At 36.9% G+C, this 72,089-nt stretch overlaps 3 protein-coding genes across 3 annotated transcripts; all 3 read right to left on the reverse strand.

The window, feature by feature from the left end:
• Nucleotides 1–14,939: 14,939 nt before the first annotated feature.
• Nucleotides 14,940–24,289, reverse strand: LOC137746417 (zinc finger CCCH domain-containing protein 38-like). The gene is made up of 4 exons (XM_068486440.1): nucleotides 24,204–24,289; nucleotides 19,623–20,061; nucleotides 17,257–19,495; nucleotides 14,940–15,272 (listed from the first exon to the last, which is right to left on the reverse strand). Exons 2-4 carry the CDS (start codon nucleotides 20,009–20,011, stop codon nucleotides 15,243–15,245), a joined length of 2,658 nt encoding a protein of 885 aa, XP_068342541.1. The 5' UTR covers nucleotides 20,012–20,061; nucleotides 24,204–24,289; the 3' UTR covers nucleotides 14,940–15,242.
• A 22,149-nt stretch (nucleotides 24,290–46,438) lies between these two features.
• On the reverse strand, nucleotides 46,439–50,077 carry LOC137716832 (uncharacterized). The gene is made up of 8 exons (XM_068456204.1): nucleotides 49,830–50,077; nucleotides 48,219–48,546; nucleotides 47,973–48,028; nucleotides 47,824–47,886; nucleotides 47,661–47,730; nucleotides 47,509–47,578; nucleotides 47,071–47,097; nucleotides 46,439–46,739 (listed from the first exon to the last, which is right to left on the reverse strand). Exons 2-8 carry the CDS (start codon nucleotides 48,468–48,470, stop codon nucleotides 46,690–46,692), a joined length of 588 nt encoding a protein of 195 aa, XP_068312305.1. The 5' UTR covers nucleotides 48,471–48,546; nucleotides 49,830–50,077; the 3' UTR covers nucleotides 46,439–46,689.
• Nucleotides 50,078–64,385: 14,308 nt separating this feature from the next.
• On the reverse strand, nucleotides 64,386–67,944 carry LOC137736938 (uncharacterized). The gene is made up of 6 exons (XM_068476267.1): nucleotides 67,794–67,944; nucleotides 67,638–67,692; nucleotides 67,224–67,274; nucleotides 65,900–65,991; nucleotides 65,739–65,816; nucleotides 64,386–64,772 (listed from the first exon to the last, which is right to left on the reverse strand). The coding sequence occupies exons 1-6, from the start codon at nucleotides 67,847–67,849 to the stop codon at nucleotides 64,628–64,630; spliced, it is 477 nt and encodes a 158-aa protein (XP_068332368.1). The 5' UTR covers nucleotides 67,850–67,944; the 3' UTR covers nucleotides 64,386–64,627.
• Nucleotides 67,945–72,089: the final 4,145 nt, after the last annotated feature.

Raw genomic sequence — 72,089 nt, forward strand, 5'->3', positions numbered from 1 at the left:
GTGTATTCAACAAAATTTGGAGTGTCTTATTGACACCCTTTTTTTTTTGTTCTTGTTTTGTTTTGTTTTTTGTGTCTCTAAAGACCCTTTCAATTTCGACCCAAAAGAAATATTTTCAAATTTAAAGATGAAACTTTATTAAGGGAGATGCAGAGTTTGAACAGGAACGCAGTGGGATAATGGTCCTAAGTACTATTTAAAAACTGAATTAATTAGCATTACATCTTCACTAACAAGGGTTATTTTACGTTATATTAAATAAAGTTAACCGTTAATAGGTCAAATATATCCAAACTAGTTCCTACAATCAGTTCAAACTAAACATGTGTCCTGCTCACATAGAGTACTAAATAAGTAAATAGTGCAATACATGTTGCCATTTGACCTCAAAAGCATGGAAAATACAGGTATCACAAGTCCTTGTTAGTGGAGTTTCACTGTTTTGTGGAGGTCAACAATATAGGACTAGTATGCTTAATCACCAAAAATTCACGTTGTTACAAGGGTTTATTTGCCTGCTTAATTACCAAAGTTTGTCGTTTAATTTGGTTGCATGGAGGCATGTGGAAACCCCCTCAAGCATAAAAATGAAGGGTTTTTAATTTTTTTTATTTATTTTGACTGGAGGGAACCGACAGTTGACATATAGATGAGTACACAATAATAGAACAAAAGATCTGAAATATAAGTGTGCATACAACTACAAGTGAAAATAATCACTCGCTGCAAAAGCTTTCAAAAAGAAAGAAAAAAGGAAAGTGAGGGGTTACACTTCATATGTCTAACTAATCAATTTCTCTGGATTATTTTTGTAGGGTTTATTTGGGGGCACCAAAAAGAAAGAAATATTAGAGGTAATGATGATGAATCTTGGGTGCAAATCTACCTCCTCTGCATCGGCCGTGAAGGTATCATTACAATTTTTGTGAAAGAGGCCCTATTTGACTTTATGCAGAGAAAAAGCTTCTCACCTTTCTAATCTCGCTTTTGCTATTTACTTTTGTTTATGCCTCACCCAACCCCCACGTCTACCACATAATTTCTCAAATTCCAAACCACCGTATGATATTGTTATCATCTCTTCAATTAGGCTTGGTAATCTTTCAATGCCTTTGAGGTTTCTTCCTAAGTTAGAAATGTTTGGTGGGCCTTATTAATCGATTTATTGGCATAATACTAGCAATCTGCTGATTAATTATTTTCCCAACTATAATTTAAGAATAATGGCCTTTTTGTACTTCATCCTATTGTTAAACTTAAGATAAAATGATTAACATATTACATATGGGTGATTTTATTGAACACCCCACAATTTAGATCTAATTTGTCGAGTGGAACATAGAATCGATTAGCTAAAGGCTTCACAACAAGTTTCACATTATATAATTTCTATTATATGTATCAACTTTAAAGATGCTCATAATATGGTGATCGTACAATGTGATCAAGATACAATTTTCAGCAGTGCTCTACCGAAAACATGAAAATATTTTGGTTTGTCTATAGAAAACTATTCAACCTTACAACTAGAATCTACTGAAATTTTATGGCAGCAGGTCCACACCGAAAATTCTTCAAAAAGTTAGTAACTACTGCAAGTCGAAATTGTTCAAGTTTTCAGTAGTACTCACCAAAATTATCCGGGGTGAAGACGAGTTCGTGTTTTAAATTTTGTTTTCAATTTACAGTTAGACATGTGTATTTTAGTGTACAAATTTTTGGTGTTATGTGGAGAGGGTGGGTATGAGATTTAAGTATTTTCATTTTGAGTTTAGACATATCGATATGTTCGATGGAGTAAAAACTAAAATTTGTGTTTTAATAATTTGAGCATGTTCATTAGAGATGAATATATGTTTCAGTTTGACTCTAAGTTAAAGTTTCACCGGATTGGGTATGTACATGAAACAATTGCTATACTTTAACTTAAATATAATATTTGAGTCCAAATTTTAGTTTGGAGATGGCCTCATCAAATGAATACAATTACATTGTGACTCATTCATATATGACGGGCAGTATCATGGTACGAATGTGATCATTAGAGAAATGTAGGGAAATGTAGGGATATAGATTTGTTGTCCATATGAAGAAATGATTTCATTCCAACAAACGCTCAATTTTAATGATGTATTATGTAGTATGCAAGATAAGATTATGGTTACATAATTACTTATTTGAAATGGCTTAGAAATGTTGGACTTCAAATGCTTTGACCTTCATAATTAAATTTGTTAATCACTTGATAATTATTAGCAATGTTATTTGGATTTGTAAAACATACACATTTATTGACACATATTATAATATCGATGAGTCCTACGTACAACAACAGAGATCAACTCTATTATAGAGTCAATTTTGTGTGTCTAAATAGAATTACACTAATTTTCCTCATGGTGGTTTGATTTGATGCATGCCCATATCTGAGCTCCCCACCACTGCCTTTCTGCTTCTCCTTCATGCCAAGTCCACCCCTTGATATATCTCTTATTTTCGCTAAACTTTGGTCTATCAGTCTTCGTTACAATATGTATGTTTTTTGCCTACTAAGTCAAAATAAGACTTATTCTTTATGGCAATATGCAATGAGTTCTCTGGCAACGCGACTTCCATTCGTGGTGGCAGCCAAGGTTTAAGTTTATGAGTTACACTGGTTTTGTTTATTGTGAGTAGTAAAGTTTTGGATTTGGGTATTCCTTAAATGTTCTGATCTGCGGTTGTAATGTATACTTAAGGAGTCGAGTAATGCTAAGTCATACTTTTGTGTACAATATTACGTCACCCCTTTAATAGTCATAAGACCTATAAATATAAGATGTCTCATCTCTCCTAAAGAAGTGATAAAAATAAAAAAAATAAAAAAATAAAAAAACTTTATATTTTAACCATGTACAAACTGTTTCTCATTTGGGTGGATTTTGGTCTAGGAGTTGGGTTGGGGAAATTCTTTTTCACGTGAATAATGAACTACCTTAGCTAATCTTTTATCACTCACCACCTATTGTGAATAGTTACTATTCGCAATAGTTTATTTTTCTTTTCATCTATGATTCAATTATTTAATAGTTCTTTAACGGCTAAAGTTAGTTTAGAATATGTTTATGTGGTTGTGCCATGTGTTCATATCCATGAGAAATCTTGTTAAAACGTCGTTGTCGTCGAGTCACGTGCCCTTATCTTACCTTCAGCCTTATATGACAACGCCACATATTCCACTTGTCATGTTTTTTGTCCTGTCAAACACCTCCAACGCACTCTTGACGAAAATAAGAAATATGGCTGACGTCAACCAAAACGGGTTAATTTGGGGTAGAACCGTCTGAGCTGCTGTCAAGGCTCCAAACTGCCCAGACTTGGAAAGATGGGTGAAAAAGGGGGTTTTGGAGTGGATTTGGCCCCTTGTCATGGCAAACATCGACTGGGTGGAAATGCTCTAAGAATAAAGTGAGAACGGAAGAGATAGAAATGTACATAAAATTTGTGGGAGTGACTAAAGTGAGAACGGAAGAGATAGAAATGTACATAAAATTTGTGGGAGTGAGACGTTTTACAATTAGGTTAACTATTGCTGGCGTGGGGCTAACGTGCCTATGATGTCAGCATAATACGTAGGAAAATGGAATAATATCTAGGGTTTGCCTGGCCCTGTGAAAGTTGGAGATGGAGAGTGTGGTGGGAAACAAACATCATTTCTTTTTGTCTCTGTTTATGGGTGGTCATTATTCCACTCAGATTCACATCCCCTATTTATTATTTAATTCATCAATTTCTTTCTTACCTTTCTTTTTGTTTAAAAAACAAAAATAAAAAAATCTGGATATCGATTTCTTTCTTTGCTTTCCCTCAAAAAGCCAAAGGAAGATGAAATAAAATATACAATTACAGTGCGAGACTGTGACCGTTATTTGCATGTCTTTAGCGGCCAAAGTATATGTTTATTTCAAATTTCCAAGCTTCATGAATAGGTCTAAGAAAATTTAATTGCGAGTATGACCCTGTCGGTTACTGTTGATAGGCAGAATTAATATAAATATGAAGTCTGGAACTTGTTTTGGGCAAGAGCATAAACGACCAAAGTTTATGCTATTTCAATTTTTTTGTTTTGGTCGAGGATTGTATAATACAATTATTAACTGGACGTTTATATAGATACCAGCCTCTTACCACGCTATACGCGTGTGGCAATTAGTTCTTTTATATTTTTTTATTTAAATAATTAATTTACATATTTTAAAAAAATTATTTATAAAAAAAAAAAAACGAATTAAAGATGTGAAACCACCCACTAACTGGGAGGTTTTGTTTTTGTTTTTTTTTTTCCTATAATTTTAAATATTAAGTGCATTCAAAATAAAAATATGGTTAAATACATTAACTTCTTTTGGTTCAATTTTAATTTATGAAATTCTTAAAGGGTAATTTATGGTATTTTGAATGTTTCATCATTTTAGGGTGTTCACTTTATATATATAGAAGATATAGAAGATGAACTTATATATATTTAATTCATTTTTTTTACCTTTTGATATAAATATGAACTTATACATATTTAATACAATTATTATCTCGACATTTACATAGATATGAACATATATATATATATATATTCACTTTCTTACCTTTCGATATAAATATGAACTTATATATATTTAATACAATTATTAACTCGACGTTTATAATAACTATATTAAATTTATATAATCACATAAATTATATATGATGGTTATATAATAATTATATTAAAAAAAGGAAACAAAAAAAGAATGGGGTAAAGTATAAAAAACTCACTCAACTATTGGTGTCACGACACTTTCGTACCTCATCTTTTAAAATTGACAATGTCATATCTCATCTTACGAATTTGTGCCAATGTCAGACCTCCGTCAGTTTTTCTGTTAATTTTTCTGTTAAATGCTGAAGTGGCCAGAGATGGGACCCATTTTTTATTAAAAAAATAATTAAATATTAAAATTTAAAAAAAAAAAACAAAAAACAAAAAAAAAACCCATCATGTCATATCCCGGCTAGGGTGGGACCACTTCCCGGGCCCGCTCCACCACCGTAGCACGATATTGTCCGCTTTGGGCTTACCATTCCCTCATGGTTTTGTTTTTGGGAACTCACGAGCAACTTTCCAGTGGGTCACCCATCATGGGATTGCTCTAGCCCCCTTCTTGCTTAACTTCGGAGTTCCAACGGAACCCGAAGCCAGTGAGCTCCCAAAAGGCCTCGTGCTAGGTAGGATGGGAATATACATATAAGGATCACTCCCCTGGGCAATGTGGGATGTCACAATCCACCCCCCTAGGGGCCCGACGTCCTCGTCGGCACACATGCGGCCAAGTTAGGCTCTGATACCAATTGTCACATCATGGGATTGCTCTAGCCCCCTTCTCGCTTAACTTCGGAATTCCTACGGAACCCGAAGCCAGTGAGCTCCTAAAAGGCCTCGTGCTAGGTAGGGATGGGAATATACATATAAGGATCACTCCCCTGGGCGATGTGGGATGTCACAATCCACCCCCCTTAGGGGCCCGACGTCCTCGTCGGCACACATGCGGCCAGGGTTAGGCTCTGATACCAATTGTCACATCCCGGCCTGGGTAGGACCACTTCCCGGGCCCGCTCCACCACCGTAGCACGATATTGTCCGCTTTAGGCTTACCATTCCCTCACTGTTTTGTTTTTGGGAACTCATGAGCAACTTTCCAGTGGGTCACCCATCATGGGATTGCTCTAGCCCCCTTCTCGCTTAACTTCGGAGTTCCTACGGAACCCGAAGTCAGTGAGCTCCCAAAAGGCCTCGTGCTAGGTAGGGATGGGAATATACATATAAGGATCACTCCCCTGGGCGATGTGGGATGTCACAATCCACCCCCCTTAGGGGCCCGACGTCCTCGTCGGCACACATGCGGCCAGGGTTAGGCTCTGATACCAATTGTCACATCCCGGCCTGGGTAGGACCACTTCCCGGGCCCGCTCCACCACCGTAGCACGATATTGTCCGCTTTGGGCTTACCATTCCCTCACGGTTTTGTTTTTGGGAACTCACGAGCAACTTCCCAGTGGGTCACCCATCATGGGATTGCTCTAGCCCCCTTCTCGCTTACCTTCGGAGTTCGTACGGAACCCGAAGCCAGTGAGCTCCCAAAAGGCCTCGTGCTAGGTAGGGATGGGAATATACATATAAGGATCACTCCCCTGGGCGATATGGGATGTCACACATCAACCCGTGTCCCCTCTCCCCAAAAACCCAGATCCCCTTATCTAATTTCTCTCCCATTGACGACAACCCTACCTCTGTTATAGACTCTAGCGATGACAGCCACAACCCCCAATCGCCCCCAAACCCGAACTCTAGCCACAACCTCCACAACAACATTCCCTTCTCCTCCTCGCCCCCGGAGTCTGGCCCTTCGGCAATTTGCGAGAGAAAAACAAAACAATAACAACAACAACAATCCCAATAGAAAAACTCTCCGTTTTTCCCAGAAAATTCTAAGATTTTCCTAAAGGAGGTGCGAGAAACAGAAAGAGAGAGTTATGATCTGAGAGTGGCTCTCTTTGGTCTGAGTTTCCAATAAATGGTGTATATAGGCGGGTCGGATGAGGAGGAGAGAGTGGAGGTGAAGTCCATGGCGATGGGTTCTGAGAGGGCGAAGCCTCTGCACAATTTCAACTTGCCATGGTATTTGAAGTGTGGGAACCAGAAGCACCTGTGGTGCCAAAAAGAGAGCTCTGACGCTAGCGGGAGTGGCGGGGAAGGTTCTGGGGTTGATCGACGATCATCAGCTCAGAGGATTGAGAGCTCGCCGGCGGTGATGACTGGGTGGGAATGGTTTTTGGGCTTTGGGATTTTAGGGATGCAGGTTGCAGGGAGAGAGAAAAGAGAGAGAGGGTTGGGTGGGGGTGAACTTAGAGAAGGGGATCTGGGTTTTTTGGGAAGGGGGGACACGGGTTGATGAGTTTTTTTTGGTTTATTGTTTTTTTTTTTTTAATATTTAATTATTATTTTTTAAATATTTATTTATTTTTTTAATAAAAATGGGTCATATTTCTGGCCACGTCAGCATTTAATAGAAAAAGTAACAGAAAAACTAACGGAGGTCTGACATTGGCACAAATTCGTAAGATGAGGTATGACATTATCAATTTTAAAAGATGAGGTATGAAAGTGTCGTGACACCAATAGTTGAGGTAGTTTTTTGTACTTTACCCAAAAGAATGAGAGTGGAAAACTTCTTAAGGATGTCAAAATATTCTTCAGTCTAGGGACATATCTGATGTTTTCCAAGGCCCATATCACTCTATCAAACATCTTGATTTTGATTGTCGAGTCCCCTTATAGAACGTGGTGAATCATCGTCCGTTAAAACTTAACTGCTGCTAACCTTCTTGCAAGTATCTAACCGTTCTCTAACTGCACACATTTGGAACATGCATCCAGTATCCAAAATCCAACTTGTGAAAGCCTTGGAGCATGATGTTATTGAAAGAAGCTCTTATCACTCGCTTCTTCAGTAACTGCCTTAGCTGAATATGAGCTTCCTTCCATTTTAGCTTTTTTCTCCTTCCAAATCTTGCAGTTCCTCTTCCAATGATTGGCAGAACTACATTCGAAGCAACTTTCCTTCTTTTCCTTTTTCTTCTTGAATTGTTACCTACCTTTATTGCTTTACTTCTCATCCTTTGTCTTTTTCCACCCCCATCTCTTTTCATTTGGCATAAAGGCCTTGAGAGCTTTCAGTTATATCGTTCAGTTTAGCATATGATTGAATGGCCTGAATTATTACATCCTCAAGTTGCAAATACTACTTTCCAAATATTAAAGTTGTTCAAAAGTGTTTGAAAGACGAGGGTAGAAACCTTAGCAAGATGATAGCCATATCATCATCTTTGTAAGTTTCTTCGACCTTCTGAAGATTTGCTATATAATTCTGGAACCTGCATACGAGATCTTCAATATCACCTTCTTCTTCCAATTGAAGCCTGAATAGTTCATCCTTGAGAAATAGTTTGTTAGACATGGTTTTACCTATATAAATCTTCTCCCACTTGTCCCATGTTTCCTTAGTAGTTATCTTTTATGTGATGTGGGACCTGACTACTTCATGAGATGGATCTCGATGGAACTCTTGATCTTCTTGAGAATCTTGGTATGTGTTTCTTCTGTCATGGTTGTAGGCTTCTCACCAAAGAGTGCATCATCCAACCCTTGCTTTATCAGTATGCTCTTCATCATCCTTTACAAGTCCAGGAAGTCATTATGCCATCAAAAGGTTTTAACGTAGGCCCTAGGTTCGCGGACTTCGTTCTCTTGCCATCACAAAACACCTTAAACCAAAGTTGTGATAACAATTGTCATAATTCTAACAATGTTGGATCTTACTCTTTCTTGCCACATACCCTTTATTTTTTTTTTTTGTTTGCTTTGTGTAGCTATTTTTTTTATTAAATTTTTCTACTTATCGTGCCCTACCCCAACGTCTTTTTGTTTCACGCCCTTAGCCTCCTTAGTTCAACTCTTCTTCATCCATAACCTTCAGTGTCTTCTCCCTTATTATTATTTCTTTTCGCAGCCATTAGCTGCAATTACCCTCAACCGGTACCTTGTTTTATATTTTTTTCATAGCCACACCCCTCATCACTATGTGCCTTATCCCTTATCTCTTACCTTTTCTGCTTTCTAATTTACAACTTCCATTGCACACTCCGCTTGCACAAAATTACTCACCAACCCACTGCTTCAACCCTAGAAAACCAAGAATCCAAATCATGGGGGGAGCAAAACCCACTTGTCGTGCCTTCTGCCACTGCAGGCCTCGTCCCCACCCACCTCTCTCTTTCCATCGATGTAGGCCTTGTTCGTAACGATCTCGCATATCCACTACTCTGATCCATACCGGTGTGGCCCGAGTTATTTTTCTCTAACCACCATCTGCCCACTCAACCCGAGCCTCAACTCGGACCCACGGATCATCCTTAGACATAAGATTGCTGCACCAAAATTAAACGATTATGAATCTTAAGGGGAGGGGAATAGTGTCAAGAATGGTGGGGTTTACCAATGCTGGTGAGCAGAAAGGTGAGAGAGGAGGAAGAGGGCACTGAGTAATGAGTGGTGTGGCTGTGGAAAAAAAAAATTAAAAAAAAAAAAAAGGTAATGGATGAGGGTTATTGTAGCTAATGGCAGTGAAAATAATAATAATTGTATGAACGTTTAGGCCTTCTTCTCTTCGTCTTCGTTGTAGCACAAGGACTAAGGGATGTTGTTGGTGTGTTGAATGGATTGGGGGATTATGGAAATGGAAGAAATGGAGGAGAAAGGGAAGGGAATGGTGCAGAAAATGGAGAGACTCACGGCTAGGGAGAAGATGGAAGTGTTTGTGGTGTGTTGTGTATGAAAAATGAGATGTCCATGAATGAATGAATGCAAGGGTATTTATAGGAGTAGTGGAGGGAACATATGGCTATGTCATTTGTAGGTGAAGTAGGTGGATGTTGTAGGTGAAGTAGGTGGATGTTGTAGGTGAAGTGGATGTTGTAGGTGAAGTAGGTGGATGTTGTAGGTGAAGTAGGTGGATGTTGTAGGTGAAGTAGGTGGATGTTGTAGGTGAAGTGGATGTTGTAGGTGAAGTAGGTGGATGTTATGTTAAGTGATAAGTGATAAGTGATATGATATGTGGTTATGATATGATAAGTGGTTAAGTGGTGATGATAAGTGATAAGTGATTAAGTGATATGATATGTGGTGATGATAAGTGATAAGTGCATGTGGGTTAACTAATGAAGGAAATGCATGTGCAATGACAATGTGTTAGAATGGATGTGTGTTATGCATGGCATGATTGGGATTAGGAAAGGTTTAAATGTCCTAAAACTAAAGAGAACAAGGTTCCAACACTTTGGCTCCAATTAGGTCTTCAATTTCGTCCAACACTTTGGCTTCAAGCATAAGCTATCCGTCCTTAGCCCAAAAGTGCTCCAAAAGTCTCCAAAATGCATCTTTTTGCTCCTTTAGCCCTTTGGACCTACAAACACACGAAAATAGCTTAAAGTACTAAAATAACTAAAGAAACATAACGTAAATGTACGAGAACAAGTCATTTAAGTCGCATAAATATGCTCCTATCAGTAGGTAGTAGTATTAGAGCAGCCCCCCCCTCCCCAAGCTTTTCAGTGGAGTCCACAATATTATTGAAGTCTCCAATTAAACACCAATGATGGTTTGTTGGTGTATGAGCTAAAATTTGATCCCAGAGATTAGCTGGTAAATGTTTATGAGGATAAGCATAAACAAAGGTAATGAATTACACCTTATCATTATGTAAATCTTTAACTACACAATGGATAAAATGAGGTGAAGAGCTTAAAGTAGTAATATTAATGGAAGAAGAGTTCCAGAACAAACAAACACCACCAGCTCTGCCAGTGGGATTGCAGCAAAAAACTTGATCAAAGTGCATACTGTAGAAATTGCTTTGGACCTTGTCTATGGACATCTTAGTTCAAACAAGCAAAAAAGGTCCAGCTTAATCAAAGTACACAGAAAATTAAAATTACTACTAAAATCAAGTCTCCCAAGACCCCTACAATTCCATACCATGCACTTCATTGATCAATAATTTTAAGCTCTCAAAACAAACAGAATTAACAAAAGAACTCAGTTTACCTCATAAATTCTTCGAGATTTAAAAGGACTCACCCAGAGTGAAAAACCAAGCTTGAACAAAACAAACTAACTTTTCCCCAACCTAATTTAACAAAGAAAGGCCCCAAATTTTTGAATAACTATTTGGGCCCAAAATATTGGTGTGGGCTAAGTTAGGAGTTGTTCTCGGCCTGGCAGTATGTTTCTAGAACCATTGCGAATTCTAGTTATTATGGCCCCTTGGGCCGAGTCCTAGCATGAGGCGGATTGATGGGGTAAGTCGAATCCTAGTATAACAAAGAGTCTTAATGGAATGAGGATGCTAAGATTCGAGAAGTGAATGTGGCCGGATAAAAAGGTTGGTTCAAAGTCCTAATGGAGGTAGGATTGGCCGAGACCTGGTTAGATTAGGTTAAAGAATCCTAATCCGAGTGCAATTTTGGTTCGGTCATGATGAGATTGGCTGCTATAAGTAAAAAGAAGGTGCATCATTCTAAAGCCCTTCCAATTCAACACACAAACTGCCCTACACAAACTTTCGCTCTACACGAAACCTCTCAACAACCTTGAGATTTTTATTTTCTTTTTTTGCCAACATATCTTCAATTTGGATAATAACACTGTGAAGGCAACCGGTGATATCTTCAGTTGGGATAAACAACACTGTTGCCGTAAAATCAGCCGACCCCGAAGCACTTTCAGTTTGGATAAATAGTACTACGTCGAGGCCAACTGGTTATCTACCCAAGTCTTAGCCAAGAAGGATCTTCGAGTTTTTGTTGGCAGAGGTTATCTCATTAGCCTTCTCGGCGAAGTGAGGTGTCACAAATTACTGGGCTCGGCACATTGAACGCTGAGTTGTTTTATGATTGGATACTCACAAGTAAGTTTTAGAGTTTGGCATTCTAACGGCCACGTTTACCATCAAGACATATATCTCTTTTGAGTACTTGTGTCCATATAGTTTGGTACCTGTTCAGCGTGCTTATACTCTTACGAATATAATCACTGTAACCGAACCCAGAGCCGACGATCCGTGAACTTCGCAAGACTAGCAGCCTTGTCTTCAGGCTCTAGAACCTGAAGGCCGAGATGTGTTCCTTCCTCAACAGCAATTACAAGAACAAGAAATTAGCAGTGCGCTCAACGCAACATCAACACATTTTACTCCTCGGCCGAGCTCGGTTAACGAGTTGGCACGCCCTGCATCAACCGAATGATGTAGTTAGCTTATTAATTACTCGGCTTGCGCGCCACGTAGGCTTGGTAGTTTTTAAGGTCAACATTTTGGCATGACCAATGAGACACCGTCAGTAAAAAAGAAAATAGGGATGGGTAAATCAGCGACTAACCTTCCACCTATGGTCCAAAACTTAGATCATGATGGCCTGTTACAAGCACATAATCCTCATGCTGCCATCACACCCGAAGCCACAAGTGCGGCACGCCGAGAAAAGGAAGTTAGTCTCGGCAGATAGGCTCATGAAGCGGAGATCACCACCAGAGCGACAAAAGCAATTTTTGTTGAAGGAATAATTGAGGACTGCGATGAGGATAGTGGCGAAGGTTTTGATCCACCAACTAGATTGTTTTTCCGAAAAAGACTGAAGAGCAATCTCAGAATTTCAGTCAAAAAGTAAAAGGCATACTTGAGGTAATACGCAGTAATGGCGAGTCACACAACAAATTGCTTTAACTATTGGTTAGTAAAGTTTATGAAGGTGGACTCGTTGATCGTTCCCAACAACTTCCACTTAAGAGTAATCCGTTATTAACGATACAGGCTGAGACAAGGTCTTCTTGGCTCAAAATGATCTACTTAGAAAAAAAAGGAGGATCAAGCAGTAGATCAGACAGATCCGACCAGAGAGAAGAAACAACTTCTGTTGATGTGATGGAGGTCCAAAGAATGATTGATTCGGCCTTGAAAAAGGGGTCGAAGTTTCCGAAATTCATCCATCCATACCCAGCTTATGTAGAGAAGTTCGAATATCCTAAAGGCTTTAAAATCCCAGATTTTAGCCTTTTTGTTGGAGAATCGTCCTTGTTCTCGTTAGAACATATAGCTCGGTTCACTGCACAATGCAGAAATGTTAATAGTGACTTCCATAAACTGTGACATTCAACTTCTCGTTGACAGGCTCGGTATTTGAGTGGTACATCAACCTCCCACCTAATTCGATCCAAAGTTGGGAGGAACTGGTCGAAAAATTCCATGAACAATTATATCGGTCGGGGATGGAAATGTCAGTTTCATCACTGGCTAGGATGGCTCAAGCATCTAACGAGTCGCCAATGGAATACTTAACAAGGTTCAAGTCAGTCAGAAATTAGTGCTGAGTACCTCTTCCTAAAGTTGAATTCGTCAGAATCGCTATGAATGGCTTGGATATGGAGTCTTGGGGGCAAACTTCCGAGATATGTATCAATTGGCCTAGCACGTCGAGCAACATAATTATTTGCTCTGAGAGGAAAAGATCTTAAAGTCCCCATCTCGGGGAACAATTTACAAGAATCCGATGGTTAGCTACCCATCGGCCGAAGGCGAGGATTCCTAATACGCCAGTGTGGACACGGCCAAGATAGTGATAGATAAACCGTACATATGCAAGGCATTGGCTCAAATTAATTCCAAAGATGCCAAAACCCACTGGGCCTCTGAAGAGACAATTAAAACATCAAAAGTTTACACTTTTGATATCACCAAGGCCGATGCAATTTTCGACCAGTTGTTGCTGGCAATGATCATCATACTTCGGCCAGGACATAACATTCCCAAGGTCGAAGAGCTGAGAGGCAAAACGTATTGCAAGTACCATAACTCAAATAAGCATACCACAAACAACTGCGTCGTGTTCCGTGATGCTGCTCAAAGCTGGATTGATAAAGGCAAGCTAAAATTTTCCAGTCCACCATAAGAGTGTGATTTCTTTATGAGTTAAATATATTGATATCACACACTTTTTCTCCCTATTGGGGAAGGCCTAAGTAGAGCAATCTACATTACACCTTTAAGGTTTGAGGTGATTAGTAAAATGGGCCACAAGATTATAATCTTCTCACACTGCAATTTGAAGTCTGAAGTTTTGAAATTGTACCAATTTACACCTTTTGCCTCTCTTAATATCTAATCTTTTGTTAAATTGATGGCGCTTTTTTTTTTTTGTGGATGTGGTGCAAATGTGACTTATACGTTAGCCCATAAAAGATCTCACACTCAACAAATCATCACTTTAACGAAAGGTAAACAATTGATCCTACCAAGGGCATAAATTGATAAAAATTTAATACCTTCTATTGTAAATAACAAGGGAACTGTTATTAACCTTTTAAAAATTTTAATGTGCATTTCTCAAAGTGTACTTTTCTTTTTAAATATAGAAAGTTTGGTAAGATTCTTGGAGTGTCAATAACAGTTCCCAATAAGAAAATTGATCCCATTTTCAAAATCACCCCAAACTTCAAGGATGTGCAATGTAATTGGCCCTAAATAATTTAGATACACTCACCATTTTTGCAAACAAAAACATTAAATCCAAGAAGAATACCAAACAGGTTCTTAAGACCCAACTGAAACTTTGTTGAGCTATTGAAGGTAGAGGAGAATTGCTTTCCATATTGATGAGGTTAGAAAAAGGATTAGATGTGAATTGAACTTAAAAGATTATTCCTTACAATAACCCCTTATACCAACCGAGCCTTATAAGTCTACAACATCTAGTCGAGGGACTAAACCTATGGGAAAAGCTAACTGACCTTAGCTTTCGTCTCGGTACGTGTATTATACTACATTTCCCAAAAGAACATTCATTCATTTCTTTCTTCCCCGTCAACCACAACGGCTGAAACGACACGGAAACTCCAAACCCGGAAAGGAGAAGGGACGGTGGTGGGCATTTGGGAAAGTCAGGGCGGTCGGGTGTCTTCACTCAAGTGGTGATACAGAAGAACGAAACGAAGTGAGAGGCCGGGGTCAGGGAAAAGAGTCGAGTCGAGCAGGCTTGATGACGGGGAGAAGCAAAGCAAAACTTGGATTTGGCCGAAAAGGAAGCAACGAGGGCCTTCAAGCATCCGAAATACGCTAGGGTTGTAAATGTAGTCGAGGGACCAAACCTATGGGAAAAGCTTGCAGGCGAAATTTACGTCAAAAGCTGTCATAAGACTCAATTAACCAAATTTCGGCCATGTCTTGTTACATTACTTACTCATTTACACCAAAAGAAAAACATGTCCAATTAAAAGAACTAAAGGCACAGTTACTCAAAGCTGCACGACATGTTCATCAAAAAATAATAATTGCCCATTTTAACAAGATGCAAAAGAAAGACGCACAAACATAAAGCACATGAGGAAGAATAATTTATCTTTCATACGCCCATCTTAGTCCAAGAGTTTCACTATCCTTGCACCAAATAGTATACATCAAGGGAACGCTAAAAAAATTTAAGATGTCTTGCGTAACCGGAAAAAGGAAGATGGAAAAACAAACCTAAGATACGCAAAGGCTGCCGGAGCATAAACACTCCAGGAGTGTTAGGCGGAGTTTTGTGTGACACAAGGAAAGTGAAAAAACGCAAGTTGTTCTCTTTTAGGCCTTGTGCATTTTTTCTACATATGCCTGCAGCAAAAGTGAATACAAATTCTGTAAGAAACATTGCCACAGAATCTACTAACTACCGGAAATTTGTAACAGAGGAAAGAGATGATAAACAGGATACGACAAAGCTTCAAAGTGGAAAATGAAGAAACAGCCTAGTTATATCAATTCCAAATTACTATCCACGTACTAAACTCCGAGGGTTAGAAATTATAAAGTGCAATGCTGTATTGGAGCAAGACATTAGAGGAAAAAAAGAAAAAAAATTAACCTCAAATGAACACACGACTACATTCCATGTCACACGCTGCTGCCTTCATCTTATGAGTTTTAAATTTCAAAAATACCCCTTCGGCATAACTCAGAACCAACCATTTCTTAACATGAATAAATAGTAAGATTTCATATCATCAGACACAATAGAAACTAGTTACAATGCAAATTCAACTTAAGAAAAGTTTTGGTGGGGATTACACAAAAAACCACCAGAATTGCCACCGGCAAAGAAAAATGTAAAAATCTGAGAATTTGCCTCACGCAACTTTCCATGAAGTATGTCTATAGACATACCCTGGACTTTTCTCCGCATACCCAAATGCGTCCAAGCTTATGTTAGAGGGCAGGGGGTTTCGAAGGGAGGGAGTGATGACACTCTGGGGGAGGAGTAGAGAAATGGAGAAGAAAGAGCTTGACATTATCAAGCACCCATTCAAATTCTTTTTTCAAAGAAAAGAGTACAGAAAAGAGAGGAGATGGAGAAGCGAAGAAGAGAGAGGTAAGAGTTAGGAATATCATTTAAAAATGGTCATGGGAGCTGCATGTGACCTTATTTAACAAAAATGCAGACAATTATACAGAGGTGCCACATTACTACATAGCAAAGTCTAAATGTGACATTGTCAGGAAACAAAAGAACGAAGCAATTGCACACGCCCCTAATATTCCAGCCTTGGTTAAGTGAAAGAATTTTGAATGGAAACATGCATGGACCTCATACGTCTAGACATGGGTTGAATTTTGAATAAGTATAATATATACAGTTAATTGTTGGAATTTAGGGTTTTTATATGAGTTATCAGTTTTCTTGTGGGTCAAGGATTAGAATTTATTGTCCGTTAAGTTTAGATGTCTTCTGTTTTGCTTTAGTATTCTCCTATGAAAGCATTGATTACATCGACAACATATCGATTACATATCCACATTCGGCACAAGAGAAAAATCTGTATGTTACCTATACATGGATTCTGTGACATATCATTTCTTTATAAAAACATCAAAGAGTCACATCCATTGTGTTTTTTAATTAATCTTAACGTAAGTAAATGTGCTTGTTGCTTTATTGTCATTGCACCTTCCAACCTAACAAGCAAAGGGCCTTGACCTCTGTCCCAAACCCGGTTATTCAAGTTTTATTTCTTGGCTTCGTATTGTTTTTTGTGTTGGACAAACATAAATTAGTTCAAAATCAAAGTTCACATACGAATCAACAAACAAACAGATATATAATACTATGAAATACGAAATTAAGAATATTATTAATTAAACAAGAATGTTGAGATGACTACAGATTGAAGACTACATTTTGACTAACTTATTTTGAAATAACGAATACAAAACTCCTATTATCACCTTTCTACAGACACAACAAAAAACAAATAAGAAATCACAGACTCACAATGGTGCGTAAATGGAGAGGACCTAGAGAAGGAATAGAAGGAAAACATGACCTGAAATACGTTCAAAAAGGGAGTTTAGATGTATAATAAATATTTCCTTTTTAATCGAAAACAAATTTTCATTAAGAACAAAGAAAAAGTACAAAGCAATGGACTCATCCACAGGACTAGCAACCTAAAACCAGAACCAGTACAGGGGAAAAAAACACTCGTTAAAACTGTATTTCATTTGAGAATAAAAACATACGCCAGCAAAGAAGTACTCCTAAACAAAAGAGAGAATGCAGTTAGAATGAATTAATCAACATTCAACACTAAACAGCACTAACCTGTACAAGTTTAGTAAGCTTTGGTTTTGAAAATGATAGATAATGATCAATCTTCTCTTGGGTCTGGGGAATATTAGCCCCCTGCATGGTACTGGTCACTTTATCAACCACCTTCTTCACTATAGTTTTGTAAGCATCTTTGCTGACTTGACCTTCTTTCCATGAGGGTTTTAAAAGCTCCTTAACGTTTTCCACAAGTGCAAATTTGAATGCACGACTCCCCTTCACCTCCTTGAGTTTCTTGCCCCCGTCAGCACCATCTTTTTCTGTGACCTCTATGGGACCATTAACTGGGGAATTATTTTCTTCCTGATCGCTCTTGATTTCCTCGGCCCCAAGTTCACCATTTCCCTTGACAACCTCAGGTTTTGCCCCACGCTCCAGCTGACTTAACTGGTGATTCTTATGTGTGGGTTCTTGTACTGGATTATTGGTCTGATGATAATTGTTTGTATTTGCTCCGCTAGGTAAAGACGATGGAGATACAACATTTGACAATTTCTCTACTTTTCCATCAACACTTGTGTTTCCAGCACTATTTGGCAAAAGGCACATTTGATTGTTATTAATTCTATGTTCTATGCTATCACATATAGGATCATACGGCTTATGAGATAACATGGCTGGATCAGGCTGAAAAGTTGCTCCCAAAAGCTGCTCAGAAGATCCTTCGGATTTGGGAAGGAGAGTTGGGGTACTCACCGCATTATGAGAATTTAAAGCAGCATAAATCTGTGGAAGTTGCTGCCGATTTCCAAGTAACTGAGCCAGAGAGGCTGAAAGATTGGTAAGTTGCTTAAGTTCTTTACCACCTACCAAACTTGGAACTTGAGGAATTCCATCAACTAGTGAAGTTTTTGCATCACCTATATCTAATTTGTTCACAGATTTACCCTCTGGGGACAGTGTATCATGCGGACTTTTTACAATTCCTCTGCCTGGGATTAGTGTTTGACTTTGCCCAATTGTGCTCAATCCTGAAAAAGGAAAAGTACTTGAACTCTGGCCACTGTTGTCAAAACTTTGGCAGCCTACAATATTTGCAGTAACACTTAGGTTATTACGAAAACTAGAAGGTTCTTCAATGGCATTCCTATTGTCATAAGGCAAGGAAATAACTCCATCTCCCCTCAGATCCTTGTTCTGCAGAAAATCAGATCTTTCAGCTATCTCTGGTTCAATAATTGAAGCGGCACCATGTATCAGAGTTGAAGGTTCTGAACCTTGCGTAATGTGACCATGCTCTTGTTTCCCAACATGGTTGGAGGATTGCACCGTGTAATTCCAATCAGGAGACATGTCACCAAGCCATTTTTCAGTATCTCTTGATTTGGGAAGATCCACACAAGCACCCACATTATCTTCCTTCCACAGATTTGCATCCTTCTCATTCCTTTCAGCTGCTTCATGATTAACATTACGGTCAGCACAATTTTTGTTCTCATCGTTCCGATCGCAACCCCATCTATTATCATCCACAGACCAAGCACTAGACCGTACCTCTGGAACACCAATATTTCTGTTATCTACAGTCAACATTGGGGCATCTAACAGAGTCACGGTATCACTCCATTTTGGACCATTCCATGCCGGGCCTGCATCATTTAAACTGTGACCCGGGCCCCACCGGACATCCTTTGACTTTCTTTCAGGACTTACATAAGCTTGAATATGATGAGAAAACCGACAATACTTTTTATTACGACAATTTCCCGCAGCAAAAAATTTGCAAGGAATATCGCCACTTCTGTGTGATACACGCTCAGCACCTCGCTCTATAGAAGTATCTCTGTTCCTTCTTTCATTTTCCCTTTCTCTCGTATTCTCAATTGTAGAACCTTTGCTGAATCCATCAGAAGGACGATGGTGATCGAACTTGCAAGAGGCACCCTTGCGGCACTTCCCTTTTACAAAATCACTACAATACACAGAATATCTTTCACTTTTTAATGGGTAGTACTCGGTTGTTTCAGGAGGACTAGCATATCTCAAAGCACCACGTTTCCTGTGTCGACTTTCCCAGCTATCATCATACTTGGAATTACCTTCATGGAGAAATTGGCAATCACTAGCTCTCCTGCATCTCCCAGTCATATAATCTTTGCACAATTGAGCTGAAATTCCTGGCCTGCCTCTATTTCTGTCGAGGAAAAGTGATTCCCGCCTATAGCCATGATCAGGGCTCCTGCTCCAGCTCTGGCTCTTACTCCAGCTCCTGCTTCTACTTCTACTCCTACCTCTGCACATAACATCCACCGACAGCTTCTACTGTTATATGCGTCAAAAAATGCTATCTCGATCATATATTAACATAAGAAAAAGAAAAAGAGAGTCAGAAACTGACAATGAGTAAAAAAAAGGCTAACCTCAGTGACCTTTTCCAACCACTTTTTGGGGACTGACTACGATGTTCTCTCCAGTCATCAAAACCAGAAGACATCCTTGTGCTGCAATTTTCATCTCCATCCCACACCATAGAGTCATCCATGTATCTATTGCATCTCTTATTCGTACTCTCATGCTTGTGTGAACCTCTGCTTCCGGGCAAAGGTTCCCTGGAAGGCAAATCCAAATCATGCTTAGGTCTCTGCAGATCATTTGTCTCTGGAGAAGGCCAGTCACGTCCAGATTCCTTAGGACGAAATGGCCTGCCTGCCTTTCCCATCCAACCGTTGTCCTGCATATTTACATCTTCAAACTGAGGCTCTTCCACCAAATCCCATTTAGAAGACCGCTTTCGGCTGGTTCTATTCATTTCTCTCAGTCTTAAATCAACACCCTTTACTTATTCTTATTCAGAACAATCTGGAGGCATAGAAAAAACCAATCTCATTACATTTCCTGATCATTCTTTTGCTTCTTTACACTTTCTGAGTATCAATTTAAGTCTACTAGAGTGTATAAAATATTGATGTTACCAACACGACAAAATATACATGTGAAACAATAAAACTGAATCAATGAAAACAAAAATTTTATACCATTAACTATGACCAGAACTAAGAATATATTATCAATCTCAGCTAAGTTTAATAACAATTTTTTTGGTCAAAAAATTGAGGGCATTTCTGTTAGCACTAAAAAAATAGTCATTGCACTCCTCCCTCGACTTTGTTGCATAAAGGAATGCAAGTTGATAATTTTGGATACCAATTACAGCTAAAATGGATTAAAATCATACTTCAATTAGATTGACCAAACAGAATATGGATGCAGAAGACAAATACAATTTGTCATAGAGCATATATCAAAAATATACAAAAGTGTACTTTTTTAAAGGTGACATGCATATAGTAGAAAAAAATGAAATGTAAGAATACATGGAGACTGTCCAGATAAAGCATGACATGTGTAATAAGTTTTCTACTATACAGTTATACACCCTTTATTTGTAAAACACAATATTATGTTTGGAGCGGAGAGGGACCATACTCAAGATAGAAGTTCTTTCGAATAAATGTGTCAGGTTCTTACGAACAAGAACGTGACAGGTAAGGTAATGATGATATACATATATTGATCAACTTATCCCATGGGCAAAGTTGGACATTTGTGTCGCTGGTGAAAAGCCTTGTATAGTTAGTCCCATAAAACAAAAGCCATGTGTGTACATTTTACACACACACACACACACCCACCCACCCAAGCATTCATCTTTTTAGAACTGGCATATCATATGTCATAACCCTATGTTTTTGTTAACAGTTATCTGTTTTGTTTCTATACTGAAATTAGTGTGTCCTAACATCCAAGAAACAAGCAAGATGATAAGAAGTTTATTGTCAAATGTTGAAGCATCAAACACTTTGTGGGAATTCGATTTACAATCACCATTCAATACTGCTATGCATTTGGTGTGATTCACATTGTTAACAGATGCGAGGAAAGACATACATAGAAGACAATTTTTTACACAAACAGAATGCCTTGTGTCTAGTTCCCGCTTATCATTTTGAGTCTCGTGTTTAGAATTGAAGATGAAGTAAACTACAATCTGGTGGAGTTGATCAACAAACTTCCAACAAAAGAGGTGTTGAGGTAGACTACAAGGGAGAGGCAATTCTTCGTACAGGCCTATGGTGAAGAATAGATATGAAGATGATTCCAGGTACTAAACAACGTAGTTAGCAGAAGAGGACCACAGGTACTTTTGTCTCTTAGTTAGGTCAAAGACAAGTAATTGTTAATGTAGAGTTATTTTCCGAAACTTATTTGCTTTTAGAGATATATTCATTTTAAACTTTCTAAGGGAGCGGAGAATCCAAATAACCCAAGGTTAATTATTCCACCAATGTTTTCAAAAGCTTTTTGTCCCCACAAGGTTAAGCCTAAAGCCTTGAGGCGTGAGCCTTGCGGGCATATGAACTATTCAATTAGGTATAAATAAAAATCAAAGCAACACTATGGTCATTTAGAACCAATGGTGGCTGAATATTTTAAAAGAAATGCTGCATTCGGTTACAGAGCTTAACCTCACACCGGACACATGCACGGGCCACGCACTCTACCAAACGACCATAGGCCTAAGGTGATTTCACACCTCACCCCAAAGCAAGCTTCAAAAACGGTTTTCCAGACAATGAATTTCAAAATAGGGGAAAGGAGATTTCACACTTTACCCCAAAGCAAGCTTCAAAAACGGTTTTCCAGACAGTGAATTTCAAAATAGGGGATTGGAGAGAATTTTTTCCTGGTTTCTTGTGTGGTATATCAATCCTCCTTTTCAAAGATGATTTCGTAGTTTCATAAACATTAAAATCCCACATCATATTATTGGCATGGCATACATGAGTGATGGCTACCGTCAGCTGAAGTTATAGGCTGAATGAAATTGTCAACGGGAAAATAAAACAGCCTAGAGTTTTGTTTTAATGAAGTAACGCTTTGTCCTGTGTCTTAGATATAACACGAATTGCATGGAGTAACTTCCAACAGAGAAGTCAGAGAGACACTAAGGCAAAACCATTCAATGTTTGGTGTAACATAAATTTTTGGAACAATACAATTTTCAAAGCCCTTTACAACCCCAACAACCATACAGAAAATCAGGAGTGACACTTTATTTAAAGATCCTTCTGGTGCATCTATTCTTTCTCCTGTATCTTTCAAATAAAGACAAAGGAAATAGCTCAACTGAAAGGAATTACTCGCATGGATCTGAGACAAGATCCAATCGTTTCAAATTGCAGTATTATACTAGTGACCAATGGGTCAAATATAGGCTACTATCAAGAATATGTTAATCTTTACATTTGCAAGAGGCTCATTTGGACACATAAGCTCATGTATGAAATAGGAATATTCGTGGTTACTGACTGATATTATCAGCCATGACATTGACCTTGATATGTTTGAGACTTCAAATAAAAACACCCCAAATTTCAAACAATGTGAATACTTCTCATCTGACTCCAGTTACCATGTTGTAATATCAAGATATGAAAAACACCTAGCCTTAAAACCGGGAAGAACAATCAGCAATTTCCTAAGCCCTGAGCCAAATTGATGGCAACCACAAGGGAATGAAGATACGCTCACGTCTGTCTCCAAACAAGTCAATCAATTTCACCCACTAACACACGCCCAACTTCAAGCACGTAAACAATCGCCTTTGCATAGCTTTTGAAAGGTAACATGAAGGCATCATATCTCTCTGCACTCGTGACATTTTGATTAAACCAAATATGCAGAATCTTCCTCAATCAACAATTATTCCTATTCAACTTTTGAAGGCTGTAATCTTTCAATAATTATGCTAACAAGCTCCTCCCTCACTTCATCATAACCCTGATCAACATTTAGCATCAGGAGCATCAAAGTTGAAGGTTGATGAGTACTCTTCTAACTGGTTGGACTACGAAGTAATTCTATTTTTTTATTCCCAAACCCTTTCAGAGCAACCTCCAGTCTAAGAACTTATCGAATAATATGAACTATATCCCAATGTAGCTCTTTCGTAAGGATGCTATTGCAATCAGTTACTTTTCAACGAAATTGGTAATCCCTCCATGCAGTGACCCTCATGAAATTACTGCAGAAAATTATACTAGATATTAGCACCCAGGTAAATGTACTCTATTTGAGTAACATAGATCTAAAGTTTATGCTAGATCCATCTATCAAGGTGCCTATGCTACTAGAATAACAGAACGAAAGTACAAAAAAATGAAAGAGCAAGGAAACAAACAAAAAAAATTAGAATGAAAGCAAATCATTCTTAAGAAGGTGATAGCCAGAAAATAGAAAGGTGCCAAAGAAAAATAAGCCTCCCTACATTCGTATCTGCTACGGCTCAAAAGACCTCAACTTCTCTACTTCACATTTACCAAGACATAATTTCCTTGGCATATCACATCTCTACCTATCCATATATCATTTGACAGTTTGACCCAACTTAAATTTGAAACGTAAAGGGCATACAATGATCACCACCTCTACAAGCTTTATTTTAGAAACAATAATATTCGACTAGAAGCATATATATTCAAACTAGTTAAAACTAACTTATTGACAGGCCAATCTACTTCTCAATAAAATTGAAACGAAAAGTAAATGAAAATAAAAACTGACTCGAATTAACTAGTTCGAAGTCCGGACACCAGTTGAGCCATACTAATTACCAAGAAACACATAGTTAAGCAACCACAAGAACTTCAAATCACACTCACAAAGTTAAAGCAGTAGAATTATTCTGGGGCATAAAGCTCAAATCTTTCTACGATAGAACAAAACCCACCTCAAATTCTCAATTGCCCACAAAAAAACAGTAAGATTCGCACTCATATAATTAAAAAAACAAACGCAAAGAACTCAAAAAAACATGTAACCCTAAACCCTATTCACTGAATTGAAATAAAAAAACATACAGAAATAGAGAAGAAAATATTAAAAAATAAATAATTAGGAAACCCTAAATAAGGAATTGAAGAGTAAAGAGAGGCACTTACAGAAATTAGAGAGAAACCCTAGAGTTCGATAGGAGGGAGGAGGGAGGAGGGAGGAGGGAAGGCTGAAGAGGAAAGGGGACCGGAGAGAATGACAGATTTTTACTCTGTCTACGCACAGCACACATCATTGAAAAGTTAATTTTGACTGTGGGGCCCGCTTGAAGAGGAGCTGTTTTCTTGGGCTGTTCACGGACAAGTCCAATTTATGGAGCCCAACATAACAAAACGGCCTCTCTCTATAAATACCAAACTCCGCAAAATTTGCTCAGTCAGTACATAAATGGCATCAATCTCATGAATTCCAGCTTTCTTTGGCATTGATCTCTCAATGGGTCGTTGCTAGCTATTAGAAACCATCTCTTCCAGCAAATTTTAAGCCTCAACTTCTGTTTTTCCCATCCAAGCTCCTCCATCTGTAGCATCAATTATAGTCTTGCTTGTATAACCACTGTAAAATGATTGAACTTGCACCTGAGTTGGCAACGCACGATATGGACATTGTGGGTGCAAATTTCAAACAAGGCTAGATTGAGGAAATCACACCTGCAAAATAACAAACATCGTTAGCCGAATTGATGAACACCGAAGAAAAGTTTATCCACTCAATACGCTAATAGTTGCTTGATCTCTTGAGATTAAGAAAGATCCATTTCTCCAAAATGAAGATGATCAAAAGGTCCTTGGTCCAGATGTACCATATATGAGTGCAATTGGTGCTTTGTTGTTTTAGTACAATGTATTATACTAGATATAGCTTTTTTAGTCAACTTGTTAGCAAGATATAGTTTTGCCCCAACAAGTCGACATTCAAAGGTAGCTAGAAATGTTTTACGAAATTTTTGTGGGGCAATGGACATGGACCTCCTCTACTCAAAGAAGCCCACAATGACCAGAATCTCATTTGATATGCAGATGCTAGTTTTCTCTCCGATCCACATAAAGCTTGTGACATCCCACATCGCCCAGGGGAGTGATCCTTATATGTATATTCTCATCCCTACCTAGCACGAGGCCTTTTGGGAGCTCACTGACTTCGGGTTGGAATTCCGAAGTTAAGCGAGAATGGGGCTTGAGCAATCCCATGATGGGTGACCCACTGGGAAGTTGCTCGTGAGTTCCCAAAAACAAAACCGTGAGGGCGTGGTCGGGGCCCAAAGCGGACAATATCGTGCTATGGTGGTGGAGCGGGCCCGGGAAGTGATCCGCCCCGAGCCGGGATGTAACAATTTGGTATCAGAGCCTAACCCTGGTCGCGTGTGTGCCGACGAGGACGTCGGGCCCCTAAGGGGGGTGGATTGTGACATCCCACATCGCCCAGGGGAGTGATCCTTATATGTATATTCCCATCCCTACCTAGCACGAGGCCTTTTGGGAGCTCACTGGCTTCGGGTTCCGTAGGAACTCCGAAGTTAAGCGAGAAGGGGGCTTGAGCAATCCCATGATGGGTGACCCACTGGGAAGTTGCTCGTGAGTTCCCAAAAACAAAACCGTGAGGGCGTGGTCGGGGCCCAAAACGGACAATATCGTGCTATGGTGGTGGAGCGGGCCCGGGAAGTGATCTGCCCTGGGCCAGGATGTAACAAAGCTCACTCATAAACTGGATATGTTTTCACTTATGGAAATACAGCAATATCATGGCACTCACTGAAATGAACATTAGTTGCTATAACTTCCAATCATTTGGAAATACTTTATCTCCATAAAGACAATCGTGAATTTTTTTGTTAAGATCAATGATCCATCAGATCCGAAATGCATGTGGTCTATCTTCAAAAACAGACATTTCAACTATCGTTCATGAAGATAATGCAATATGTATTTCTCAAATGAAGGAAGGATTCATCAAAGGTGATAAGACTAAACATGTATCTCCAAAGTTTTATGACACACATGAGCTTCAAAAGGCTAAAGTAATTGAAGTTAGACAAATACATTCCAATGGCAATCTGGCATACTTATTCACAAAATCTCTACCAAAGTGTACATTTTTAGAAGTTGGTGCACGGTATCGGATTACACCGGTTTATTAATCAATTAAATTGAAGAATGCAGAATCAGGGGGAGATGCATATATCAGGGGGCAACATCCAGGATACATGCATGGTGTACTTTTTCCTTCGACTTGGATTTTTTCCACTGGGCTTTTCTATCAAGGTTCTAACTAGGCAACATAAACAAACTTAACACTAAATCAATAATCCAAGCAAAGTTGTACTCTTTTTTCCTTCGCTACGATTTTTTCCCACTAGGTTTTTTTTTAGCAAGGTTTTGATGAAGCAACTCAGGTTGATATGTGGGCATCCAAGGGAGAGTGTTGTGAAATGCAGCGTGAATGCCACATATATGAATGCAAGAAGCAAACCAACATACAACCAAAATGGACTTTGATGACAATGTTGACTTTGTATTTTAGGTAGGATTCCTAATTGATATCAATTCCATGTAATCTTCTGTAATCTCGTGTAATTAGTTTTCTTCCTATTACATTAGGGTTGTACACCTTGTATAAATACCTCTCATTGAGAAGAAAAAAATCATCATTCAAAGCATTCTCTTCTTGGCATCAAAGCTAGGTCGGAAAAAAATGGAAAAAAACCCCTAGCTGCGATAGCACTGTCGAGGCTCAGCCGTGTTTAGTGTGCCGACCTTGATTAGCGAGAGATTATCGTCATTGTTATCCCTCGATCAGCGAGCTACTGTTGTTGTTGTTTTTCTGAATTCAAAACAAACAGCGAGCAATGTTGTCGTTGCTGACCTGAATTCGTTGAATCGTTACACTCTCCGTTGTGTGACACGATAGACTAATTGGTCTGTTTGGTTTTGATTTGATCTGAAACTGTGAAGGATTGCACAGATTGTAACCCAAACGACTTGTGTTGTTGTGCCATACCCGACTTGAGGTCCAACGAGCCACGAACCAGTAGAGATCCCGACCTGCTAGAATTAATGTCTGAACCACGAAGCCACAGCGAACCCCGACCTGTAGCTGCACTGCTATAACCCAAAGCTTTGATTCATACTTACATGCGACTTCTGTCAGTTGCGAAGAACCCACCATCACCGCTGCTCCAATCCTCTTTGAAATGAAATGTTGCTATTGTCTTTGTTGGAGTCTTAAACCACCATACCACTGCTGCTCTTTAAAAAGTAAGATGAAAACAAAAAAAAACAAAAACAAAAAACAAAAAAAAAAAAGGGAATCAAAACTGAAAAGAAAAGAATTGGTGGTGTTAGGCATTTTTTATTCTTTCTCTTTTGCCCATACTGATTGCAGCTGGGCTTGGGCCAAGTGTATTGGAGATTGGCCTTTTATCCTTGGGCCAAGTGTATTGAGATTGGCCTTTTAGCCATCACTTACTCATTTTGCACCGAGAGCGATGGTAGGCCGAACTTGTCAAATCAATAATGATCGATCCAAAATTCTTGAAGATTCTTCTTATCATCTACCTAGCAAATGTTCTCATTGCGGTTTGGAAGGACATTCGAAAAATCGATGTTTCGAGCTTATTGGTTATCCTAATAGTTGGGACAAGACTCGTGACCCCCGTTATAACAAGTCGCGTGCATTGATTTCCGAAGTTAAGGTAAATTCTGATCATATAGGTAACGATGGTAAGGTATTAAATGTTTATGCATCTATTACAAATAGGTCATGGATAATTGATTCTGGTACTACTAAACATATGACTTGTGATTCTAGACAGGTACAAACCCTAAAACCATCCACCAAAACTGTCGTTAGTGTTGCCAATGGTAATGTTGCCCCCGTTAATGGGGAAGGCGATGTCTCACTATCTGATACCCTTAATCTTGACTATGTACTTGTTGTTCTTTCTCTTGACTATAATTTATTATCTGTTACTCAAATAATTGTCGCCCTACATTGCCTTGTGATTTTTTGGCCTTCCTTTTGTGTTTTTAAGGACATTCGAACTCGCTAGACGATTGGTTATGGTATTAGGAAAGGGAAGCTCTACTACTTGGAGCTGACATCGGACAATACCCGAATGTTGACTCAAGCTCTTGTTGTGGATCTCAGGGTGAGAAGAATAAAGTTTCGGAGGTTTGGTTGTGGCATCGTCAACTTGTACATTCTTCTTTCGGCTATTTACGGAGGTTGTTTCCTAGCCTATTTGTTAAGCATGATGTTTCTAGCTTTAAATGTGGTGTTTGTGAACTAGTTAAAAGTCATCGTGCTTTGTTTCGGTCTAGTTTGAATAAAAGTTATCTTCCATTTAAGATAATTCATTCTGATGTTTGGGGTTAATCTAAAACTGCTACATTTGGTGGTGCTCATTGGTTCATTACCTTTATTGATGATTGCACACGTATGACTTGGGTTTGTTTGATGAAATCCAAAAGCGAAGTTACTTCTTTATTTTAGCAGTTTTACAAAATGGTACAAGTACATTATAAGTCACAAATACAGGTTCTCATGAGTGATAATGGTGGAGAATATGTTAACTCTAAACTTCGTGCCTTTCTTGATCATCATGAGATTGTTCATTGATAGGAGCATATTTATGCGACTAAGTTTGCTTGTTTTCTTGTTTTGAAATAGTTAGTTTCTATTTATTATAGTGTTTTAAGCCATTTTTGTGTGTTTGTAGGTCAAAATGACAAAGTCGGCAAGAAAGTGCAATTTGGAGCTCTTTAGAGCAGTTTTGGGTTTAGAATGGATAACACATGCATGGAGCAAGGTGGATGGACGTTTTTGAAGATTAAAAGAGGCTAGGAATGTGATTAATGTCTGGAAGAATTAATTCAAGACTTGGAAGATAAGGAATCAGCTATAAAGAGGGAAACATTATCCAAATTACCTTATCTTATCCAACCTTATCTTATCTTATCCTATCCTAATCATTTGCTACCTTAATTCTAGCTGCAAGGAAGACATCTAAATGACATTAGGATACCTTTATATCAGGTTTCTAGAAGCCCTATCCCTATCCCTATCCCTATCCCTAAATCTATGCCGCAATGACCATTCCTTTTCCTCCTTGGAATCTGAATAAGAAGTGTCATTTTTCCTTGATGATTTGGAGTCCTAATTCCCCTCATTTTCAGCCTTTGCCGTGCCCTCCCTTCTCCCTATAAATACTTGGTGCTGCAACATTCATTCATCACCCATCTCTCACCACAATTCACAACACATATCCATCATACACAGAAATCTCTCATTGTGCCGCAGCTTTGCAAGAAGAAAAGAGAGGAGACCCTTGGAGCCGTGCCCTGCCATTCAAGCTTGGATTGCTGGAACATCTTAGGTGTATTCTATCTTTTGCTTTCAATGTTTAATTTAAGTTATCTTTGTTTAAGTGCGAACATGAGGAACTAAACTCGTTTTAGCTAGAGGTGGATTCAAAGCCATGAATATATATGTGATATGAATTGATTTCCTCCAGTTATTGTTTCGTAAAACATGAATGCGATTTACTTATCTGTTTGATTGATAACTTATTCTTGTATGTTGATTAAGGAGGCCTACTTAGTTTGCATGCATGAATTTGATGCTAAAATATAAGAGAATTTCACCTAATCGTTATGAACTTATATTTATAAGTAGTGGAGGTTTTTAGTCACAATCGCGTTAAGTAAATCCATGGCAAGAGTATCATGCAGTTCATAGTTAGGAATGCCTTGTCAATGCTTATGATTTTCATAGAACTTAATCATCTTTTATATGTATCTCTATTATGATGTTCATGTAGGGAACTATTGAAGAATAATTTGGTTGCCGATGCGTTATCCATCCAATTCAATGACTTAAGGAAAATCTGAGGGTTAATTAGTGCTGTTCACGATTAATCTGGGGCGTTGTCATTCATGGTTTATAGGAATAAGAACTAGGAATCAATTTGTATGCATATGTGTCATGTGTGGAGATGAACCCTCTAGCTCGCCATTCACCCATTTAAACACCCAATTTCGTCCAAATTGTTTAGAGTCTTTAAATCTGTTTGCTTTTACTTTAATTTCGTCAAAACCAATCCCCCCCCCCCTTTAATATTTCATGTTTACTTAGTTAGAACCTGTTTTAATTTGTTTCTTTTTAGTGTTTTGAGGCAAAGTTAAGTTAGAATTCGTCCAAAGTAATCATTAGTTTCTGTTTTGAGTCATTCTAGTTTGTTTTAAGTCATTAGAGTCTAGTTTAGTGTTTTTGAGTCTAATTTGAGTAGATTAGCATCCCTTCTAATCCCCGGCTGATGCGAAAATAGTTAAGCACACAAATTAACCCTCTTGTTGTCAAATTGTAGTAAGAATGCAAGTAGGGATCGTTCTGGACCGGGGATTATGAGGGCTTGCTAAAACCTCTAAACTGTCTCAAAAACATAAAAACAAAGTTGAAAACGTTCACAAAGACTCAAAGGACTCGAAACAAGTTCAAAAGACTCGAAACTGCCTAAAAACACAAACTAGGCAGTTTCTGACTCTAAACACAATTTTGGACGAATTTAAGATTAGGGTTTGATTCAAAACACTTTAAAACACAAACTAAACAGATTCTAAACACTATAGAACAAGAAAGTAAAAGGGGGGTTTTGATTTGACGAAAATTGAAATAACAAAACAAGTTATAAAACTAGGCAGATTGTAAAACGAATTTTTGGAAACAAGATGATGGATGGATTAGTTAAAGGTCCATTCTCCACACATGACACATTTGTATATGAATCGATTTTCCAGTTGCTTTTCACTAACTATGATGCTCAACACCCCAAGTTAACCGTGATGCACTAATTAACTCTCAGATTTCCTTATGTCATTGAATTGGATGATGCATGCAACAATTCAAATTATTCTCCAACGGTCCTCAACATGAATGCATAGAAGAGATACAGTGAGAGATCATTATGCTCTATGAAAATCATAAGTGTTGACGAGGCAATTGTAACTATGAATGCATGATACTCTTGCCAAGAATTCAATTAACGCGGTTGTGACTAGCAACCTTCACTACTCATGTTTATAAACTTGTGACGATTAGGTGAAACTTATTTATAAACTAGCATCGAGTTCATGCATGAAAACTAAGTATGCATCCTTAATCAACATACAAGAACAAGTTTTGAATAAAACAGATAATTGAATTGCAATCACAACTTAACAAATCACAATTGGAAGAAATCAATTCATATCTCAAACATGTTCATGGCTTCAAACTTTCCCCTAACTAATTAGGGGTTTAGCCACTCATGATTACAGCAAACTCAGAAAGTAATAACAAAGTAAACATTGAAAACAAGAACGAAGTACACCTAAGAACGCCCCAATCTGCAAGCATGAAACGTTCAAGGTCTCCTTCCTCTCCTAATTGCTGCGGCACAAGGGTCTAAGGATGTGTATAGATGATTATGGATGATGTAGAATGATGGATTTAGGTTTGGGATGGATGTAGGGGACGGTAAGGGTTGGTTTTGGGCAGAAATTATGGAGAATGGTGAAGTATGGATGTGTTAGAGGGATAGGATGATTTTCTGGCGTGAATGATGAATGAATCCCCCCTTTGTGGCTGCTACAAGGATGTTTCTTTATAGGATTTCAGGAATTAAAACCCTAGGTTATTTTGGTAAACAGAAATTAAGTCAAAAACTTCTAGAAATAGGAAATCAAATCAGAAATTTAAAGGAAAGTAATTAAAAGTTGCAGCAATGGCATAAAACACAAAAGGAATGTGTTTTAATGCAAAGAAATAGGAAAGAACCATCTCCCTTGCACGGCAAGGAAGAGGGAAGGTCAAGGGAGGTGCAGATGTGATATAGGAAAGGTTTAAATGTCCTAAAACTAAAGGAAACAAGGTTCCCTTGCACGGCAAGGGTTTGTAAGGAAATGAATGCTTTTTATTTATGAAATTAGGCAAGAATTTTGGAATAGAAAAGGGTATGTGAGTTATGGCTGAGCTTGGTATGAAAAAGGAATGTTTTAAATGGTTTAAAACAGGAAACAAGGCCCTTCCTTGCACGGCAAGGAAGGGAAACACAAAGGGGACACACGGCAATGACTTTAGGTTTGCAAGGGACATTGTTTTATGACCTAGAATAGGTAGGAGCCTTTGATATTGCTGAAATATGGAGTCCTTAAAGATTAGGAAAGATTAAACCAAAATAGGAAACCTTGGCTTAACTTTCCTACTTCAGGTAGGAAACCTTCTTTGACTAGGATTCCTCATTTGATTAGGAATCCTCTTGTGATTAGGAATCCTAACTCAATTTGGTCTTCAATTTCGTCCATTCCTTTTGCTCCAAACATAAGCTATCCATTCCAAGTCCAATTTTTGCTCCAAAATGCTCCATTTTGCACCATTTTGCTTCGTTAGCCATATGAACCTAAAAACACACAAAAGAAGCATAAATGACTAAAATAACTAAGGAAACACAACGTAAATGCACGAGAACAAGCCAATTAAGTCGCATAAATATGCTCCTATCAAATTCCCCCACACTTAGCTTTTGCTAGTCCTCGAGCAAAACAAACAAACTAAACAAAACGAAACGAAACAGAACAAACAAAAGACACTCTAAACCTTCCAACGTTGCCTCAGGGATTTCCAATGCACATGACATGTTAAAATTCATTATCTCCACAGATTTTAGTCATCTTCACACTTAAGTACATTCTTAATCATAGTCACCACATACTAGTTCACAATTAAGCAATTAAAACCATGTTTTGAATGTAGTAACATGACTTAGAGAATTTGCTCAATTCCTTACAAGATATGCACTCAATTTTCACTCAAATTTTCTAACTACATACCCTAATCTAGTTATATGTGAGAAGATTGATGTAAACATGAAAACGAACACTCACATATATGTATCACAAAGAAAGCAATTTCTGGAGTTAATAAGCATGTTTAGATATGATCTCATGAATGAAATGCTACTACTTAGACGCGAGAACCAGTGACACCATGTGCTCATACCAAATTCAAACTCCACAAATTGAAACACATAACACTCAAGATTGAAGTCAAGGGTTGTAATGGGGCTTGGGGTATTGGTTAACAATGGAAGGATAGGGATAACAAACATTCTTGAAGTAATAGCAAGCAAAGTAATGAATTTGAGACTTAGAATTCACTTTAAAACACAGAAATCAACTTTTAACACAAAGGGAACATCTAAGCAACACTCAGGGCCATATTCAACATTTTGGACCCTTTCTTCAACTACCATAAACATGTGAACTTATTTTCATTTATTTCATACTCTTTTTTCTTTCTTTTCACAACTTTTTCTTTTCTTTTTTTTTTCCACGAATTTTTTCTTTTTCTTTTTTCTTTTCCACCCGTGCCTATGGCACACTAACTCACATGAGAAATACTTAGTTACCCCCCCCCCCCCCCCCCCCACACTTGTTTTCTGCCATACATTAATCAAAAGGAGTTCAATTCAAATCATGCTTTGCTATGCTTCAAGAATAAGGGTATGGATGGTCCTAATCTAGGCTAGGTGAGGATAATGTGGGTTAACAAAGAATGTAAGCTTAACAAGGCTCAATGGGGTTAACTTAAACATATAATGAAGTAGGATACATGGCAATTTGGCTTTGGTGGTGGTCACTACACAACTTCTTCTTGAATATGTGTTATGCAAATCAATAACATGCTTCGAATGAAATGGGCATGAGTTCTAGCATTTGGAACTATATGATGAAACGCCTTCTAAGTAGTAACCAAGAAAAGAATAATGGGATCATGCAACGACTTTAGAAAACAATAATGCACAGATTTTAACTCTCCAAATAACGTTTAGGCTCAAGTCTCACAAGGTTGTAGCGTTTGTTTGAGTTCCTTCCTTCAAGCATGTTACAAAAACTAATTTTTCTTTTATGATTGCATGTGAAGTCATACATTATAACCATAACCAAGCATATACCAAGAGTAAATCAAACTTTTCTCCATGTTTATAACTCTTTTTAACAGTCATGCAATTAAAAACCAAATCCTCATCATTGTGTTGGAAGGTACCCTAAGACACAAACACACAAAAACGACTCAAAACACTCTTTTTAGGCTTTTCAAAACATGTTTTTCAAATTTTTATGTGATTTCCGGAGTTATAAAACAAAACACACTAAAACACTCCAAAACAGCTTAAAAACACTTTAAAACAACAAGAAACAACATTATAAGTGATAGGTGAATAACTCCCACGAATTTCAAACAAAAACAGATTGTTCACCCACCCACACTTAAATCAAACATTGTCCTCAATGTTTCAAGCATAAACTAACATGCAAACACATAAACAAACAAATCAACAAACTGAGCACAAATAACAGAATATAAATAACAAAGAGAAGAGTTGAGGAACGCAAATCTGGATGTGAAGCGATGTTTAAGCTCTTCCTTTGTCGAACGCATGGGTTGCCTCCCAAGAAGCGCTTGCTTTAACGTCGTGCAGCCGGACGAAGAACATCTTCACTCCAATTTGGAACCCACGGCATGCAAGGGAATCTCTTCAACAACATGCCCTTCAACACTTTCATAATATGGCTCAATAAATGGGAGGGGATAGTGATACTCCCTGATGGTGGTGTTTTGGTTCCAAAAGTCCATGTAAATGTTCCCACCACCTTTAAATCGGTTGGGCACCTGCACCAAAGAAGGTAACAACCTATTAGTTGAAATGGGAATTGAAATTGGGATTGACGACTTACAAACATATGGTGGTGAATGCTCAAAATCGGCAGCCCTATCAACAATGTCACCATGGCTACTTTCGGCCATATTGGGTGGTTGTAGGGCAATCACTCCAAGTTCTTCTCCCATGGTGGTTCTTGATACATCATTCGTGATAAGTGTGGATCCTTTCGGCCCTACGTCCTTATGCACATTTATGACAAAACAAGAATGACTACCATTAGGATTCTTAATAGAGTCATAAACATTGAATTTAATTATATCACCACCAAACTCCATTGTTAGTGCTCCCTTGGCCACATCAATCTTTGTTTGGGCTGTTTTCATGAACGGACGGCCTAGCAAGATTGGCAATGATGGAGCATGGCTCGAATCCTCCATTTCTAAGACATAAAAATCTGCAGGAAAGATGAGATGATTGACCTGCACTAAAACATTCTCACGGACTCCCTTGGGATAAACATTAGAACGATCGGCCAATTGGATTATAACACCATCTTGTTTTAACTCACCAAGGTTCATAGATGCATAAATGGAATATGGCATGACATTAATAGAAGCACCTAAATCTAACATGCATTGTTCAAATCTAGTGTTTCCAATTATGCATGGAATAGTAAAGCTCCCTGGATCCTTACATTTTGGAGGTAACTTTCGTTGCAAAATGGCTGAGACGTTTTCACCCACTTTTACAACCTCCTTGGTCGAAATCTTCCTCTTATTAGTGCAAAGTTCCTTTAAGAACTTGGCGTACCTCAGGACTTGCTTGATTGCATCCAAAAGAGGGATATTGACTTGAACTTTCCGAAACGTCTCGAGAATGTCCTTTTCTGCTTCCTCTTTCTTTGTTTGCATGAACCTGCTAGGAAAAGGCACATTCGGAGGAAAAACATTAGTGGGAACTGAACTTGACACGTTTTTACCTTTAATGGACCGATTTGAGGTCTTAGAATCATTCAAGGCATGCGGCAAAGGTGTTTCCACCTTTGCCGTGGGTAGGCTTTGTTCCTCTTCTTCGATTCTCAACTCTTCCTCCTCATTGGAACGTGGTTTGGATGGTCCGTGGTCAGATCCAACTTGCTTCCCACTGCGCAAACTTATGGCTTTTGCAAATTCGAATCCACCTTTCGGATTCACCTGCGTTAAACTTGGTAACTTACCTTGTTCTCTACTAAATTGCCCCATGAATTCAGCCATTTGTCCCACTTGTCTTTTCAACTCAGTCACCTCTCAAGCTTGATTTTGCACCTCATTGGCGTAATTGTGCATGTCCTTTGTTTGTTTTTCTTGCTCCTGCGCCAAAGTAGTTAGCAATTGAATAACTTGAGAATTATCAACAGACGAACCTGAGTTGTTTTGGGACGATAGTGGCTGGTTGGATTGGTATGGCAGTGGAAACCCAGGGGGATTTTGTTGAAATCCCCTTTGTTGTGCAAATTGTTGGGGCTCTCTCCACTTGAAATTAGGGTGATCTCTCCACCCGGGGTTGTAGGTGTTGGAGTACGGATCATATTTGGGTTGGTTTTGGCCTTGGAAACCAATGGCATTGGCAGATTCCCATCCTCCATTCTCTATCAACTGAGGGCAAGTCTCGGATGGATGCCCCTGCATTGAACACACGCCACACACTTGGTTTTCTTGTGGTTTTGACCCTTTGACAACCTGAGACACAAGAGAAGTAAGATTAGCCAATTGTGATTGAATGTCAGAAATTGCACTTACCTCATTTACACTTTGTTGCCGTGGCCCCTCTCTTTGTCCAACACCTTCATATTGTTGAGCATTGTGTGCTCGGTTTGCAATTAGAGTTTTGGCAGCCACTGGAGTCTTGTCCACTAATGCACCACCCGCCGAGGCATCTAGCATTTGACGTTCCATGGGAAGGAGTCCCTCGTAGAAATATTGAATGAGCAGCTCCTCCTTCATTTGATGATGTGGACATGAAGCAACAAGTGATTTAAAACGTTCATAATAAGATGGAAACGACTCACCTTGATTTTGTTGGATGCCACTAATTCGTTTCCTTAAGAGAATGATCTTTGCAGTGGGAAAGAATTTCTCTAAGAATGCACGTTTCATACTTTCCCAAGAATTGACAGTTCCGGGGGCCAATTCATACAACCAATCTTTGGCCTTGTCCACAAGGGAGAATGGAAAGACCTTCATCTTCAAAACACTCCCATCCACGTTGATGGGTGTCATACTTGAGCAAACTACTTCAAATTCCTTAAGATGTTTGTTAGGATCTTCCATGGACAGCCCATGGAATTTAGGAATATGATGTAATAAACTAGACTTAAGTTCAAATTCTTCCGTCTTACCTTGAGCTGCCGCGGGGTATTGATAGGGGCATATTTATGCACCTTAGTTTAGCTTGTCTTGTGCATTTAAAGTGTTTTTCCTTAGTAAAGTAGTCTTTTAAGCTAGTTTTATGTATTTTCAGGATTTAAGGGCAAAGTATGCAAAATGATGCATTTTGGAGCCTTTTGGAGCAAATTAGAGATTGGAATGGATATCATATGCTTGGAGCCAAGAGGATGGACGAAATTGAAGACTTGAAGATGATGATTCCTACTTAAACAAGGTTTCCTACTTGAAGTAGGAAAGTTAAATCCTAAAAGACCTCATGTTTGAGCAACATTGAAGACTCCTATCTATTCTAAGTCACAAAACAAAGTCTCTTGCATCATCAAAGTCCTTGCCGTGTATCCCCTTTGTGTTTGCCTTCCTTGCCGTGCAAGGAAGGGCCTTGTTTCCCATTCTATCATTTCAACCACATGCACACTTCATCATTCAACCACATGCTCTCCCATCATGACATAAACCATCACCCAAAAACCATTCTCCCTTTGTGCCGTGCCTTCCCTTTCATTCCAGCCATTCCACACACCTTTCCAACCTAGCTGCACCCTACATACATTAATTAATCACTCTTCATGATGGCAGCCACATTCCATACAGTTTTCATTCAACCATTCAGCCACACATTCATTCCCCACCATTGCCGTGCATTCCCCTTGCATTTCCAGCTTTCACTCTTCATCATTGCAGCACATTCTCTTCCATATTCCCTCTTTAATCCACATGCATCTTTAATCATTCACTCACATGCTTTCCCAACAAATAATTCAGCCACAATCACACAAAACAACCCATTTTCGTGGCCTCCCATCCCATTTCCAGCATTCCCCTTTGCATTTCCAGCTTTCCACCAACCAACCTAGTTGTCATTCCACATGCATTCCCTCTTTAATCATTCCCTCCTAGCTGCCATTCACATGCTCTCCCATCCATTCTCTCCTTATAAAACCATGCAATGCATTCATACACACAATTCCCATTCACCACAGAAATTCATACACAAATAAAAAAAACACACCATCACAAAACATCCCTTTGTGCCGTGCCTTCCTCCACCATTCCAGAAATTCATACACACTTCACACCATCACACAACCATTCCTCCATACAAATACCACCCCAAAACCTATCCTTAGACCTTGTGCCGCAACAAAGAGGAAGAGAAGAGGGCCTAAACGTTCATACAATTCAAGTTTGAGTTGTTGGAATGTTTAGGTGTTTCTTTTCCTTTGATTTCAATGTTTAATTTCAATTCTCTTTGTCTTGTACGTATGAGGAACTAAACCCCCTTTGGCTAAGGGTGTATTTGAAACCATGATTATATATGTGAAATAAGTTGATTACTTCCAGTTATCGTTGCATAAGTCGTGAATACAATTTGCTTAACCGTTTGATTTAGAACTTATTCTTGTATGTTGATTGAGAGTGCACGCTTAATTTGCATGCTTGAATTTGGTGCTAGGATATAAGTTTGTTTCACCTAATCGTTATGAATTTATATTCACAAGTAGTGAAGGTCGCTAGTCACGATCATGTTAAGTAGATTCTTGGCAAGAGTATCATGCTTTTCATAGTTACAAATGCCTTGTCGATGCTTATGATTTCCAAAGAACGTAATGATTCTAACTTGTATCTTTATCATGCTGTTCATATAGAGAACTTGTTAGGAATAATTTGATTGCGATGCATATTCATCCAATTCAATGATTCTAGGGAAATCTGAAGGTTAATTTAAGCGGACCTAATTAACTTGGAGCGTCGAGGTTCATAACTTATTGAATTGATAACTGGAAGTTGATTTACGTTGCATATATTTCATGTGTGGAGAAGAACCCCTTAGCTATTCCATCATCCATTGATTCATCACAATTTGTTTTACAATCTGTTTTCTTTATAATCTATCCATTTAATTTAATCTCGTCCAAACACAATCCCCCCATATTTTGTTAAGTCTTAGTCATTATAATCTGTCTTATTTTGGTTTTTAAGTATTTGGAGTCACAACACCTTTAAATTCGTCCAAATCTGCCTAGTTTACATTCTTGTTTTGTTTGTTTGATTTTCGTACAAAACCAAATCCCCAATTGTCTTAGAGTATCTAATTGGTTCAATTATGTTTTAGATTGTGTTTTTAGCTCATTTTGAGTCTTGTGAACTTGTTTCGAGTTTTCTTTAAGTGAGTTAAGTGTTTTAAAGGTTATTTTTATTTCTTTGAGTTAGTTTAAAGTGTTTAGCACCCCTAGTTAATCCCCAGTTAGAACGATCCCTACTTACATCATTACTACAATTGTCACAAATAGGGTTTAATTTGTGTGTCACATTCGTTTCGCATCAGGTATTGTATGCATAAAGGAACGGAATTGTCCATACCTGAGGCAGAGAGCTCTTTGATGGTTCGATTGTCCACGGCCATGGTTTGTACTTCCTCCACAAACTGTGCCGTGGCCTCTCCTTCCTCACCTCCTTCGTCAAACTCGGATGTAGAGCTAAAAGACGGTGGGTTAGGGTTTTGTTGATTCTTTTGCTTCCTCAAGGTCCGCTCAAAATCGTCGTCAAAGTCAAGGATGTGCTTACGAACAGGTTTTGAACTCCTAGTCATAAACTAGGACCCTAGAAACAAGAACAAAAATAAGGTCAGTAACTAAAACGAAAATATATGAAAAAAAATAAAAGAATTAACGAGGGATTAGCAAAGTTGCTAATCCCCGGCAACGGCGCCAAAATTTGATGCGAAAATAGTTAAGCACACAAATTAACCCTCTTGTTGTCAAATTGTAGTAAGGATGCAAGTAGGGATCGTTCTGGACCGGGGATTAGGAGGGCTTGCTAAAACCTCTAAACTGTCTCAAAAACATAAAAACAAAGTTGAAAACGTTCACAAAGACTCAAAGGACTCGAAACAAGTTCAAAAGACTCAAAACTGCCTAAAAACACAAACTAGGCAGTTTCTGACTCTAAACACAATTTTGGACGAATTTAAGATTATGGTTTGATTCAAAACACTTTAAAACACAAACTAAACAGATTCTAAACACTATAGAACAAGAAAGTAAAAGGGGGGTTTTGATTTGACGAAAATTGAAATAACAAAACAAGTTATAAAACTAGGCAGATTGTAAAACGAATTTTTGGAAACAAGATGATGGATGGATTAGTTAGAGGTCCATTCTCCACACATGACACATTTGTATATGAATCGATTTTCCAGTTGCTTTTCACTAACTATGATGCTCAACACCCCAAGTTAACCGTGATGCACTAATTAACTCTCAGATTTCCTTATGTCATTGAATTGGATGATGCATGCAACAATTCAAATTATTCTCGAACGGTCCTCAACATGAATGCATAGAAGAGATACAGTGAGAGATCATTATGCTCTATGAAAATCATAAGTGTTGACGAGGCAATTGTAACTATGAATGCATGATACTCTTGCCAAGAATTCAATTAACGCGGTTGTGACTAGCAACCTTCACTACTCATGTTTATAAACTTGTGACGATTAGGTGAAACTTATTTATAAACTAGCATCGAGTTCATGCATGAAAACTAAGTATGCATCCTTAATCAACATACAAGAACAAGTTTTGAATAAAACAGATAATTGAATTGCAATCACAACTTAACAAATCACAATTGGAAGAAATCAATTCATATCTCAAACATGTTCATGGCTTCAAACTTTCCCCTAACTAATTAGGGGTTTAGCCACTCATGATTACAGCAAACTCAGAAAGTAATAACAAAGTAAACATTGAAAACAAGAACGAAGTACACCTAAGAACGCCCCAATCTGCAAGCATGAAACGTTCAAGGTCTCCTTCCTCTCCTAATTGCTGCGGCACAAGGGTCTAAGGATGTGTATAGATGATTATGGATGATGTAGAATGATGGATTTAGGTTTGGGATGGATGTAGGGGACGGCAAGGGTTGGTTTTGGGCAGAAATTATGGAGAATGGTGAAGTATGGATGTGTTAGAGGGATGGGATGATTTTCTGGCGTGAATGATGAATGAATCCCCCCTTTGTGGCTGCTACAAGGATGTTTCTTTATAGGATTTCAGGAATTAAAACCCTAGGTTATTTTGGTAAACAGAAATTAAGTCAAAAACTTCTAGAAATAGGAAATCAAATCAGAAATTTAAAGGAAAGTAATTAAAAGTTGCAGCAATGGCATAAAAGACAAAAGGAATGTGTTTTAATGCAAAGAAATAGGAAAGAACCATCTCCCTTGCACGGCAAGGAAGAGGGAAGGTCAAGGGAGGTACAGATGTGATATAGGAAAGGTTTAAATGTCCTAAAACTAAAGGAAACAAGGTTCCCTTGCACGGCAAGGGTTTGTAAGGAAATGAATGCTTTTTATTTATGAAATTTGGCAAGAATTTTGGAATAGAAAAGGGTATGTGAGTTATGGCTGAGCTTGGTATGAAAAAGGAATGTGTTTAAATGGTTTAAAACAGGAAACAAGGCCCTTCCTTGCACGGCAAGGAAGGGAAACACAAAGGGGACACACGGCAATGACTTTAGGTTTGCAAGGGACATTGTTTTATGACCTAGAATAGGTAGGAGCCTTTGATATTGCTGAAATATGGAGTCCTTAAAGATTAGGAAAGATTAAACCAAAATAGGAAACCTTGGCTTAACTTTCCTACTTCAAGTAGGAAACCTTCTTTGACTAGGATTCCTCATTTGATTAGGAATCCTCTTGTGATTAGGAATCCTCTTGTGATTAGGAATCCTAACTCAATTTGGTCTTCAATTTCGTCCATTCCTTTTGCTCCAAACATAAGCTATCCATTACAAGTCCAATTTTTGCTCCAAAATGCTCCATTTTGCACCATTTTGCTTCGTTAGCCATATGAACCTAAAAACACACAAAAGAAGCATAAAGGACTAAAATAACTAAGGAAACACAACGCAAATGCACGAGAACAAGCCAATTAAGTCACATAAATATTAATTTCGTCAAAACCAATCCCCTCCCCCCCCCCCCCCCCCCCGCCCTTTAATATTTCGTGTTTACTTAGTTAGAACCTGTTTTAATTTGTTTCTTTTTAGTGTTTTGAGGCAAAGTTAAGTTAGAATTCGTCCAAAGTAATCATTAGTTTATGTTTTGAGTCATTCTAGTTTGTTTTAAGTCATTAGAGTCTAGTTTAGTGTTTTTGAGTCTAATTTGAGTAGATTAGCATCCCTTCTAATCCCCGGCCTAGAACGATCCTTACTTACACATACTACAATTATAGGGTTTAATTTGTGTGTTAGTTTATATCACATCATTCATCAAACTACATGTCCATATACTCCACAACAAAATAGGGTTGCCGAACGTAAAAACCGTCAGCTTCTGGAGGTTTTTCGTGCTTCTTTGCTCGAGGCGCATCTCTCGTTATCCTATTGGGGAGAAGCTCTCACCTCAGCTACGTATCTCATTAATAGTGTTCCATCCGGATCAGTTGATTTTTAGACACCCCTTCAGGCACTTTCTTCACATGTTGATGCCCCTGCAGTCCCTAATCTTCCACCTTATGTGTTTGGTTGTGTGGCCTTCGTTCATCTTCATAAACAACAGTGAAGTAATCTTGAACCTTGGGCCTTATGAAGTGTGTTTGTGGGGTATGCATCAAGTCAAAAAGGTTACCGTTGTTATCACCTTCTGACGAAAAAGTTGTTTGTCACTATGGATGTTGCGTTTCATGATAATGATATGTACTTTGCCAATCCTGAGTTTTCCCTTCAGGGGGAGCATTAGAAAGAAGTTCAAACTCTTGATTATACTATACCGGATATAGACGAAGTGAATGATTTGGATTGAAGTGGTGATGTTTTGGAAACAAGTAGTGATCATTCACAAGAAAATAATGTTGTGAATGACTTGGAATTAAGTGGTAATGTCTTGGAGACAAGTGGTGATCATTCACATGAAAATAATGATGAAAACTTTGAAAGGGAGGAGTTGACATTGCAAGATAACTCACTGTCTTCCTCTCTGCTTGAAAGCTCATTGCCAGTTTCCTCACCACCGGACAACTCAGTGTCGCTAGCTGCCTCATAGCCAATCTCGCCACCCTTAAGCCCCGATAACCATAATCAGTCGTCTTCGATCTCAGATGCACCACCACCACGTCGTCTCCCTGACCGTGTCAACCGAGGTATTAGTAAGCTTACTTATGAAGCTGACCCCAAATACAAAACTAGGTATCTGGTGAATAAGCCTAACCCTGAATCTAATGTCTTATACCCTTTAAGTAATTATGTGTCTACCAGTCACCTATCAAAATCAAATAAGTCATTTGTACATCAATTATCTATTGTATCTATTCCTAACAGTGTGTAGCAGGCTTTAGCTGATCCACATTGGCAAGCAGCAATGAATGAAGAGTTAAAGTCTTTGAAGAAGAATGCTACTTGGGAGATCACAGACTTGCCAGTTGGCAAGAAACATGTGGGATGCAAATGTGTCTATACTGTGAAATACAAAGCAGATGGGACGATGGATCATTTCAAGGTAAAACTGGTAGCGAAATGATACACTCAAAAATATGGAATCGACTACACATATACATTTGCACCTATAGCCAAGATCAACACAATTCGTGTTTTGTTGTCCTTGGTTGCAAATCTTAATTGGCCCTTACAACAATTCGATGTGAAGAATGCCTTTTTCAATGGAGATTTGACAGAAGAGATTTATATGGATCTTCCATCGGGATGTAATGCTCCAAATAAATACAAAAGAAAAGTGTGCAAGTTGAAGAAATCCTTGTATGGTTTAAAGCAGTCCCCTTGGGCATGGTTTGGAAGATTCACAAAATCTATGAAAGCATTTGCCTACAAACAAAGTAACTCCGATTATACTTTGTTCCTGAAAAGACAAAATGGGAAACTTACTGCATTTATTGTGTATGTAGATGATATGGTGGTAACAGGTAATAACCCAAAAGAACATGCAGCCTTGGAAAGATATTTTTCTACAGAATTTGAGATGAAGGTCCTTGGATCCTTGAAATATTTTTTGGGGATTGAGGTATTGAGAAGCAGTTCAGGAATTTTTCTTGTCGCAGAGGAAGTATATTATTGATTTGTTGCACGAAACCGGCATGTTAACTTGTCAACCAGTAGCTACACCATTAGAGGAAGGATTGAAGCTTAGTGTTGATCCTAATCAAGTACTAGTTGACAAAGGGAGATACCAAAGGTTAGTAGGTCATTTAATGTACTTGGCACACACAAGACCGGACGTTGCTTATGCCTTAAGTGTAGTGAGTCAATACATGCATGATCCCGAAGAACAACATATGAATGCAGTGATGAGAATTTTGAGATATTTGAAGGGAAGTCCTAGCAAAGGAATTTTGTTTAAAAGAAATAATCACCTTAGAGTTGAAGGCTATACTGATGCAGATTGGGCAGGTTAAATTGACGATAGGCACTCAACATCAAGTTACTTTACATTTGTTGGGGGTAACTTGGTTACATGGAGAAGTAAAAAACAGAATATGGTTGCCCGTTCTAGTGCAGAAGCTGAATATAGAGGTATGGCTTTGGGGATTTGTGAAATTTTGTGGCTTAGGCTTCTGCTTCGCGATTTGGGTATACTACATGATCAGCCCATAAAATTATTTTGTGATAATAAAGCTACCTGTGACATTGCACATAATCCGGTTTAACATGATAGAACAAAGCATGTTGAATTTGATCGGTTCTTCATCAAAGAAAAATTAGAAGAAAAAATAATTGAGCTACCGACAATAAGAACAGAAGATCAGTTGGCAGATATCCTCATGAGGGCTATTTCAAGTCATAAGTTTTCAAGTTTCTTATACAAGTTGGGCATGAGTAACATATATGCACCAACTTGAGGGGGAGTGTTGACTTTGTAATTTAGGTAGGATTCCTAATTGATATCAATTTCGTGTAATCTCCTATAATCTCGTGTAATTAGTTTTCTTCCTATTACATTAGGGTTGTACACCTTGTATAAAATCATCATTCAAAGCATTCTCTTTTGACAAGAATCAAAAGCTTAAGGTGGAAAAGTCTTAGGGAGAAGAATTGTTAAGATGGATGACTTTTCATTCATACCATTGTTTCCTACGGATGTAAGGCTTCCCTATATAAATGGACCTTTGTAATATAAAGATTACCTCTTGTAATATAAAGATTACCTCCCGCCCTTCTATCTACATATATCAGTAAACAATTTGTGCCAACTCTTTCCCTTACACAAGGAACAAAAGTAGAAAGTAATAGTACCAATCTCCCTCCCCCTCTTTTTTTACTTTACCTGCATTCATTGTCTGGTACAGTTACAAAAATAAATAACGTGACTCGTTCTACTTCGACTGCTAACAAATGTTCACTCTCTCACTTTTGCCTATGTATAACACAACAACGTTTTTGAGTGATTTTTCTATTTATTTGACTGGAAGTTGAAAGAATGATGAGATTCTCATTTTTGTGTTTGTGTTTTGATACGTAATGATCATCACAACAATTTCTTATTGTCCACTTCTAGCTTATTCAACTTCAGATATTGGTTTACTTGTTGGAATAAAGAATAATACAACATCATCAACAGTCGCATTGGACGAGTGGTTAAGGCGTGTGCTTGCTAGGCGCATGGGAATCTCCCATGAGAGTTCGAACCTCTCAGGTAACAAACAGTAAATATGGAGATAGTGATGGCCGAAGGATCAGTTGCAGTTGTAATTTGTGAATTGCTTACTGTTCCATGCTTCTTGTGCTCTATCTGGATCATGTAAATTGGAACAGCCAATATCTATAGGGAGTATTAGTTGCAAAGGTGACGATTATTATCATTTTATTTTTTATTTTGTTTAATTTTCCTTCGATAAATACGGCTTTCTTTCTAAAAATGATTAAAAACAGAAACAGCAAATATGGAGACAGTGATGGCTGGAGGATCAGTTGCAGTTGTAATTTGTGAATCACTTACTGTTCCATGCTTCTTGTGCTCTATCAGGATCATGTAAATTGAAACAGCCAATATCTGTAGAGAGTATACGTTACGTTTGCAACGTCGCCTTACAAAGCTTTTTTTATCATTGTCCAAAAACTTAACAAGAAAATAGAGTTAAGAGAACCGAACATTGATAAGATGACGATACAATGCTACCAAACCCAAAACCAGGAACATCGCTTATGTTTTGAACTCAATTTCAATGCCAAGCAATGGAAAAACTCAAAAAAATAGTATCCTCATAGTAGTACAGTATAAGTTTCATAATGATAATAAATAATGCAATTTCAGTAATTTTTCATCATCATAATCAATCTTTGGGATAGGACACAAGTGTATTTCTAAGTTGGGGTCCTTCAGATAATGGATATTCGAATATGAACTTGGAACAATTCTCTTCCGGTATGGTTGATGTTGCTACCCATGGCAATGACTCAACTCATATCCTTGAAACTCACATTGCAATAAGATAAACACCGTTGAAATCAAGAAAACTACAAGAGCTTCAATCCACCTACTACATCATCAACTACTTCAACTAGTCCTGCACACAAGTGTTGGAAATTTGGAATAAGTCAAGTAGCGGTAAAACAATGAGGGAAAATCTAAGTTCCATTTCGATATTTTTTGAAGATTTTGTCAGACATAAGATTTCAGTATGCTACATTCACAAGCTCAAAACCTCTTCTACATAATATCCTGCCAACATAATATAGAAGGGCTTGGCCTCCCAAACTCCCAATCTAAGTCGACAACCTCACGCGCATGGGGACTATACTTAAAGACTTACAAAATTCCTTCTATACGTAAGTGATCTCTGGGTACAAATTAAAAAGTCTCATCAAAAGACAAGATAATGGAGAAGACAAACATACCAAGAATAGCCATCACTGTCCTTGAATCTGGAAGAAAACATTGGACCAAATAAGTAACATTGGATGGTTAACTGAATAAGAACTAGTGAAGAATATAAATTTCATGGCGCATATGGGGAACAAATAAAACAAGTTACAACATATCTGTTTACAGCAGTAATCAGAAAACAACATGATTATACAGTTAAAAAACTTCAAAGAGAATGGCGGTACACAAAACTTGGAAACTCCCACTGTTCGAAAGCATTATGCTGATCCACTTAATTCAATCTTTCTTAAGTTGTGATGATGAAAGCCTCCACTTCTTAGTAATATATTGAAATTTTTGTGAGTGAACATAGTGTTTTATTTGATTGGCAATACTGGCATAGGCATCACCTAAAGCTTAAAATATTAAAATCCAGATTAATCTCAACTATAGAAATGTAAGGAACTGACTTGGTGCAATCTGAGTCCTGCCAGCATCAATTGTAATGTGTGTCGGTAAATTTAGCGATTTAGCCCTTTCCTGTCAAAACCCACAACGATTTGTACATCAACCATAAAGTTGCACTCACCGAAAATATAGAAAGATTTATATAAATACTGACTTGCAAAACTAGCATATCTTCTTCACTTTCTATTTTCACTACAACTTTAGGCTGTGCACACATCTCCCACCTGCGGATTGAAACAACACCATTACACGAAAGGTATGTAAAATCCCACATTGTTCGACAGGGAAAAAAATCAGAGAGTAGTGTGTTGGTTTACTTGTTTAAAGCTTGTGGTGCTCGATGGAGGACCTTTTTATAGAGGCCTAAAGTTGCATGGCTAAATGATGAACACAAACATTCAGATAAAGAGTTTGAATTTTAGTGCACCAAACACAAAAGGAAAGCAAAAAGTATCTATAACTACCTGATTGAGAGGCAATTTTCCCTTTACCCATCTTTATATCATTCCTGACCACCAAAACCTAAAGAAAACAATCAAGAAAGTGAATAGGTCGTACATGCACATCCTGCCACAAACTAAAGGAATACGGAAACAAACAACTAAAAACATAGGTGTAGCAATCCAATATTGTCAAATATAACACAGCGAATCAATGTTTTGAAATCATCAAGTATTAAAGGAAAAGAGACGGATGAAACTTAAAGCGATACCATTTTGAAATCTTCAAGAATGTCGACGAGGTTTTCAATCTCTAGAGGGTCTTTGGTCTTGTCCTTGTTCTGCTTATTTGTCTTCATCTTATTCTTTCCATTATTAGAATCATTGGCAAGTGCAGCTTGCTTAGCGAGTCTGGCTAAGAAAATAATGTGAGCAGGAGGGTAATGCACGCCAAAGCAATACCCCAAAGCAAGCCAACCAGCTCCTACCAAAATCGCACCCATCCATCCCAACCCCATCAGCATTGCTCCTCCTACTCTCCCCTTCTTCTACTTCCACAACACTTCTATTATCTTTCCCTTACTGTTTCTAATCAAATTTCTATCTCAACAAGAAGAGAAACAAAAATATGTTCGAGTAAGTACTTTATCCTTCAATACACACACACATATACAACACATTAATACGCCAATATGGTAAATTTTTCGTGGAAACAAATATGAGGGAAAGGAAGTGAAAAAAGTACTTGGAGTATGTCAATGCAATTGATTTTGCATCTGAATATCGATTATTGAAAGCTAGTAACCCTAGATCGGACGGTAGTGAACGCACTTGAGGGTTTTGCAACTGAGGAGGAGGAGGGCCTATGATACGGGAGATAACTGAGAAGCAGAACAACTAGTGCAAGATTTGGGTGGGTTTAGTCGGGGCTAGCAAACAGAGTTGGGCCAGTCGGCTCTTTTGAACTACAAAAAAAGGGCCATTGAAGATTCTGTGAGAGACTTGGTACTATAGTTAGAAGGCGGAAGATGACGACCGTGTGAAGCAAGTTTGCGTGTCAGTGGGGCAAAGGTTAGGGATGGTGCAAAATGAGAATATATAAACCATTCGTCAGTCAACAACTTTGACATTGACGACTCCTCTTGACTTACGAAGAATAGTCCATGTGGCTTAGAGAATTTTCTATTCTATCTATGTTAATGCTATTCCTCTTAAACTTTTTATTTTCTATTTTCTCATTTCCCTTCTTCTCTTCTTCTTGCCTTGAAGTTGAAGGCATGCCTCAATTTAAGGTATTTCATTCTTAGACTAACTGAAGTAATTTAAGATCAACTAGTCATTAGAAAAAGAAAAAAACCAACCGTTCTATGTGGTTGGAAACAAATGATGTGATACAATTGACGAATCAAGAAATTAACCTTTGTATCTTCTAAAACCGCCAATTTGTTACTAATTGTTGCCAAATTTAATCACAAGTGGTGAAAGGAATGCTATCACCCCTTATTAACTCAATAAACAACATGTAGACCATTACCATAAGGCAGGACACCAATTGAGCCATACAAATTATCAAGAAATACATAATTAAGCAACCACAAGTACTTCAAATCACACTCATGAAGTAAAATAGTAGAATTATTTTGGGGCATAAAAGCTCAAAGTTTTCTACGATACAACAAAACCCAACTCAAATTCTCAATTACCCACAAAACATGGTACGATTCTCACTCATACAATTAAAAACACAAACACATAGCTGAATAAAAATGTAACCCTAAGCCCTATTCACTGAATTGAAGAAACAAACATACAGAAACAGAGAGAAGGAAACGTTAAAAATGAATAATTAGGAAACCCTAAATAAGGAATTGAAGAGTACTTACAGAAATTAGAGAGAAACCCTAGAGGGCGATGGGAGACCTCCGCCGCCTGTAGGAGTTTGCCATATTTGAATCACTCCCTTTGTCAAAAGAAGTGTGTGAACTCTGGATTTTGGAAAAACTAGGAGAGTACGGTGGGGAAGAGGGAAGAGGAAGGGCAACCGGAAAGAATGAGAGATTTTTATACGAATCAAAGTTCTTTTGCTTACATTCCGTCTACACACAACACACACACATCATTCAAAATTCAATTTTTACTGTGGGCCGGCTTAAAAGAAGCTTTTTTCTTAGGCTATTGATGAACGAGTCTAATTTAAGGAGAAATTATTTAGGATGCGTTAACGAAAAGGGTTTAGACTAACTTTAATTTAACCAAAAACTACGATAAATTATTATGATTTGTTATACTAACATTTCATATATTATTGAATGCACTCAATAATTGCTTTTTAATTAAAATGTATCTTAATACACCTCACATGTTTTCCCACAATACCCTCACATTCCAACTCTCAACATACACCTTAAATTCCCTACATAAACCCCACATTTTCTACATACACCCCACACTCTTCACATCTTAGGTGCAAATACATAAGATCAACCAAATATCTTACTTGTTTCTTCGAATAGGTGGTTTCTATGTTGTTTCTCTTTGCTTTCAAAAAATAAGCATATATATTTGAGAATCGACCATTAACGGAAAAAAATATTTTACAATCCATCACTTTGTAACGAAAAGGGATCTATAAATGCATAGCATAATGGTCCGCATTAACTTCATGAATTCTATTTTTGGATTGCCTTATACTTTTCCAGAAGCTAGCCTACTCTTTGATAATGAAAAAATCATGAAAATTTTTGGCAAAAAGCTACAGAAAACTACTATAATATTCTGCATAAGATTGCCTAAACCTTTTAAAATTTGCTACTTCCCTTCATTGCTTTACAAAATTCTAACCACATCAGAAGAAATAAAGCATTAATATTAGTTTCCTCCCTTACCATTAGAACTTAGTTACTGTGAAACCATGTTTACCCAAATTTTTTTTTTATTAAAACCACTAATAAAATAAAACATATATAAAAGATTGTTGTTGTATGAAACATTCCGAGGTATTTTAAAGGTATGACAGAAAGTAAGCCCAAACTAATCTTAGAAATCTGCAAATTGAAAATTGTATGCTTTTTGTACAAGTCTAATAAGAACGATTTTTTTTCTTCTGATTCTTGTTACAAAGCTACAGGTTTCTGGTGAATGAGATAGCCATGTCTCTTTGCCAAACTTGAGACAGCAATTTAACACGGTAAATTGTTACATCTAATGGAGGAAGGTAAGAGTGGTTTTGAGAGTTGAAGATAATTAATCTTAGGATATATATGTTAAAAGTGATTTGGGGTGTATTTAGAGTTTTTTTTTTTTTTTTTTTTTAATTTTACTTTTAAAACTTTATAAGGTCGAAATTGTCATTTACATTAAGGTATATAACTCATTAAATATTAAATTTTAAAATGGGGTGTATTCAACATAATGTGGAGTGATAATAAAAAACCCCAATTATTATTTAATAAAAAGGGATTAAGTTTTAATCATAAGGACATAAACCAAGCCTTTAAAATATAAAAAACGCGGGCTCAAATAAATGTCCAACTTGCATAACAATTAGTATTCCAAAAATGACCCTGACGGAACTTTAACTCAATGATGCGAGATTTATACGCACACAAATTAAACCCTCTTTTTGTCAAATTGTAGTAAGTATGTAAGTAGGGATCGTTCTGGACTGGGGATTAGGAGGGATTGTTAATCACTTGGATTTGATTCAAAAACTTAAAAACACAATATAAAACACTATACTAGACTCAAAGAATGCAAAACTAAACTTTAAAACACTAAAACAAACCAAAAGACTCAAACATCACCCAAAACACTCAAAACTGCCTTAAAAACACTTTCTGGGCAGTTTTGAGCACTTTGGTGAATTTGGACGAATTTGTGTAACAAAATGAATCAAAACACTTATAAACACAAACTAAGATACTTTCTAACTAAATTGGACAATAAAGTAAAGGGGGATTTGGTTTTGATGAAATTAAACTAAATGAACAGATTGTAAGTAAAAACAGATAGTAAAGATGAATTTGATGGAATTGAATGGATGGGAACCTAGCTAAGGGGTTCATCTCCACACATGTTATACTTGCATAATAAAACGATTTCCAATTGCATTTCAATAAACCATGAATTCTCAACACCCCAAGTTAACCGTGATGCACTAATTAACCTTCAAGTCTTCCTAACGTTATTGAATTGGATGGGTTAGCGCATACACAATTCAAAACATTCCCCACAAGTTCCCTACATGATTGCATGATAGAGATACAAGCAAGAATCATTACGCTCTATGAAAATTATAAGTGTTGACGAGTCATTCGTTACTATGATTGCATGAAACTTATGCCAAGAATTTGTTTAACGCGATTGTTTATAAGCAACCTCCACTACTTGTGAATATAAGTTCGTAACTATTAGGTGAAACTCACTTATATTCTAGCGTCATATTCATGCATGAAAATTAAGCGTGCACTCTCAATAAACATACATAAATAAGTTATCAATCAAACAGTTAAACAAATTGAATCCACAACTTATGAAACGCAATTAGAAGTAATCAAATCAAAATGCAAGCATAAACATATATTTCGAATCCCCCCCTAGCCAAGGGGGGTTTAGTTCCTCATGCGTACAAAACAAAGAGAATCAAAGAAACACCTAAACATTCCAACAACTCAAACTTGAATTGTATGAACGTTTAGGCCCTCTTCTCTTCCATTCCTCATTCGTACAAAACAAGGAGTATTGAAATTAAACATTGAAATCAAAGAAACACCTAAACATTCCAACAACTCAAACTTGAATTGTATGAACGTTTAGGCCCTCTTCTCTTCCTCTTCGTTGTAGCACAAGGTCTAAGGATAGTTTGATGGTGTGAATGGTTTGGGGAGTGGTGTTTGGATTAATAGGGAAGGCACGGCACAAGGGAAGTTGTGTGTGTTGTGTGTTGTGTTGTGAATGGAATGCACGGCAATAAGGAAATGGTTGGTGTTTGTGACTGAAATGTGTATGGAAGAGTGTGTGAATGAATCCTTTGTGGCTGCAATGGGTGCTTATTTATAGGTGAAAAAGAGGGAACATGACAGGTAGGAGGTTGGTGGAAATCTGGAAATGCAAAGGGGAATGCATGTGGCTGCAAGGTGTGAATGATTATGGGTGCATGTGGCTGATTTATTTGAAGGGAATGCATGTGCAAAACAGCTAGGTTGAATTAATTAAAGGGATTGCATGTGGCTTGGCTGGAATGAATGGAATGCAATCTGAAATGGGATGGGAAAACATGTGAGGGAATGATTAAGGTGAATGAATAATGAAATGGGAAAGCATGTGCAAAAGGGGAATGCATGTGGCTGCAAGGTTTTGTGTTAGGTGATGGGTGCATGTTAAGTGATAAGTGATAAGTGGTGATGATAAGTGTATGATATGTGATTATGATAAGTGATAAGTGGTTATGATAAGTAATGGGAAAGCATGTGGATTAGGTTGGAAAGGTGTGTGAGGTGTGGTTGAGATTAGGGTGAAAAGAAATGTGGTTTTAAGTAGTTAGAATAGGAAACAAAGCACTTCCTTGCATGGCAAGGAAGGGAGACACAAGGAAACACACGGCATTGTCCTAAGGTTGCAAGGAATGTTGTTTTTGTGTTCTAAAATGCGTAGGAGTCTTCAATGATGCTCAAACATGATGTCTTTTAGGATTTAACTTTCCTACTTCAAGTCTTCAATTTCGTCCATCCTCTTGGCTCCAAGCATATGATATCCATTCCAATCTCTAATTTGCTCCAAAAGGCTCCAAAAGGCATCCTTTTGCATACTTTGCCCTTAGAACCTGAAAACACACAAAAGAAGCATAAATGACTAAAATAACTAAAGAAACATAACGTAAATGCACGAGAACAAGCCATTTAAGTTGCATGAATATGCTCCTATCACTCAAGCCCATTACAAACATACGGTTACCACATTCAATTCACCACTGCACCGCCATTAATTGCACCAACCACCCCTACAAACCAGCAAAAAGAAACCAATTCGAATTCATTTCGGCAAAATCTAATTCCAACTTCAAATTCCAAATTACAAACCAAAATCTACACAATAATGGCAGAAGAACAACAAATTCTAACCAAACAACAAATTCTTGACGAGCAACAAGTTCATAACGAGCAACAAGTTCATAACGAGCAACAAGTTGCCTCCAAACAAAAGGTACTAAAATGAAATCCTTGTTTGCATGTTCATGATTCCATATAATCTATCAATTTTTAATCAGAAATTGAAATTGAAATTTTGTGTGTTTGCTATTATTCTTCAATTTCATGTTTAACTAATCAATTAGTTTTACTTTTACTGCATTTTGATAACTAAGCAAATTTTTTTCAAAACTGAAATTTTGTGTGTTTACTACTATTCTTCAATTTCATGTTTAACTTTAGGATAGTTCAAGCAATATTGTGTGTTATTTTTACCTTAAATCCACAGTTAGTTTGGGTTTTATTGTTTTAGATCAATAAATAGTGTATATTTTGTTACATCTCAAAAAATTTTGGGGTTATTTTTCTTCAGTTTCACAAAATAGTTAGGTTATTATGCTTAAATTCCAGAAATAATTTTCGGTTTTGATCCATTTCCATATAAACAGTGTGGTTATATTGTTCTATATCCATAAAAAGTGTGACGACCCGTCCCTAATTTTCTATATAATTTCTCCCTAAGTATGTGAATTGACTATTATGCCCTTTTTTTACAAGTGATGTGGCCATATTTATATCCCTTTTATTTTATTTCTCGCTATCGCATTTAAGTTGTACACGTTGTTACGAGTGTACATGGATTTTTATCAGTATAGAAACACTGTTACGAATAGATTTCGATTTCCTTTTACTGTAGAAAATCAGAAAACTTATCTTTAGTTTTCTATTTATCCTACCCGTGCCCTTCCCTTTGTGTCACTCACCAATCAACTCCCTCAAATCCCCCACCAATCCTATCATTTCCTTCTACACGGCATCCAATCAGAAAAAGGAAGAAAATATCTCACTCTTTCTCTCTCCCGTAAACTCTCTTCTTCTCTGCAACACCATAAACAAGCCTCAAAGCTTGCAGATTGAACCTAAAAACCACTTCTTTGTGCTCATCTGGCCTTCATGAGCACAACCATACCATTAAAACCTAGAATGGACGAGTTTTCAACGTCGAACTCATGAGGTCCAAACTCAGTGTTTTGAGTTCGACGTGTTTGTGATCGAGTTACAAGCTTTTAGGAATTTTAAAGGCTTCTATTCAACTCCCTGAGGTCCTTAGTGAAGTTTTGGATGAAGAATCAACGTCAAAACAACCGAGTTTTGAGGAGTTCACTTTTGGCCGGAACCTTCAAGGTGATTTTTGACCACCTCCATCCACTTTTTGGACTCCAAACAGGCATAACGTGATTCTACTCTTCATGAGTTCCAAATCCATATAAAGTAGGTCGAAAGTGGTTGAGAAATGAAGAAATTATGCAAGTTTGAAAATTTTTCAGAAACCAGCGAGAATTGAGTTGCAGACGGTGGCGCTGGCAGTGAACGATAGCAGCGAACGACAGGACTCACCAGAGAAGAAGGAGAATATTCCGTCAAGGTTGACGAAATATTCTAACAGCATCAAGTAACGCCGTTAACCTCTGTTAAGGATTTAACGGAATATTCCTAACGGCTGTTAGGCCTCTGTTAGGGTTAACTTGCACGTGGGGGCGCATGCAAGGTCCAAAATTATTTCTAAAAATTTGGGGACGTTCGTGACGTCGAGTAGATCAATTTCATGTATTTAAACCCTAGGTTTGAGCAAACTATGGGGGTTTTATTTATGTTTCCGTATATGTGCTTTAATTATAGTTATTTCACATATAGGGGAAACATATCCTGAGGAATTAAGGGGCCAGGCTAGGCTCGGGGCCTACGATCCAACGACGTACTTATGAATGGGCAGTTTGTTTTTATACCTATACATATTTATAGTTTCCATGAATGTGTAGTTACTTTAGTTTTGCACTTATATTGCCAAGTATTCGATGTTGTGATATAATTATGATAAATGCTGCTATATAGTTGGGATATTAGTGTCATGACATTTATACATATGTGTATATGCTCATTTTGCTACACCCCGGTGTTGGTACTCCGCCCAAGGCCAGGGCCAGTCTTTCACGTGTGTGTTCACATCTGCACCATTTGCTCACCTTGGATGCAAGTTTAGGTGCCAGTCCTGTTGTACAGATTGCATTAGGCAATTTCGACTCGTATGTGACAGTGCCTCGACACCAGTCTTCACGTGATTATAGTACTAGAGCGCATTATTACACCCAGTCTTGTCGTACAGGTTGCTTTAGGCAACTTTGACTCGTGTACTAGCTTAGATGATGAGCAAACTATTTATACTTGATTATCACATGATTATTATTATTGTGGCATTGATATATCATTGACTTGGCATATTCTCTTAGTATATGGATATAGATTTGTGGTTACATACTTACTTAGTATGTTTTTAAAGGAAACTATACTTGTTTTACGGCGAGGGGTTACTATATTCAAAGATAAAGGTTTTCGTATAAGCTTGTTTTGCTGACCCACTCAACTTTGTTTTTCGCCCCTACAGGACCTAGATAGTTGTACTCTTTGTGGCACTCGAGGAATCTCGGCAGTTCTGACATTTTCTCTAGTTTAGACATACGAACTTAGCACTGTTGTGTAATAAGTGTACTTTAGCTACTTTGACTACTTTGACTACTCGAGATCAATATGCATATCTACATCCATAGGCAACTATTTCTGAAGTTATCAACACTATTTCGTAAAAAAAATTAACAACTATTTATCAGTGATTAAGTTTGTCATCCAAAAGCCATAAACGTGTCACATAACGTACAAATTAACATGATGATAAGAAGTATCAATAGATCAATATGGAAAATAATTATCAATTGTTCGATATGATGCCAATATGCGTATTGATCTCTCTTTCTTTTCTTTTTTTGTTTTTTTGTTTTTGTAGTAGTAGTAGTAGTAATAAGGTATTTATTTTACCAGTGATTAAGTTTGTAGTATGGTGTTGTACATACATCATTATAGTCCATAACAATATATCTTGATGTGTTCCATTAAAAACGACATGCCAATTAAAACATTCCATGACTAAATCTTAAAATTGTATTTCAACGGTTTGATCAAATACAAAAGTATACTTTATAGAGGTGCCATTTCGAAAATAAACGAGTCATAATCATTAGTTAACATCATGCTTGGATCATTAGCTAGTTAATTAGTTTAATAATATCAAGTTAAGGTGGACTTTCGAAAAAGGGAGAGGGGTTGTGACTAAGTCTTAATGTTATTGTTCAAGTTTAGTGTTAATGTGGTTTCACATACATTTAATAATCTAAAGTCTCATCTTGTTTTCTTTGTATAAATGTATGTTGGACAACAAAATGGCCAAATTACATACCAAATTAACATTAATAAGATGTTGAAACATCAAAAGCCATAAACATGGGTTTTTTTCTTTTTTTTTTCCTTCTAAAAATAAGCATCACTATTTCTGCATTCATAGGAAACTATTGATGAAACTGGCAACACTATTTCGTAAAAAATAACAACTATTTATTAAACTGGAAAAATTTGTTTCATCAAAATCAATAAACTTCCAATTACATACTGTGAGTTTATATAAAGTTAAAGCCATTGCACATAACTATCAACTAATTTCAAATGTAAACAAAATAGTAAACAAATATTGAAACCACAAAGCCATAAACTTGGCTATGTACTAATTATTTATCAAACTCAACATACTATTTCGTAAAAATTGGAAATACTCAAAACATTGCATTCATATATAATACCCGAACAAAGTTCTAAAACCAAAATTACATTCTCCAAAACATCAATTCAAAACAAAAATAAACAATTTCCAAAATGAAAATCTGTTACATATCACTAATAAATTCTCATATCTCAAAAGATCAACCATCTTGCATAACAACTTTACATGAAACTTTGTTATGTCCTGAACATCCACACCTGCTACAAGTGATGGTCTTCTTAGTCCCATTGATTTCACCAGCGGATTTCATCCTACTTTTCTTTGGTCTTCTAAACGAAATCTTCATAATTGGAGGCCTCACACCATTTATGACAGTATCAACATTTGGCTTATCCAAATCTGAAAATGGATACATGACAAACTGATATGTTTCCCGATAAAAGCTTGCTTTCCAGTAATGATCAACATACTCAAATACATAACGATTATCATGTTGCAACACCTGCAATGCATGAGAACATGGAAAACAATTATGTTGCCATTGCACACAAGAGCATGTCCTATCGTCTAAACAAACAACAAACCAATTTCATTCAGTCCTAACTTCAAAAGCATCCACATCAGAACGACTAATCCTCCAATGCATGCCCTTTTTCAACAACTTCATCTCATTTTCTTTCTTTGGACACAAAATTGTATGAATAGTCTGACCAAATATCCTCTTCTCAGCCATACTAACCATCAGTCAAACTTTAATGTCTTCAAGAAGTCACCATGGCGTTAAAAGATTCTGAAAGTGCATTGCTCATTTACCAGGAAAATGGACAATAACATAGTTCTTTTTCGATAAATTAGACAAAAAATTCTTCACATGCTCATGCCTGTTATCCTTGAATTCCATCATGCAATCATCAAAATCAGATAGAGTTCATGCATACATACAATTTGCTAAAAGATTCATCATTTTCTTCTTTAGTCCCTCACCAACCGCCTTTGGAAATAAAGTATTGACATTCTGTTTCAAATGAACAATACAAAATGAATGTGGAGACTCGGGAAAGAATTATGCAATGCTCTTCAAAATACCATCATGTCATAAATGTGATTATCCTCACTTGAGGCCTCAATATACCAGATAATATTGATAAGAACCATCTCCAATTTGCTATCGTTTCTGAATCAACATCATAAGCAACCTCAAAAATCTCTACGCAACAAAAAGGAAAATGTACTATCAAAATATAAACTACTTCTGAAACTCTGATTAAACTATTTCTTAAAATGTGTTTGAAGTATATCTGCAACTTTTTTTTTTCTTTATTTAATAATAAAATCAAATATATATGCACAACAAAAAGAAATAAATAAAGTCAATTATTAACTACTTATCAAACTGTGATAGAACTACTAGTATAAATGTCATGGCACTATTTCGTAAAACTGTGCTTCAACTATTTATGAAAAGTTTTTGCACAACAATATACAAAAAAAAAAAAAAAAATAGAAAAAGAAAAAAAAAAAGACAAAAACAGATAGTATTGAATGTAAAGTTAGAAAGTATTAACTCACTGTGGTTCCCATTTTTTGCATAGCAAGATAGAAATCTGCCCTTATATTTGCTCTTGATAAAAGTACCATCAATGAATAACGTCGGATGACAAAACATGAAACCTTTTATCCATGCATCATAAGCAATAAACAAACGAAGAAATCTATTGATATTTGATACAACTTCAAGCTTAAACGAGGGTGATAAACATTGACATCATCACCATTTAGTTCAAAAACTACCATCTCTTTGCCAAAGTATGCAGTAACATAATTAATATCTAATCCATAAAATTATTGTTAAGTTTGAAATAATCTCCTTTGGTTTAATAAGAGGATTTGATTGAACTTTGTCCTTGATGAAAGAAGCAACAAACAGCCGTCCAAGAACTTTGTTTTTCTTCTTTTAAATCATACCCTTACATGTATGCATATTATGCAACTTCCGAATAATGAAAAAGTCATTAATATCACAGTTGGATGCATACACACGCCAAAGACAACCATCAGATTCCTTCCTAAAGCACTCAGCACTAATGCGATTTTTCTCATTCTTCAAATACTTCAAATCAAGACCACGTTCAACTGAAAACTTCTTCAACCTATCTCATAAATCAACATAACCTCCCCTAAAATCTTGCCCCTCAGATTCTGTATAACTATCTCATTCACATGACATACAATTATGGATACCATGAAAACCATACTTCCCTAAATGATCATTTTCACTAACAACAATCATAGAGTTTGATGTACGACGAGATGAAGATATGCTTTCCATAGGTAATTGAACTATAGAACCATCACATTTATCCATAACCAATATTTCTATGATGGATTTTCCAACAACATCAAGAACCGTCAGCATAACATCGGCATCACAATCTAGGAGACAAGTAGGATCTTTATTGAAAGCATATCGCAACTCAAAATAACCAAGTCTCAAACCCTTAAACCTAGAACAAATATCAATACAAATTTAATCGAATGTAGAAGTTGATGAATTAGAACAAACAGCAGATAAACCACCATATGTAAACTAAGCTAGTTTACCATTCTCCATAACTAATGAACAAAAAAACAAACAATTACAAATTAGCACACAAATATTATATGCATATAACAAAAAAAACAACGACAAAATGTAACACACAACCCAAATTGTTTAGTAATCTGTTGCAAAACTAGACCTAATATTTGTAAAACAAAACAATAACTATTTTAGAAATCATATTCATATCAAATGAACCAAAAACTAAATAGTTCTAAAACAAAACATCACAAACAAAATTAAAAAGCTAAAAAGTACTATAATAACAATTGGTTCAGAAACTATTATAATACTACATCCACTATTTATCAAAATTAAACACACAACAATAAAATGTAGCACACAACCAAAACTGTTTAGTAATCTGTTACAAAACTAAACCCAATATTTGTAAAACAAAACAATAATTGTTTCATAAATCATATTACATAAAATGAACCAAAAACTAATACTATTTCTAAAACAAAACATCACAAACAAAATTAAAAAGCTAAAAAGTACTATAATAACAACTGTTTCATAAACTATTATGATACTACATCCACTATTTATGAAAAATTAAACACAAAATAGCGTGATGAACAAATCAAGACTTACCTGCAAATTCTTCAAGACAATAAGATCCAAACTGAAAAATTCAAAATTCAAAAAAAAAAGAAAAAAAGAATCAACTACCTGATATCTTGTAATTTAAACACAAATTAATACAAAATATATCAGTCAATGCAAAAACTCGAAAAATTATGAAACTAGAATCTTAGAACCTGTAATGCGGTGTCAATTACCTCCAAACAACGAAACTACGAAGAACGGCGATCAATTACGGAACTCCAGTGAAAAAATGAACAACAACGAAGATCACAAATTCAAAATGAAATCTTAGAACGTTCAGTTTTGGAAAAAAAATAAAATCTCAAAACCTTCAACAAACCTTCGATTGAAGAATAATACTTACTTCGAAAGACCTAAATGAACAACACAAAGATCAGGATTTCAAAAAAATCGACTCTCAAAACCTTCGCCCAGTTCACGAAAAAAATTAAAATCTACAGATTGAAGAACTCTGCAACATTTTAGCAAAAAAGTGCCCTTCCAATCAGTTGTGCTAATTTCAAAGTAACTAAACTAACAGATTAATTAATGTAGCCTAACCTAAAACTGTTAGGGGCAAAATTGACAAATTAGCTTGTTATTTAGGTTGGGCCATTTCAGTTGGGCTCATTTAAAAGTGGGCTTTGTGCTAACCATTAAATAAACTTACAACATGGTTTTTGGTTAAAATTCAAAGTTTTGAAACCCTTTTAGTTAGTTTTCCTAATTTTTTAATTTGCCTAGAACATAGTTTGATAATTAAGTATAATAATATAATTAGTTGTAAATTTGAAAAAGAAAAAATTCCAACCAATTATACTACACATATGTTGTGTGGGGTCGTGTATGCGACCCACTAAAAAATTTCTTCAATCTATGGAGCCCAACAACATAAAACAACCCATATATTCAAAGATTGGATGAGGGGGTTGAAAAATTATAACTCGTTTGGAAGTTCTTTTAACATGTAACATGACTGAAAAACTCTTTTGGGGAAAGTGTTTTAGGTTCTAAAAGCACTTGAAAGTCATTTTGGAAGAGCATCAGTAATGTGCTTCTTGCAGGAAGCACTTCAAGTGATTTTTTAAGATTCACTAGCATTTTATTAAGGATTTGTTCTAAAAACACTTTCAACAATAAACGATTTTAAGCATGTTAAAGTCACTTCCATACGCACTCGTAATTACTACACAAAAAGTTGGATGGTTTGTAAAAGGTATGAAAGAAAGAAGGAAAAAAATCATATTTGATCTTGTCGTAGAATGAAGAGAGTTATTGTAAAGGTATAGGTCCCGTTTGAATATGATTTGTATCTTTTAAGAACGTAAAACGCTATTTTCAAAGAAAAAGTAGTGGATGAAAAATTATTTGATGATCCCATATGCCAAGAAAGATGGAGGAAGATGTTGAAGAAAAAGAAGTTGTTGATCCTATCAGGGTTGAAAAAGATATCCTCAAGAAACTCCACAAGTGTTGGGGAATGAGAGACAAAAAGAAGATGAGCAACAAACTACCAAAGTAGAGGCATCTCGAATACAAGAGAACTAGAGGTCGAGTTCTTCTCAAGTGGAGAAGAATATAAGAAAAGAGAACAAGATTGAAGAATTAAATATCATGCACGTTAAAAGATCCCACAGGAATATCTCCATGAAAATCAAAATATTGTCATATTTGAAAATATTATGATTGACATGGTTGTAGATAATGTTGATTTGGTAAAGGCTTAACAGGTGAATATGGAATTAAATTGTAAGTCACAAGAAACAATTGAATTTGGATGCAAGAAGATTCAGCCAAGAAGAGGTTAGATTATCAAGTTGCACATTCTAATCTTTTGTATGGTATTAGTTCCTTTGTAATTCTAACTAAACACCAAGAATATTCATGTCAACCCAAAAATCTTTTCAAAATGAACTTGACAGTGAATTATTTACAAGTGGGATAGACTGATGTAGGACAAGAATCACGTTATTTCACATGCAATGAAAGTAAAAGGAGACAACATTTAATGAAAAAAGTGATTGGAAAATTGATAATTCAAAGGTTAATATATAATTTTCTGCAGCCATACCCCGTAAATAGATATCTTGGACTTTTCAAGTTATGCGGACTAACTGGCATGCCAAATTTGAGCCCATAATATATGTATTTAAAGAAAAATGAAAAGACACGCCAGAGTTCAGCTAAATTATATTGTTTACTATCGCAAAATGGGATTTTAAGATTTTGCGACACTTTTGATATTTTGTTATTATTAATTCCTTTCGTATTTGAAATCCTAGGATTTGTAGGGTTAAGAAGATACATAATAAATATGTCATATTGACCTTAGATTTGTAATCAATTCATATTACTATAAATTAAACTTTAGAATTTTTTCTAATTTCTAGTGAATTTCAAATCGCTGATGGAATTCAAATTAAGCTATCAAATTTGACGCTTATCAATTCTTGAATCATATGTTCCCGCTACGTCATATATATTTTAATGTACCTTATAATTGGGACATATTGACCTTATCTACCAAGTCATATATTTTTAAGGATAAACTGCTATTTGATCCTTGAATTATTACCTCGGTTAAAATTGACCATCTAAACTATTTTTTTTGGTAAATTAATCATCTGAACTATTTGAAATTAGCCAATTAACTCCTCGTTGGTAGATTCCATCCACTATTTCATTAGATTCAAGGACAAATTAGTCTTTCCATCATCAATTTTTACTTAATAAGGTGATCCGTTATGTAGACGTTTGATTTTTTTTATGTTTCTTATTATGCTATATGTTTTACCCATTATTTTGTGTACATATGTCATAATTTTATTGGTGATTATCATTAACAAGAATTGATGATGAAATGACTAATTTGCTCTTGAATTCGACAGAATGATGATTGGAATCTAACAGCAAGGGGTTAATTGGCTGATTTTAAATAGTTCATAGGTTAATTTACTACAAAATTAGTTTAGGGAGTCAATTTCAACTGGTTGAATAGTTCAAGGGATTAAACCACATTTTACCCTATTTTTAATATGCCTTATAATTAGGACATATCAACCTTATCATTCATCGATATTATAACACAAAGAATAATCCACAACGTGACAAAGAATAATCCATCAAGTGTTACAAGGACATGTAAAGGTTGATCATGCAGAACAAGTGGAGTTCATTTTTGCTCACCACCCTATTTATTATCGTTGGATAGTTTGAAATTTTGAAATTTGCGTCAATCTACTACATAAATCTCAAAATTTAAACTCATCAAATAGTAATAAATAGAATGACAAGCATCACCCTCGGGCGGTAAGAATATTCCAAAACAAACAGGTGACATGCTTGTAAATTTGTTTGCCACATGCACATAACGATGACTTCAATGATCCATCAACTTCTTTTAATGACAAAATAAATAAAAATTGATGTGCATCAACTTCTCGACTCCACGTCCAAATGCATACCGAGTCCGACGCAATTGTTCATTCCTAAGTAATTTGATGAAAGGGGAGCTTACAGATTTGTATATCATTGCATTATGATGCATGCCAATAATCAGAACAATCTGCGCCTACGATTCACAAGAAATCAGAGACTTCTTATCAGGAGAACCACGAAAAATCGAAGACTTTCTCTCGACGGAATCATAAGATATTGGCGACTTAGTAAACTACAGAAATAAAGTCTCAATACAGCAAATCAAATCTCAGAGCTCTTATCTTCTTTAGGAGGTGCAAACCGCTTGCAAAGCTTGGATCTTGCCCAAGGATCTAAAGGAACTCTCTCTGGTGGTTGAGGGGCTGGTAGTTTTGATTGTCTGAGCTCATTCTCTCTGTCGATGAACCTATACAAGTATGCCAACACATGGTCAAATGTAGCCCGACATCAACCGGTATTGATCAAAACAGTCAATGAACCATTGTGAGCTACTAGAGATATCTAATTGATAGAATTGCACCCGTTACTACTAAAAATATTATCAAAAATACCTAAGAAAGTGCATTATTTAATCAATGAGGTAGCTGTACTAGACAAGTAAACCGTGTTGCTTATGTTTTTCAATCCCCATTTTCTTCCATGAAAAGGGTGTTCTTCCTCTTGCTTTTCCATCCCAAGAATGGTGAGGGTAACATTTAATAAGCATCACTTCACATCACATATTGGACATTGAATGTCCGGGTAACATTTAGAAAGCATCACATCACATCACATCACATATTGGACATTCAATGTCCGCATAAATTTTTAAGCAAAACAATCACTACTAAAAAAGAATTCGGAATGGCAGACGAGCATACAAAGATGCAAAAAAGGCAGTTGCAGAGGAAATGCAAAATTACCATTTACCGACATAAAATGAAGGCATGCACACACACCAAATGCGCTTAGATTATTGATTAATCATCATACTCCCAATAAATATCCTTTTGGTACATATGAGGGCCAGAGGCCCAAAAAAAAGCTATATCAAACCGCTTTTGATTTTTTTCTTAAGAATTTTTTTTCTTTGAGAATATTCTTAATAATTCATTTTGGTGCTTGATTTCATTTGACATTTCTTCGACTTCACTTGACTTTGTTTTGGATTTGAATTGATCAGTTCTGAATGGGTGGATTTGTATATGCCTATATATTCAAATCTATACAGTCGTAAATGGGCCATTTATATCCAAAGGTTAAAATGGGTGGCCTTACACTCTTTTACTTAGGCTGGGCATTTGGACATGGGTAGAACCTACCACCTTTACAAGTCTTTAAATTGGCTAGATTGACAAACATACGTCAGTCAACGAATAAATAGCAGCCTTACTCAATATAGGCCATAGGTGCAGCATCACCAACTCGTATACGAGTCCTAAGTAGTCTTGTGTATCCGCCTACTCGATCCCTGTAAAATAATATCCAATAAATGTAACAAATGAAAATACGGAAGACTTAAAAGAAAAAAAAAACAAGGGGTTTGAGGTTCACTTGTATCGATAAGCCAGTTCTGTAAATAGCTTGTGAAGTACATCATCCCCACGCACAAAAGCAGCAGCACGCCTTGCGGCACACAAGGAGCCCTGTCTCAATATTGAAAGAGAAAAGAATCACGTGAGATAAAAAGCCATAAAATGTGGATCTACGGTAAAGATATTTCCAGAACTTTGCACCGCACAACTAGAGTACAGAAGCATGTTTTAAACTCCAATTCATCATGTTCATATAGCCAAACATTGAGTTAGAACTTTGGTAACTACCCTCATAAAGTGTTTATAGATAAAAAAAAGAAAATTACATAAAAATATTCACTCACGAATGTCAAAGAACTGTATCAAACTACCAAGTTCTGGTTAATATAGAAGACTTTCAAATAAGTGATATTTATCATGAAGCTCAAAGCTGACTGACAGTATGGGTTCTATGGGGCATGATTTATTGGGCATTGGGTATCTTGGATTTCAATTAGATACTATCTTGCTTGTAGATTCTGTTGGCAGATATTGGTTCACATCCTGCAATTACACCCCCTTCTCCCAAACCCAAAGGAAAATAAAAAGGTATATGTAATCTCTTTAACCAAATATAAACATATCCATTTCGGAAGATATTTTGACCCAAACAATAGTCTGACTAGCCTTTTTCATTCAAATAACTAGTGAGGCTTTCATCAAAAAACTGATGCAAGGCCCAACAACAAACGCACAAAGGGTGATTGAATCATCAAACATTCACTATGTTTCACACCCAACAACTAAAGAACACTGGGCAATTGAATCATCAAAGATTCACTATCTTGAGATTATTTGGAAGTCCACAGAACATCTATAGACCACCAAATAAAAGCACCTAACATGTTTTTGAACTTCAAAAATCTCAATACTTGATCCCATGAGAAAGGATAACATGAGCATATTCATGCAACTCAACCTCACTCTAATACTTGAACCTCACATTTCAATCTCATGTTGGCCTATCTAAGATTACGTAAAAGTCTCTATCTAATTGAAATAACGTCACAATTTAAAGAATTTACAAACTTGCAACTAGGAGTTACTCAAGCACGTGCTCCTCATACAAAAAATCAGAAGGTGGGTTATTTCAAACCTATTAATTTCTGCAATTGAAAGAGAAGCAGGGCCTATAAGTTAACCGAAACAGTCACTCTAAGAATCTCTTCAATGGACTATAGCTCACATAAATCTCTGTCAACGAAAAGTTCATTTTAATTATTAAATATAAAAATGTAGAGATTTGCAAGAAACTACCCGCAAATGTAATATTTAAACACAGTTATAGCAGAATCAATACATACATCTTTTCCAAGCTGCACCATTTTATCAGCCTCGCGTCGGATCTCTTTGGCCTGCAAATAGAACAAACAAAACATTTAAACGTAAAGTTAATGACTTTTTGTTGATTCTAACCATATTCAAATTTCCCGAAATTCTGAAGCTAATGCTGAACTTTTTTGTCCTTGTACATTTGTAGGACCATGGCACCAAAAATGTATCAGGGTTCAGGCACCAAATAAAAAATAATAATAATGGAACTATCACAAAAAATACAAAATCATAAAACAGAGCACAATACATAATCAGATTGCTTGTTTCAGTCAAAGAAACTAACTAAAACCCTAAACCCAGAAAACCCCTAAAATTGTAAAATAAGGGAAAATCCCAACAAGTAAATAGAAGAATGAGAAGGGAGATAAAAGAAAAAGAGGTACCTTGGAAACAGTGGTTTCAATGCGCTCATGTTTCACCAACTGCGACACCATCGTCCTGCGCGTCAAACCAACATAACTCTTTCGATTTTAGAAAAATAAATAAAAAATTACATAAATATTTTGGCTTTCGAAACCTAAAGCTGTGAGATTAGGTACCTGAGCATGGACATGCGGTGACCCGTGGGTCGGTTTAGCTTCCTGAACTTCGTCATCCTCCTCCCTCGCGAGCCTCGCGTCCGAACACTGACAGTGTGAAAAGAACAGAGGAGACCTTGGAAATGAAAAACGCTAGGTTATGGATTTGGGCTTAAATTCGGTGAACGACCCAGGACTGAACCGTCTATTTATCAAGCTGAGTCCATACCTCATTCTTATAAAATATTAGTCAAATTGAAAAAATTTGAGACATCTAATTGAATTCAAAGAAATTGACGAACACTTTATTCTACAAGAAATAATAAAATTTCATTGTAATAATTAAACAGACAAATGATTTTAGATTAAATTGAATTTTTGAAAGAATGATTTATGAATCGACACTTACAAAATGTAGAGGGTTCGGATCGTTGAAATAGCAAAACAACTAGTTCCCATTTTTACCCCAAAATAAGAATCCCTTTGAATAAAGGGCTTGATTATCCTACTGTCAATTTGCACTCGGAATTTGTTTCTAAGTAAAGAGAGCTAATTTCACACATCACTTATAACTTCTCATCACCCTTTTTTAAGTTTAATTATCGAATTAAATAAATCAAATAACTCAACTAACGTGATTGTATATAGGTATTTGAGAAGCTAAACAAGTGTGTGTTTAATATTTTCCTTAAATAAAAATAAGCGCCCGTCAGCAAATTTTGTCTTAAAAACTAACGTATTGGGACCATACGATTATAAACAGAGAGTAAAGACCCTTTTTTGACCTCAAACATTTTTTAGATCATGTCTTTGGATTAACACTAGCATATAATCCCCTAAACTTAACCGTTACTCTCGTAATGTCTATTTTTAACAAGATTTTAGTTTGTACTAAAGAAAGAAAGAAAGAAAGAATGAATGAATGATAAAAAAAATAAAATAAAAAAAAAATAAAAAAGGAGAAGCCTTCAACTTTACCACTTAATCCTACAATCTAGTTATTCTTCTCTACTTGTAAATGAGAGGTCTTAGGTTTGATTCTCGCCAAAGGTAAATTTGAACCACTATATTGATAGCTCATTGTGAGGCTAAACCCACCATCTTCTTTCTTAGAGCAACTCCAGCGTGGGCTGGTGCTCGGGGGATAGTGGACCAAATAGGGCCAAGTAGCCCGGCCTTGAAGCTCCAGTGTGGGCAGCCCGAGGGAGAGTGGAGGGCTGAGCTCTGGGCCCGTGAGGAATTGCCAGCCTGAGAGCCCAAGTGGATGTGACGCAAGGGCTAACGTCATCCTGGCGTCAGCCCAATTTTATATTTTTTTCTATCAAGCGCGTGGGGGCGCGTCAGTCGATAGCTTTTCAGTGTATGGGGCACACATCGCAATCTGAAGAGGTTACCGTTAGAAAGCCACGTGGCTTCCCACGGTCCGTTCGATCTCAACGGCTCTTTAAATTGGACTGTTCGATTTGCAACGATAATAAAAATAAAAAAAATCTTATTTAATATCAACCGTTGGATCTGAGATCAAAGGTTGATATTATCCTTCTTTATAAATAAATAAAAAAAAATTGTTTTAAAATTAAGAAAAGTTATCGTTGTGACACGTGGCACAATCTGGAGTGTTGAAATTCAATTTTTTTAAAATCCAACGGCAAAGATTAATTAGTTCAATAAAAATTTAAAAAACATTTGTAAAAAATCTGAAAAAAAATCTGAAATTTTTTTAAAAAAATTGTTTTTACTTTTCTATAAATACCTTCTCATTATCATCTACTTTACACCACAATTTCATATTTTCTCAACTACTTTCAATCAAATTCCTATCTTTCTCTCAAAGTTTCAATCCAATTTTTGTTCAACAAAATGACTACTGATGCAGGTATGAATTGGACGCTTCTTGAAGATATTGCGTTGTGTACTAGCTGGGTTGAAATTACTCATAGTTCACTTACGGGTAATGAGATGCATTTGCGAGAAATGTGGAGTCTTATTCATACCAATTATCTGAAGAAAATGGGTGAGAAAAGAACCAAAGAATCAATGTCTACTCGTTGGAAATTACGTAGCCAATCGTTTAGTGCATGGAGAGCCGCCTTGGCACAAGCCAGTAATAATATTCGAAGTGGGGAAAATTACGCGGATCAGGTAACAATATATTAATTATTTGTTTGTATTATTTATTTGTTACCTACTTTGGTTATAATTATTTCTTATCCTGCATGGTGTAGTAACGTCAAGCACAAGCTTGGTATGGTGCCAAAACCAAAACCAAAAATAAATCATTTAACCAGTGGGAATGTTGAAATATTGTCAAAGATTGTCTTAAATTCAAAGTTGGGAAAGTCGGTCCAGAAGTTTTCATGTACAACACCCCTCTACACTATACACCTGATCATGGCCCGCATGTTCATGAAGATGAAGGAGAAGAAGTGCCCAAAACACCCCCCTGAACAAGCGTCGGGATAGACCTGTTATCCAATTAGGCCTGAAGGTAAGAAGGCTTCAAAGAGAAAAGGGAGTGCTTCGAAGAATGATTGTGCATAGTATATGGAACAACTTGCTTGCCAAGGTGAATTGACTTTGGTGCAGGAAATGACAAAATTTGAGGCTAATAAGGCTCGAGAGGAGGCAAATTCTGCAGCTGTTGAGAAAGCATTTCAAGCTAATGAGAGAGAAAGAGAGCTACTTAGGCAAGAAAGGGAATAGGTTAAAGAAGAAAGAATGGCTCAACGAGATCGTGACATTATGAACACGCCTTTAGAAGGGAAGTCTCCAAATTCTAAATATTTTTGGAAGTCGGAGAAAGCGGATGTGGTGCGAAGAAGGCGTGCAAGAGAAGCGAGTGCAAGAGGAGATGGTCCTAGCACAACAAGAGAAGATCATCCTAGCACCACAAATTGGTTAAGTGATGATAAATAAAGTACTTTTTGTAATCGGAGCCCATAATTTTCCAATCACTTTGGGTTGTAATTTCTTATTTATTGAATAGAGTACTTTATGTTGTTTCCAATTTATTGATTTTAGTACTTTATTTAATTTGGTAATTTATTTATACTAAGTGAATCTTTATTCAAAAGACATTTAAACACACCAAATAAAATTACATAAACATACCAAATAACAAAAAACTCACTAAATGAACTAAAAGAAACACACCAATTAAAAATTAAATAAACACACCAAAAAAAATTAAATAAACACACCAAAAAAAAAAAAAAAAATAAACACACTAAATGAACTTAAGTATCTTAAAATTGTTTCAATTCCCACTGGTGCTCTATCAAATCAATTTGTCGGGCATTGTGCATATGGCCTTTGAAGTGCAGTATATCGTTGAATGACCAATTCATTGTAATGTCCATCCCTTTCTAATGGCTCATGTTTACCGGGTTCTTCGGTGGCGTCATAAGCACAATATATACGTGTTCTTGAATTGTTCATCGTGTCTGGCTCATATTCATCAACGACATCATAATCGTATTCATCTTCCACAATCATGTTGTGAAGAATGATGCATGTCATCATGATGGATCGAAGCGACTCTACATCAAACAGTCTAGCAGCACCTCTGACAATCGCCCAACGAGCTTGGAGGATACCAAAACAACGTTCCACATCCTTCCTGCACCCCTCTTGACAGCTTGCAAAATCTTTTTCCTTTGTACTTCACGGACGTGGCACTGTTTTGACAAATGTTGACCACCTTGGGTAAATGCCGTCTGCTAGGTAGTATGGCCCGTCGTACATACGTCCGTTGACACAGTACGTGACTTTTGGTCCCTTTCCTTGCAGGACATCGTTGAACACTGGGGATTGGGCAAGGATGTTGAGGTCATTTTGAGCTCCTGGAACCCCGAAAAAGGCGTGTCAAATCCATGTATCAAAAGATGCCACCGCCTCCAAAATGATACTTTTTGCTCATTTTCTATCCCTATAAGCACCTTGCTATGCACTTGGACAATTTTTCCACGTCCAGTGCATACAATTGATGCTTCCAATCATCCCAGGAAAACCTCGCATCTCGCCCTTCTTCAGAAGCCTTTGCAAGTACATGTCAATAGGTTTCTGGAGGTACTCTGCGGTGTAGATAGATTCGATTTCTCCGCAAAACCTCATCAGGGACTTAAGAATGGTTGATTTCCCTATCCTCGTTATCTCATCCACTGGGTCTGCAGATGCTCCATATGCGAGCATCCGCAAGGCAGCAATAATTTTTTGCTCTGGAAAAAGACCCATAGCACCAAAAACATCCTTTTTTTTGCACAAAGTAAGAATCATGGTTGCAAACAGCAATCACGATTTTGTTGAACAAATTTCGTT

The sequence above is a fragment of the Pyrus communis genome, chromosome 1 (assembly GCF_963583255.1).
Source record: "Pyrus communis chromosome 1, drPyrComm1.1, whole genome shotgun sequence".
Lineage (NCBI taxonomy): Eukaryota > Viridiplantae > Streptophyta > Magnoliopsida > Rosales > Rosaceae > Pyrus > Pyrus communis.

Coding starts and splice junctions, on each gene's coding strand:
- LOC137746417 (XM_068486440.1), bottom strand. CDS start 20,011: ATGAATAGAACCAGCCGAAAGCGGTCTTCTAAATGGGATTTGGTGGAA. Junction 19,496..19,622: donor GGTTGGAAAAGGTCACTGAG/GTTAGCCTTTTT, acceptor TGTTATGTGCAG/AGGTAGGAGTAGAAGTAGAA. Junction 15,273..17,256: donor AGCTTACTAAACTTGTACAG/GTTAGTGCTGTT, acceptor CTTTTGCTGCAG/GCATATGTAGAAAAAATGCA.
- LOC137716832 (XM_068456204.1), bottom strand. CDS start 48,470: ATGCTGATGGGGTTGGGATGGATGGGTGCGATTTTGGTAGGAGCTGGT. Junction 48,029..48,218: donor TTCTTGAAGATTTCAAAATG/GTATCGCTTTAA, acceptor TGTTTTCTTTAG/GTTTTGGTGGTCAGGAATGA. Junction 47,579..47,660: donor AAGATATGCTAGTTTTGCAA/GTCAGTATTTAT, acceptor GGGTTTTGACAG/GAAAGGGCTAAATCGCTAAA.
- LOC137736938 (XM_068476267.1), bottom strand. CDS start 67,849: ATGACGAAGTTCAGGAAGCTAAACCGACCCACGGGTCACCGCATGTCC. Junction 67,275..67,637: donor TTGAAACCACTGTTTCCAAG/GTACCTCTTTTT, acceptor TTCTATTTGCAG/GCCAAAGAGATCCGACGCGA. Junction 65,817..65,899: donor GAACTGGCTTATCGATACAA/GTGAACCTCAAA, acceptor ATTATTTTACAG/GGATCGAGTAGGCGGATACA.